Source organism: Prosopis cineraria, unplaced genomic scaffold (genome assembly GCF_029017545.1).
Source record: "Prosopis cineraria cultivar Desert tree isolate PC_DT_omini unplaced genomic scaffold, ASM2901754v1 PC1, whole genome shotgun sequence".
NCBI lineage: Eukaryota > Viridiplantae > Streptophyta > Magnoliopsida > Fabales > Fabaceae > Prosopis > Prosopis cineraria.
In genome coordinates, this window is record NW_026555332.1 from 27,003,565 (window position 1) to 27,075,653 (window position 72,089).

The 72,089-nt window shown below is 31.5% G+C and overlaps 1 protein-coding gene, 1 long non-coding RNA gene and 1 pseudogene across 3 annotated transcripts; all 3 read left to right on the forward strand.

Moving 5' to 3' along the window:
• Positions 1–5,370: 5,370 nt before the first annotated feature.
• On the forward strand, positions 5,371–10,685 carry LOC129312215 (uncharacterized). Of its 2 annotated transcripts, XR_008593471.1 has the most exons (6): positions 5,371–5,581; positions 5,693–5,881; positions 7,114–8,784; positions 8,863–9,057; positions 9,888–10,223; positions 10,360–10,685. It is a non-coding gene; the product is annotated as an uncharacterized LOC129312215 (long non-coding RNA). The 2 variants fall into 2 exon arrangements; XR_008593476.1 differs by lacking the exons at positions 9,888–10,223; positions 10,360–10,685 and adding an exon at positions 9,147–9,496.
• A 10,812-nt stretch (positions 10,686–21,497) lies between these two features.
• LOC129321450 (receptor-like protein kinase FERONIA) lies at positions 21,498–24,887 on the forward strand. The gene has a single exon (XM_054967217.1). It carries the CDS (start codon positions 22,856–22,858, stop codon positions 24,761–24,763), a length of 1,908 nt encoding a protein of 635 aa, XP_054823192.1. The 5' UTR covers positions 21,498–22,855; the 3' UTR covers positions 24,764–24,887.
• Positions 24,888–27,059: 2,172 nt separating this feature from the next.
• LOC129285608 (receptor-like protein kinase FERONIA) lies at positions 27,060–28,225 on the forward strand (annotated as a pseudogene).
• The last annotated feature ends 43,864 nt before the right edge of the window (positions 28,226–72,089 follow it).

Consider the following 72,089-nt stretch of genomic DNA (forward strand, 5'->3'; position numbering starts at 1 on the left):
CAAACAAAACCGAGAGAGTGAGAGTGTGAGAAAGACTTGAGTAGGTCACGGGAGGGAGAAAAGAAGAAGCAAAAGAAAAGTGATCTAGGATAACAAGGAGGAAGAAATATTATCAAGCTAGAGAATCTAAAGTAGCAGAACTTATACTTCCTCTAGTATATAAATTTGGTTCTGCATGTGTTGAATTGCTTAATGTTAATGAATGCTGCATATATGTAAATAATATACTTTAAATGCAGTAACATGATTTTCGAAATGCAAAGCTAGAAAGTATCTCTTTTCCTGCCATAATTCTGTTCTAGTAGATATTTGTGCATAAAGTTGAATGTGTGTTTGTGAATTAAAATATGTGGACCAAATATATATATCTTTAGTAAGTGTACGTTTTGCTACCGAGATTTTCATAATCTCATTCCCCAAAATTTATTAACCATGTCAGGGCCAGCTCAAGTAAAGACAAAGGAAAAGCTAATGAAGTTTGAAATCTATGGATTTATCCTAAAAATAGTTTTGTGTAAATATTAGAGTATGTGTGTTTTAAGTTTGGCCTGTAAACTTCTAAATGGTGCAGTTGTAATATGACATAATGTGCTTCTGGACCATGTTGAGTTATTTTGGACTGGTTTGTAATGGCCAAAACACAAAAAGTCAACCTAGTTGTAAATAAATGACTGTGTAAGTTAAAAATGCGTATGTTTCTTATAACAGAGTTTTTGTGTTGATATTGACTTTTAGAAAAACCATAAAATTCTATTACTAGTTAATAGACATTTTAAGCTTTCAAATGATACTTAGATCACGTTATTTGAGTCAGTAAATCTTGAGATATGATTTTTCAAATATACAAGTCCAGAAATAAGAATAAAGCATTAGGTCCAGAATAGAGATTAGGTATCAACGTAAAAACTGTATTAATAGGGCCATGAAAAATTCAGCTAAATATTTTTCTAATATATTAGACTTATCCAGTTTTCAAACAAATCAAAAATCACATAAAAACGTGTTTTCTAGAATTAATGGTGAATTTTCAAAGTTTACATAGGAATTCTGAAATAAGCTAAGTGTCCAAACTGAATAATTAACTTGCACGAATTAACTGTATAAATTGGGCTGAGACATGTTCAGTTTAATATTTTTCTTTTATTAACAACACTTTGAGATTTCCGAAAAGCCCAAGATCATAATATTTGGATCTCTACAACTTTAGATATTATTTTTCCAAGTGAAGGTATAAAAATCTGGATCCAAACAATAGACAAACATAGGTGTTGTTAAGAAATAAGAAAGTAGTAGCAAACGTACAGGTTCAAGCCCTTTTATACAATTATGTTTTCTAGCTAAATCATAGGCACTTCATTTGAATAAGAGTAAATCAAATTATATAGTCTTTTAAATATATATATATATATAATAAAATCTGAAAAGAAGATAAATTAAATTTTCCTAAGTTCATGGAATAAATTATAAGGGATATTATTTGTAATCTAGTTTTGTTATATGTCACTTATAAAGAAATTGTAAGTTTGTAATACGATAATACAAGAATCCACTCAATTCAATATTTTTAGGCTTAGTTAATAATAGTATTACATGATATAATTATTAATTTTGAATGCAATTGATTCATATATAGTTCAAAGTTATTTCCTATTTAGTCCAAAAATGTAAATAATGCCTTTAGAAATGAGCTGTGACAAAAACAACTAACATTCAATATATATATATATATATATTATTTCATATGTTGTACAATGTGAAAAGAATTATACAAGTATGTGGTTATTTGTTACTTAGTTTTGTTGGCATGGAATGAAAATTTTTTCAAACATTTATATGATTTATTTTTAGAAGTTAATGCTTCCCATACTATGCACGGGTGAGTCAATATAATGCTACTGTATATAGTAAAGTTAATATCACAGTATAGTTAATATGAATCTAAAACTAGAAAATGAATAGAATTCTAAATTTGAATATATTTAATTAAAATATATTGATAGTGAATATTCTTTGAATTTTATTAATATTAATATATAAATGATATATATCATAGTTTTGTTGGTATGGAGTGGGACTTTTTGTGCCATGCGCCCCGGTAGGCATGTCAATGCATCACGGTGCATATGCAAAATCAACACTTATCAGTTTGTGAAAACATATCGAAAACAAAAGAGAGAAAGAAGGAAAAATGAGAGAGCAACAGAGAGGAGCTCTTGGTCTGCTAGAGCATGATCCCTAGACTATTTTGGAAGCATTTAAAGCTTGAATCAACATTGGGTAAGTTGCACATTCTCTCTTCTCCCTCTTTTATGCGAAAATCTGGATATTTAGGGCAATGGGAGCTTTGATTTTGGTTTCCTTAGATTTAGACCGAACTCATTGTTTTATTTATGGTCTTGGGGTGTTAAATCAAGCCTCTAACCCTAAGTTTATGAGTTTTATGGTGATTGAAAATTTTTTATAAGGGTTTTGATAAACCCTAGGTATAATTTGAAGATTTTAAGATAATGTAGGATATTGGTTATTGATTTTAGTGTGTGGGGATATTTGATAGGATGGTTAGAGTGTTTGGGAATTGTTGATGTTGTTAAAAAAGGAATTTGGTATTTTAGACACTCAAAAACTAGTGAATTCAGAGTTATCCGGAGTGATAATTAATGGTTGTCACTTGATTGTGTAAATTGAGCATTGCTCAAGCCATATCGTGCATATAGAATATGTAGAACTAACGTTGAGCCACGATAAGCCTTTTGTATGACAAAGGATTGAGGTAACAATATAGTTTATTGTATTTATTAACTATTATAACTATGTAAAAGTAAAACCAAATTGATAAATTTGTGGTTTAAGAATTTTATGCATGATTTGATATTGAAAAATGATTTTTAGCATAAACATTTGGTTTGTGAAATGGATTTTTAAAAAGTCATTGATTCCAATAGATATGTGTGTCTATATATATATAATATGAAAGTAAATGTTGTGAAAATGTGAATAAGTAGTTATAAGTGTGAAAAAGCATGATCATAGGGGGTGAGAGTTCACCCAAGATATGTGGGGATGTGTGTGTGTGAAGATATGTGAGTAAAAAATTCATATGATCGGACTGGCACCATAGGGCATCCGATGCAGCATTATATGAGACTATTACCATAGGATATCTAGATAGTCTGGCAACTCCCTAGTACCCGTTAGGGTGTAGTTAGGAGTCAACGATGCCTCTATCACAAGTGTGTGAAGAGGGAAAAACCATAGTCTATAGGTGGGTTAGATTACCTTTGGCCGGGTATTTCTACCATTAAAAGTGTGCTTGGGTCAATAAGTGGTTGATCCAGGAGAGCCTATGGTTTTATGTCGGAGAGCATTGGAGGTTCGATGGTTAGATGATCATGCTAGTGTGAAATTGTATGGAATTGTTGTGAAAAGATGCACTTATCTCATAAATATAATACACTTGATATTACTATAGTTTTGATACCTTATCATGGTTATTTGTGGTAATAAACATTTGATAAACTATATTAGTTACTGAGATGCTTATCTCACCTATGGTTATATTTTACAAGTGACGGCTCTGGTAAGGGCAAGGAGAAAGAAGGAGCATTTGAAGAGTGAAGAGCATAGCTGTATAGCTCTTCCCTTTTCTTCTTTTTGGGTATTATAATGAATATTGTCAATATATAATGCCAACTTAGGAACATGACATTAATTTGGATATCACTTGTATGGTTTTGTTATAAGTGTATGTATCCTGATCCAAGGTTAATGTGATGGATTGTGTGTGTGTGTGTGTGTTGGGCAAAGTTAGAATTACAAGGGATGAATTTGAAGTAAATTATAAGCCTAAAATGACCAAATTGATGTGTGTGCTAAATACAATCCACCCCTTTATATTATTGTCAAATGGGGGTTTGATGATCATTTTGAACATAATTGCTTATTTGTGTGATATAAATGAATTATCATATTGTGTGTGGTCTATTTAAGGTAGTTAAAGTGTCTCTGGGACTAATGGCATTTAGTATTGTGAGTTGGACACCATTGTGTGTGTTTTAAGGTGAAAACAAACCATTTTAGGTTTGGGTGTCTATCTTTTAAACGGATAATTGTTTGAGTGTAAAACTAGTGCCATTAGCTAGAGGGCTTAAAGAGCTTCGTGTGAACACTTACCACTCAAATCGGACATCGGATGATGAAATGGTGCGCTCTAAAAGTTCGGAGGGCTGTCATGATAGCAATATGCTATCATGATAGTAGGTACGCACCGCGGCGCAAGAGGCCTTCGAGGGACTCATCCCTCTATGCCATTTGCCATGGTGGATAGGCCAGAATTTTTGAAAAGTGGCTTGTTTTAGCCTAATTCGATGTGATTTGATTTCCATGCTTTCATATTTGTTCTAAATTGATTTTTTTCAACCATGGTTTGAGCTCAAATAATATTTTAAAAAGGATTTTCTTAGGATCCAAATGTTTTAAACTAATTATCTTTAAACCCTTGAGTTGTGATAACTTCTTTATGGGATTTTATTTAATCCTAATTATCACAACAATGTGTATGAGCGTTGTCTTAATAATGTCAAGGAGGACATTACAGTATGTTCTGAGTAGATAGCCCAAGTAGACATAGAGTTGCCACAAGGAAAATGTACAATGTCTCAGGGTAATAGGTTTACTATGAGCCTATACTTGAACGATGGGTGAAAGGGCTTATTATTAAGCCTGATGATACCAATTACAAGTTGCTTAAACAAAATTATGAGTTAAAAATTGTAGCAAATGCGGTTGGGTCTTATATTGTGTGGGCTAAGCATCTTGTTTTGTTGGGAGTAGAAGAAACTCCACTATAAGTATGCCATTAAATTACACTATCTCAATTCACATTCCAATTATAGTCAATTCAAATTCTAATAATTGATGTTAATTAGTACCTAGTCCAAAAGGAATGACCCCCAGACAATCAAGTCAACTATTAAAAATTGATAAACTATCGACCTCTAAGCTAGCACTAGTAGATGTTCCTTCTCCTTTTCCAAAGACAAATCAAAATATGCTAGCAAAGTATGTGTAATTGGCCAAGTATGTAATGACTCTAAATTTTGAATTTAATAAATTTCTCTACTAATTGATATTTTATTTAATTGTTCTAATTTAACAAATAGATGGTGGTTATTTATTAGAATTTAAGCCAGCAATTTACAGGAAGATTCAAAGTTCAAATTCTCTTAAGTAGTAGGCTAATTTTATTTTATTATGGTTAAAAAAATTTAAAAAAAAAAAACAAAACAAAACAAAGACAAAAACAGAAAGAAAAATACCTTGTCTCTTATAATATAAAAAGAAAAAAATTTGGGTTCATCCTTGTAATTTTCTCAATCCTCCCTTTTTAAGTCAAATTTTCTTCTTCCTCTGTCATTTTAACGAGAGAGCCGACGAGAGAGAGGCAGAGAATTCTGGAAACTTTCATCTCTGTCCTTCTTCGTTCCAGCATGTCCACCGACTTGGGTATACAATCACCATGATCGACTAATGCTAAGGGTCCATGCGTCGTCTTCTCCGTCTTGTTTCACAGCGTTCATTATTGGTAATCTTTGCCTAACTCGTTCGTCCGTTCTTCATCCGCGTCGTCGACTGTTCTTTTTCTTCTCTGCTCTTCTCTGTTTATGCGATGGTTTTTCCTTCTTCTTGCTTCAAGTTGCTGCTGCATTTGTGGGTGTGGCTATGGCTGTGGGGGCATCGAAATTCTTCCTTCCATGCTTCACATCACCACTGTCGTCTCCCCTATTTTGCGTCACAAATTGCTCAACTTAGCTAGTCGTCCAACTTGTCTGTTCATCGCCGTCGCTACTGGAGTTTTGTCCATCCATCATTGCAGGTGGTTCCGGTAAGTGTTTGGCCATTTTCTGTCGTTACTTTGGCATCTTCGTTAAAACTGTAATTCCTTCATGCTTCCCCTATTCGGTGCTGTTATCTTCCCTCTCTCTCCTTCCTTTATGTGTCGTTAATGATCTAAGGTTAGGCATTTCAATCCTCCTCTTCCTTGTTGCTTGGTGTGCATTGTTGGCTGAGATTATAGAATTTTCTCCTTCCTTTCTTTGCTGCTGAAAGTAACGTGAATGGAGATTTAATTTTATTTGAGCATTAAAGTGGATTTATGTTGAAGGAGAAGCTTGGTTAATCCTAAGTTGCCATTGAAATATGTGTGTGTGTGTGTGTGTGTGTGTGAAAAATGGTTGTGAATTTTCCCTTATTCAACTACCGTATATGATTGTGCAGGGAGGGGATTGGATTAATCTGAAATCTAAAACTTAGTTAAACATTTTCATTAAATAATTCCAGTATGGTTTTTTTTTTGGGTTATGATTAATGAAGATGAATGTGAGTTTGGGTTTTACTTTTAAAGTTAAAAGCTATTTTTCCTGTTAAAAAGGAGGGGGATTTGAGGAGCTTGTTTCATCTATATATTGATATTTGGAAAAATGTTGGGAAGCATAATAATTGAGGAAGAGGTTTAGTATTTATTTGATTTTGGATGCATATAAAATTTTTGCAAAAATGCTTGAAAGAAAGTTGAAATTAGAAGTAGAGGTTTTAAAGAGAATATTTTCATTAATAATTCAAGTACCAAATTTCTATTTATGTATTGATGTTTGAAATATCTATGTAAGGTTGTGGCAATGTTGGGAGGAAGTTTTTGGATTTGTAGGAAGCCTAATAAAATTTTATTGTATATGATAAGGCAGTTGGAAGAGAAAAGGGACATATTTGGTTTGGAGGTTAATTATTTATGGCATTTACTTGAGTTTGGTGAAGAATTTTGACTGTGAAGCTACTGTGAGACAAACTAGATATTGGGGCATTGTATGGTTGATGATTATCAATGATAAATTATTTACTCGTTACCAAGAAGGATGGTATGAGTGCAACATAAGGGTATCATTATTGGCTAGCTAGAGAAAGAAATAAAATATTTTAAATATGGTTGCTGGGCTAGGGACAAATACTGATTTAGAAAAATTTGATAATTTCTAGATAAGATAATAGGTTGATTACTTTTATTGGTAGTATATGAAGTGGAGTTATCATTAAATAAAGTTATTCATTCTTCTTATTTAGGTAATTAGAGTAGCCAAAAGGCAACTGAGAGATGTTCAAAAGGAGTGAATTTTCATCTTGCTAGCTTTTCAGGTAAGTGGATAGCGTCCCAACTGATTTGTTTAATCAAAATTTCTTTTACCAGAATATTACGTTTTTCTGGAAATCATTTTAATAGTATTAATGCGATTATTGGATATTTGTTTATTAACATTACTTTATTTTGAGAAATTAGCTTTATCAAATTTGAAATATTATTTGATCAATTAAATTAAGTTTGGACTTTGATTATGAGATTTTTATTTTATCAAATATTAGATTGATATAGAGAATGATTCATGCGAGTTCGACTTTGAAATTTTTGATTATTCAATAAATGCAAGCATGAGCATTGGATATGAAATTTGCTTCTGGCAAGTTTTAATGTTTAAAAGTATTCATGCGAGTTTGATTTTGAGAATGAGAACTGTATCTTAAAAGTGATGATTTTCTCGCATGTTTGAAAATGGTTTTAAAAAGGGACTTTATATAGAACACTGGTTGTTAACGACAGTTCCATTAGCCCTTGGCGCGCCATGGTACACCTAGCTAGCAGGGTGTGTATAGGAGGTGCTAGCCCCGTGCAATGGCCAACGCACGTGAAACGGAGGGATGGTTATTCGTGAGCATAGTACTCACGTTTGTTTCGTGGCTTCAAGCTGCGTTTGGTTAGCAATACCCTCGTGGACTGTGTGTTCATGTTTGTTTCGTGGCTTCGGCTGCGTTTGGTTACTTACCCTCGTGGACTGGTGTGTCCACGTTTGTCTTTGTGGCATAAGCCGCGTTTGGTTATTTATTCCCGTGGACTGTGTGTCCACGTTTGTTATTTGTTCTGATAAGTCCCTATAATTATGAGTTTATAATTATTTTATGCAATTATTTGCTTTATTGGAAGTACATGATAATGACATTTAATATGATATTTTAATGAATCAAGAATTTATTTAAAGTTACATAAGTCCTTTTTGACGAAGTTTATTATATATTTGTTTGCACAAAATTTTTATTTCTAACACACATAATTATGTTAAACTTTCTTTTTATACATATTTAGTTATTTATTGTTGGGATGCTATTCACTGGAAACTTATTTGGTCTCAGATTTGTTAACGGGCACTGATCCTACTGTTGACATTTAAAAGGGCGAAAAATTGATCTGGGTGGTGGCATTTCACTTTATCTCCTTTTGACATAAACATTTGAACTGATGTATTTTATTTTGAAAGTAAGGTTAGTTAGCTCCATATAGCTTATAGCTAAATTTCTATTATGGTATATGTCGTTTGCTGGTTGGAAGGAGTTGAGTTCCTGATTAATATTATATTTTGTGTAAAATATTGACAGAAAAAAAAATTTTGGAAGATCCTAATTACTAGGAAGATTCTATTGAAATTTCAGTACAAATTCAACTATGTTTAAAAAAAACAGAGAAGATTTCTCAATTTAGGGCTTAAGGGATGTGTGATATGGTCCACATCCTGTGCCGGTCAACCTCTATTTTTGGGGTGTGACAAAGTACATGGTGGCACAATTTGTACTGCCAAATGATGACATGTATTGAAAAGAGGTTGTTGAGATCATTGACTTTGACATTATCAATACTGTCTTAATGCGCAATGAGGTCATCTACAGACCAATCAACATTTATATGAGGTACTTAATTACTCTTCCCATTCACAGTTCTAGCTATTATTTTTATTCATATCTACTTATGTCAATTTCTTCATTCAGGTACTTGTACGATACCTTCATCATCCCTAGTAACTTGGGATTGAGGTTTATGTTTGTCAATCCCTATAAGTTCCCAAGTTTTGAAGGTAATCAGAAGGATAAGCATTTGCAATAGCAATCTTAAACATCAACTACGTATTTCAAGGAAAGATCAGCTTCAAAAGGGATGTTGTTTTTTATTCCTTATCTGAATGGGTGAGTTACTTAGTTTTCTAATGCCCTAATTGCAATTCATTATCTTTTTCAAATTTCAATTGTAACACACATCATCCAATTGTCCCAAGGGATACTAGATGCTTATTATGATTGAGCCAGTAGATCCCAAAGCTCCAAAAGTGTATTATTTAGATCCAACTCCTTATAGTAGGGATCTAACTAACCGACCGAATATGATGAAGCTATTCAATAGGCAAGTATATTTGGTAATTATTATTTTATTTTTTTTCCAAACTTCTACCTTTCTAACATGTTTATCTTCCTTATATTAGGGCTATTATGCTATATCGCATTAATGTAAATCTTCTGAATAAGAGGTCATTCAAGGAATACAAGGATGCCATTGAGTGCAATGTAATATAAGTATGTTTAAATTATTACCAATTATTCAATTGTTTCATTTTTTTATATCAACAACAATCATGATTGTAGCTACTGTGTGATGAGGTATGCTAATGACATCATCACTCATGGGCAGCTTATAATCCCCCTCACAGTATCTATCATTTTTTATCAATTATTTTTATATTATAATGAATATTAATTGTCATCAACTAACTTCATTATCATGTATGTTGTAATATTATCCAGACTATGCTACTCCTCATTTTAAAGATACCCATGGTAATGAAATCATCTAAGAGTAGAGTGAATATGCATATGAAAAGTGGATCATATCTAACACGAGGTGATAATGCAACATCCTAGTTTTTAATTCCCTAATTTACTAAGCTTAATTAGAAAAATTAAGTAAATTATAGTGGTGTGTGGCCAAGGAGGTCTAATAATCATATTCGATTGTATTTCAGCCCCAATTGTAGGTTCGGTATTAAGTTAGGCTACCCAGGCATCAAAAGGAGAAGAAAATGGAGGGTTAATATTGCTGTGCCACACATTGTGGCATGAAGAGCATCTGCTGTAATGGACAAACACTTCAAATGTGAAATGAAGACCTTTCTGTGCCATGTGCCACGGTGCATTCTGCGTTTGCCGTGGTGCATGGTCATTTTCTACAGTTTATCAGTCTCAAAATTAAGACAGAAATGGAAAGGAGAAAAAGGGGAAAATGGAGAGACGTGCCAAGTTCTACTAGGGTTCACTCTTGGATGACATTAGGAGTATTTTAAAAGCTACAAACACCCAAGGTAAGTACCACACTCACTAATCTTGTAACATTTAGGAAAATTTAATCCTGTTATATTAACCTAATGAGGGTAATTAGTGAGTTAATGATGTGTATGGTCAAAGGGGCTTAACTTGGCGTAATTATTGTGATTTCAGCCTTAGAAGTGGGTCTGGAATAATGGTGGGCTACCCAGGCAAGGAAAGGGAAAGAAAAAGTGAAGAATTATCCTCTATGCTAGATGCCGCAGCACATGGTCAGTCTGTTGCAGTGCACAGAGACAAATTTGACTAACAGGCTCCTTTGTGCCATGCACCGCGGTGGAAGGCAGCGTGCATTGCAGTACATAGGCAAAATTTTTAATAAATCAAATCGCATCTATGTGAGAAAACAAAAGAGAGAAGAGGAAGAAAATGAAGAGAACGTCAGGGTTCTACTAAGGCATGCTTATTAGCTCCCATTATTGACATTTCAAAGCTCTTAAACACCCAAGGTAGGTAATGTAAGCCTCATTCTTCCTTTCTCTCCTTCATTTATGATGAGTTATGGTAGGTTTTGAGTTAAAAGGTGGATTTTCAGTCTATAAGACTATAGGACTGATTTCATTGGTTAGAATGAGAATAATGAGAGTTGTTTAAGGTATTGGAACACCACATTGATGATTTTGGAAGTGGTTGGTCCATGGGAGCATTTATTATTCAAAAATTGATATTTATGAGGTAGTTAGGAGAGGTTTATGTGCATTAATGATGGTTTGAGGTGTTGTTAATGATAATATGCATTAATAAAATTTAAAGAGCCCATTGGGTATGAATGAGTAGTGACTATGAGTTAATAAAATAGAGTGTGTGAAGTTAGATGTTGATAAATCTTTAAGATTTAGACAATGATGGTATTCTTATGGTATGGATGTACTAAGATTCATTTTTTACACCATTTGAGTTTGTTGAAGCTTTGGGAAGTTGGTATAGTGAGGGGTAAACCTTTGACCTCTTAAAGGTTTGAGGTAACCAAGGGAAACTTAACTTTTATGGTTGAATATTAATTGTGTTTGTGAAATATAATTAATGATTTAAATGTATGATGCATGCTAGCAATGTTTGACTTATGAAATGATTTTGGAAAAGAAAATGTTGATTATGCCACTTACTTGTGATTTAAAAGTTTACTTGTAGCATGTTGTTACAAAAGTGAAAATTTGTGATATATAATATGTTGAATGTGTAGAGTAATTTAAAATGAGTATATGAGATTGTTTGCCATAAATTTATATTAAAATGCATAATATGTCATAAATGTGCTTAGCATGATCATTGGTAGGAGTTCACCTAGGGAAAGGAGTAGATTGATTTAAATCCATGTGGTATTGGTAGTGACAGTTGGAATTGGGAGCTAGCCTTAGCACCGACCGTTGAAATTGGAAGGTAGCCCTTATCCCATGGTTGATTCAGGACTGTCCCACTTGTTTTATGAAGGACTCAAACCTAACTAGTCTCCACCGATTCATGAGGAGGCTAGATTAAGGGTACGATACCCTATGGTTGTTAGTATTAAGGGAAACCAGATTATATAAGTGAGTGAGTTAACCCTAGTCTGGTAGCTCCTTACAATTGAAAGGTTAGGTTAGTCTGTGAAGGACGTAACCATGTGATAGCCATCGGTTTCATGTCGGAGGTAACAGGAGGATATAAGGTTGGCATATAATCATGCATATAAGTCTGGCCACATGGTTGTTAGTTTTGTGGTTTGATATGTGTTGAGGGCATATGGTTGTTATTTTTATGACCCTATATTATATTTTATGAAATAACACGATAAAGTGTTTTGTGGCAAGCCCAGTCACATGGTTGTTAGTTTTGTGTATCGTGGCCGAGTATTATGTCTTATTTGTGCTTATTTACCTAATTGCATATATTTACAATTGACATGCAACTTTATAGGTTAAGTGAAATTTGGTTACTGAGTAGTTGTACTTACCCCTCAATTCTCACTATTTTTAGAACCTAACTCATCGGATCTGAGTAGAGGAAAACATACAAAGGCCCAGGATTGTAGAGTAATCCTCTATATGCCTCTATTTTGTTACTTTCATGTGTATTTGTTAATGTAATTTCCAACTAGGATTATTTGACATGATTCATACACTACTTGCATGATTTTGTGTATAACTAGTGTATTTTGCGCCCTAGGTTAGAGAGTTTTTGTTGTAAACCTATGGGTAGGGCCGAAATACTTGTGTAAGTAAAAACATATGTATTTTGAAGGATTTGGAATTAAATTGATGATTTTGTGCAACATTTCCTCCCCCTTTATGTTTTGTGAAATTGGGGTTGAGTAGTGATTTTGTGATATAAGTATTTTTTGATTATGTGTGGTGCATTGCATGAGTTTGCAAGAGCCCATTGAGTGTGGTCGGATGGTAGGTGTAAGCTATTGGCACATATGGTTGAGTTGGGACATCCTATTTGTGAAATTTTGTGAAAAGTGATCAAAATAAGTTTTGATATCCAACTTTTATAGAAAATGAGTTTGAGTGTGAAACCAGTTCCATTAGCTAAAGCTAGGAGAAAGCTCCGTGTAGACATTGAAACCACCTTAATCAGACGTCGGATAGAGATTTGGGACGCATGAAAAGTTCACTCCCTATGCTATCAAATGACAATATTGGTGTTGTCAAATTTTGTGCAATACACCACGGCACATGGTGCCTCACATTGCGGTGCATGGCACAGAGAAGATGAGCCGTGGCGCACATGCTATAAGCTGTAGTGCACATGACATATTCTACATAAAATTTGTTTATGAGTTTAAAAACTCATTATTTTGGGTCCCAATTGATTTTCAAGCTTCTGCTTGACTTTTAAAACTCTGATACAAACTTATTAAATAATGTTTGAGATTTAAATTATTGAAATTGGGATTTCTTTTAAAAGAATTTTGAGAAATTCTTTTTATAAAACTTTACAATTTTGTAATCCTTAAGGGTTAAACCTTAGGTTGCTATAATTTGGAGTCAAAACGTGCTTTAGTAAGGGAAAATTTATGGTTTAGTCTTAGGGAGTTACAAATCTCCCCATCTCTTCCACATTTATGAGTTTATGGTTAAGGTTTAATAGTGGAAGTTAATTTTCAGTCCTTATAAGTTATGGGTTTGAATCTATTGGCTCAACTAGAGTTAAATAGGAGTAGATTAGAGTATCTAAACCTATGTATAATGAATTTTAGTGTCTTGAGTTGTTGGACACCATAAATATCCAAAATTTGTATTAATGTGGGTTGTTGGAAGAGTGTGATGCCATTAATGGAAGTTTAGTGGCTTATTAATGTTATTGGGGACTAAAGATAATTAATAAACCTAATGAATAGGCTCAAACTCATGTAAAGTGGGTATTGAGCAATTTAGAAGTGAGAAATAAGAGTTGAATGATTGAGTTTGGGTAATGTTAATGAAAGTTAACTTGGTAAATTATGGATTGAGCTCTTGGACACCTATTTGGCTTGAGAATTTAAGCTTGGAAGCTATTACATTGAGGGGTAGACCTTTGCCTCTCAAATGTTTAAGGTAACCAAGGGAACCCTACTTTGGGTAGTTATATGTTAATTAATTGTTTATTGTAAAGTTGTGAACACTACATGCATGAATTGATTTCTAATGTTTGAAAACATAATTGTCCATAATGTCATATTTGGCTTGAAATGTGAGGTGTGAAATCAAGATGGTTTTCAAACTATGGATGTGTATATGTTTTGGGAAGATGAATGTGATATTGTGTTGAGGTACATTCGTGTTAATAAAGAAATAGATTAGTGTGATAAGTAAGGATAATCTTGTGAAATGTTATTGGATGCTCATTTGAGTAGTGCATGATCACGAACCCAACATGTGATTGTGATAAATAATAAATGAAAATGTGAAAATGAGTGAACATCATTTATGGCATGATTAGCGGGCAAGAGTTCGCTTAGTGATTAGGAGTAAAGAAAAATCTATATGGTATTTAGGCTACCCTCCAATGCACGAGGGTATAGCCTTGTCCCACAGTTTGTCGAAGGACTATCCTATAATTTGTCGAAGAACTAAAACCTAGCTATGTCTACCAGTTCAATGAGGAGAATAGCCCAGGATATGAGACACTCTAGAGATTCGAGAGTAGGGGAAGCCATAGTTTGAGAGTGAGCTATGTGATCTTTAGTCGAGTCACACCTCACGATTGGTGATCTTGGGTAGTCCAATCACATGAATGGAGCACTATTCAATATTATAACCACGATTTCAGTCTAAGGAAATAAGAAAGATATGAGGTTGGTTGATCATTGCCTATGTAAACTTACAACGTGTCACACGATCTAAATTGTGGCAAGTCGTGTGATAAATCAGGTCATGGTCACATGTTTAAGTGTCTTGTGATTATTTTCCCAACATGTGTGAGATAAAAATGTGATAACTGGATTAATAAGTTATTATATGTGTTAAAGCATGTTCTAAGTACTTGATTTCATAAGCATGTGTTTGATTTACAATTGATATATAACTGCATAAAGTATATTTTACCTTGATTACTGAGTGGCTAAATTTACCCTTCTTCTTTAATACTTTTCAGGCTCTAGCTCTGGTGCTGAGAAGGACAAAGCTACTGAGGCCTAGGAATCTGCGTATTCCTTTAGTATGCCTCTTGTATCTATTTATTTTGTGTAATAGCATACAATTGCTAATTTTAGGTTGCATATAGTTGCACTTACACTATTTTGTTATTGAAAATGTTTGAATTGTATTTTGGGTCCTGAGTATTTGTGTATAAAGAGATATATATGTCAATAGGGCCAAAACACTAGTGCAAGTGTAGAAATAATATTTTGAACATGTTTTAATTGGTTTTGATGCAATGCAAAGCAAATTTGCCTCCCCCTCTATTTTTGGTAAAAAAAAAAGGTTGAGGAGTGACTTTACGATATACTGGTGTTTAAGTGTGTGTGATGTGTTATACTAATAGTCCTAAGTCTAATGGATATGGTTCAGGTGTAGGAAAAGCTTTTGACACTTGTTGTAGGTTTTGGACATCCTTGTTGTGGGAAAGTTGTGAAAAATGGTCAAAATGTATTTGAGTGTCTAACTTTCTGGTGTGACTTATTTTAGAAGTGAAACCCATCCCATTAACTAGTTTATGTAAAGAGCTTTCCATAAATACCTAAATCATGTCATTCGAATGTTAGACAAAGAATCGAACAAATGACAACAGAATCTGCTGATATTTTGTGCAACATGCCATGGTGCATCGTGCACGAGCTGCAGCATATTGCCTTATTTCACAGTAAAGGAGTTATTTTTTAATTGTTTTCATTCTTTTCACTCCTCTAAGATATCCCCTACTTTTGTAACTTATTTTTACTCTGATATATAAGATTATAATTGATTTAAATTCATTTTGATTAAGAAAACTTGGGATCACTTAATTTTGAACTAAAACTTGGTAATCGTCTTCATGGGTTAATCTTTTGATTACCATGAGTTTTATTGATTAATTCTAATTAGTAGAGTGAGATCTTACAAATAATATATAGTTAGTTTAGGAATAGATTAGTTTAGTTGTCACTATATAGTTTAGATATTTTAGGGATTGGTATTTTAGTTCAAATTAATTGATTTATGTCATTGAATTTTAAATAGAATAATTTTGATGTAATTAAATTTTAAACATTATAGTTTTGAATTGAGTAGTGTGTATATGATTTTTGGGCTATTCTAAAATATTATTGAGTATATCTATTTTTGTATTGTAGGTCTGTTAGAAAAGGAACCTCCCTATTTAAGGAAAAAGAAAACTAGCCTTATAGGACCATTATGGACATAACTGTCCTATATGGCCTTATATAGAGGACGGTCATAATCATCCTATAACGTCTATTTGGTTTTAAATTTAGTCTAAATCTAGAATTTGATATAGGATGGTTATTTAACAAACGTCCTATAATTGTCTTGTATAGCTTAAGCAATAGAGGATGGTTAACAACCGTCCTTTATTGGAAAAAACAAACGTTCTCTATGGTCAGATCTATTGTAGCGAGAGGAAGGTTGGGTCTGGTTGAAAATCAATTTTGGAGATCAATGAGAGTTGTTTCATGGGGAATGGGAAAGGTTTGTGGGAGGAAAAGATAGTTTGATTATTTTAAAATGCTACTGTCTGTGAAGATTTTGGAAACTGAAAGAATTTTAAATGAGACTATTTAGTAGTTATTTAGAAACAACAACTAAATAGTTTCAAAATGGAGCTGACCACTAAATAATCTCTACATTAAAAAAAGTTCAAAAAAGACTATATAACAGTTACTAGAATTAACCGCTATATAGTTTTAGAAACTATTTAGTGGTTATTTCAAAATAACCATTAAATAGTTTTTTGGGAAAAAAATTAAAAAACATGGAGACTATATGATAATGGGTTTTTAATTATTTTAACCACACCATATAGATCTAGAGACTATTTAGAAGTTATTTTATATAACTATAATATAGTGCTTGGAATTAAATCCCGCATCATCTATAAAATGGTTATTGAAATAACCACTACATATAGCTCTTTTTTTTAATAGTGTATTATACAGTCTCAAAGTATATAGTAGTTATTTTAAACAACCGCCACATAGTTTCATTTAAAAATTATTCAAATGCATCATTTTCATGAGTTGCTAGGTCTTTAGAACCTTCAAAACTCTCTCTTCTCCCATGAAACTTCTCCCCTTCTCCACGAAACCTCTCCCTTTCACAATGAAATGCCACTTTTGGCCTTTCCCTATTGTTCACCACCTTAAAAATGCCGTTGGTCATCACTGTCATCATTTATATGGGTTTGGCCATGGGTTTCTCTTCTATTGTTGCTCTTCCTATCTTCGGTTGGTTTTTCTCACATAAAATTAGAGAAGGTCCTAATTAGTATTGAGTCATAAATCATATTTCCTTTCTAAATGATTAACATTGAATTGATATTATGGATAAAAGATTGATGTCTGCTAGGTGCATATCTTAATAATATTAGGATGTAGTTTAAGAATTCATTAAGTTTACACTAAAGCATGCCAAAGATCTAAAAAGAATTATCTGTCATTGTTTAAAGTGTAATTCAGTGAGGTATGCTTCTTTTACAAAAACTTGAGGATCACTTGGTGAAATATGAAATTAATTAGAGTTATAAGAGTTGATTACTATATGAGGAGAGATTGGATGAGATTAATTAGTTGCTAGGGACACAATGAAAGTTGTCATTCTTCTGATCTCGACACATTTATATATGAGGCCAACCATTTTAAAGAGTTGAAAGATGTTATAAGACAGGAATCAAAAAGGGACTTGAGAATTTTTCAAAGAAGTCATTCCCCATGCTAAATAAGCCATGCTGTTAATATATATATATAGAGAGAGAGAGAGAGAGAGAGAAAAGAAATCCCAAAACCTAGCAATATATTAAAAGACATCAATGGCGCAAGAGAGACAGACTAAAATCTAAATATAATTTTAGTTTAGGATGAACATTTTAAAGTTTTATTAAAGGAGTAAATATTTTTAAGTACTCTTTTTAAATTTAAGCAAAAGATCAAAGATTTTTAAGTAATAAAATATAAAGTGGATGAACATAATAAATTTTCTATTTTAGATTTTGAAAACTAAAATAAGTAGTAACATAGGGAGCCATAATGAAATTTTTAATCTTTTAACTTTGTCTCAATTATCAATTTGAGCCTTCAAGTTTAATTTTGTTTTTATTTATTCCCTTAAATTTATCTTGATTATATATTTGGTCTTTATTATTTAAAAAGAAAGTAATTGTTAAAATCTACTAATATGGACAATAGAATATTGATAGTAGTAACAATGTGGATTAATGAAAATAAGTATAACTATTTAGATAGGAAAAGAATTTATACAAAAATTTGAAAAAGAAAAATAAAAAGAAAAGAACAAAATGCAACATACATATATAAAAGGATTAAATTAATAAAAGTTAAATTGATTTAAGTTTCATAAAAAAAATTTGAGTCATCAATATAGTGCACATAGATTAATAAGAGTTAATTTATGTTAATTTATATTTTAAAACTTAAAAGACTAATATTCTTTAAGAAATCATAATAAATCAAATCGATAAAATTTAAATTTTAGAAGTAAAATTTTTAATTGAAGTAAACTCAATGGATTAAAATTATCATTAATTATCCTTAAAAATTAGTTGATATATAATAAGCTATGATTTAGAAAAGCATCACATTAGGGGTGTTTATGGGACAGGACGAGCGAGACACCCCTGTCCCGTGTCCTATCCTGAAAAAAAAAATTGAGATTGAATTTTTGTCTCATGTCTCATCCCATCCCATTAGGAATCAGGATGGGATCGGGACGAGATCGAGGCGTCCCACTGTCCCAATAAATCGGACAACATCGAAAAAAAATCTGAATAATAATATTCGTTAAAATTTTGAATCATATAATTTATTAAGTCTAAAATCAAAACAATGCAAGTACATAAATCACAATAATTTAAAGTCAATTATTGAATTACATTAATCACAACTATACAATATGATAGCAATTACAAGTGATCTCTAGGCTATAATAGCAACAACAACAGGCAAGCCAAACACAACATCAAATCATTATTCTTCTACTTTAGTTGAAATGTACTAAATTAATTACTCTTCTGCAAATAAAACAAGAAATATGATATAAATAAAAGTTATTAAATAGACATATATAAGAATAAATTATATTAATATGATTAATATATTATAAAGAAAGATATTATCATGTTTACTCTATGTCATTAAAATTATTAATATAAAAATCTTTAGTTTTATATAAGAATTGCAAGTATTGAAATTATAATTAATATAATTAATATAAGTATAAATTATATTAATATAATTAATATATCTAATATATATTTTTAAAATAAAAAATAATATATACCCCCTACATCACATGAACACACCACCGCATCAAACTTTCTTAATTTGCCCGCCACTCACAGCCCTGTCTTCCGTCTTCTCGAATCAGCCTTCTTCAAACAGCTTCATTTGTTAAAACCAGCAATTTTAGTTTCTTTGGTGTTTTCTTAATCTCATGTATCGAACACTTACCTGCCACATCATTTTCTGTCTAGCCACATATATAAGCTAAAATGAACGCCATTTAGGGGCTTATATTGTTTTTGAAAACTTGCGGACCGACGAAGCTAACCGTATAAAGTACGTACATGGAGTTGTTTAAAGTTTAAGTACAAGGAATAAGATATTTTTAAAAATGATTTGGTATTTTAAAATATAAGATATTTTAATAAAAATAATGTTTCATTAATTATATTTTGTTTTAATATTATTTTTTATCATTTTTAATTTAATACTCTCTTAGTCATAGTATTGAAAACCGGATCGGACCGGCCGGGTCAACCCAAAAACCGGTGACCCGATCCCTTGTCCGGTCTGGGTTTACCCTTAATTCGGTGAGGGAGTGAACTGGTATAATCCGATCAACCCAAGTTCAACCCGGTATAACCCGGTCAACTCGGTGAGGGAGTGAACCGGTATAACCCGGTCAACCCGGTAGGTTGACTGGGTTAACCGGGTTATTATTTTTTCAAACTTTTACCCCAAAATGATGTCATTTTTTATTTTTTTTATTTTTAATTTTTCAGAGCTCTGAGTTCGGAAATAAGATAACAAAAAAAAGTAAAATTAAAGTCAAAAAATGAAAAATTAGAGACAGAGCATGCTAAGCCCAAAAATATAGTATTTTATTATTATTAGACTTTTGAGTGGTTGGATTTGGTTGAATGTTTTTATAATTAATGTCTTTTTATTTAAATTGTATTATTTTAATCATGACCAATTTGCCATCGGTTCAACCCCCGGTTCAACCCCGATTGAACTACTAACCCGTGACCCAGTGTCATGACCGATTTAATGACCGATCCGATTTTACGTACCTTGCTCTTAGTTCAAAAATATAAGGCATTTTTTTAGAAGTTGGATGTTAAAAAATATAAGACATTTTTAGTCTTTTAAGGTGTAATCATTTTCTTTTAAAAAAAAAGTACCTTTATTAATAATAAATTTATATTTATTATAGGATATTTAATAAGGGTAAATATGAAAAGTTAGGATTAATTTGAAAGTAGGTAACTACTTTATTGAGAGGTGAGATTCGGTTAAAATTACCTTACATTTTTAAACGGATAGAGTATTTCATAAATAAGATGATATTAAATGAAAAGTATTTTTAAAAGTTTATAATTTATATTTTAAAAAAATAAAAAAATAAAATATATTGAATAAATTTTATTAATATATATAATTTTAACAAAAAATATTTTATAAACTGCTAAGTTGGGAGTATTTCAAAATGAGTTAAAAATGTGGGGACAAAGATATTTAATTTCCCATTTATCCATTGGCCACAAATTGTCACCCTCGTGTTACGTTGGACGTAGTTTCCTGGCAGGCGCCGCCGGGTGGGGGCGGTCAAAATGACTAAATGAGGGCTTCAATCTTTATTTTATGATAAATATGTTAAATTATTTAAAATTAAGTTATAGATTTAGTTTTTTAATTACTTTACACAAAATTTAATTTTATTCCCTTAATTTTATAAATTTTTTTATTCATTTAATTCTATCACTGTTAGTTTTATTCACAAAAAAGTCTTACATTTAACTTTTAAATGTTAATAAAATATTTTTAAATATTGACATGTTAAATTGAATTTTTTTTAAATAATAATTATTGATAAAAAAATAACCATTTAAAATTAATAGTGTTAGCCTGTTAGGGTTAAATGACTGAATAAATATTTTATAAAATTAATGCATTAAATTTAAATCTTTTGTAAAATTAGAAATCAAAAATATATTTTAACTATTATATAAATAAGCAAATGCTAATTTGATATTGATTAACAAATTAATGATCAGCTATGTAATAGTAACTGTACTGGCCAGGTGATATAATAATAACAATAACAAAAGTATTTTCCTTATTTATTTATAAGGTCTTTCAATCTAGCTCCATCGCTTCTCCCCCCGCCTCTTTTCTGGTTTTTTCAATAACAACTATAAAATATAGCCTTGTAAAAAAAAAAAAAACTATAAAATATAAAATAAAAGCATGGATGTAAGACAAGCTAACTTCTCGGCATTTGGATCCAATGCGTGTCCTAGCAACAGGCATTGGATGAGTGTGTATGCTTTTAACACAGTCAATGGCTGCAAAGATTTTACATAGTCAAATTCGGCATTCACTTAATCCTTCTCTCTCTCTCTCTCTCTCTCTCTCCCCCCCCCCCCCCCAACTTTCTTAAACAATCATCTTGTACGCCATCTATTTTGCTATGCTCTGTGTTCCTTTGCAATCCAGCCAAGTGGAGTTTTCTTTCCAGCAACGTTGTTGTGTCCTATTCTTCCGTCTCGTCGACGGCCATGAACATGGACCTTTTTCCTAGTAAATAATAAAAGTCCCCTCTAGTTAACATTGTGGATGTTGTGTGCTCTGTTCTGCATCTTCCATTTATGCAAATGAATCATACCAACAAATTGAATTTAGCTTCATGACGCTTTTTGTCTGTGCATGTGAATCTCAATCAGTCTTAGTTCCTACCAAGGCTGAACTGAGAAATAAGCGTTGATGATCTTTTATTAGTTTGTTCAGATGAAGACAGCGCTAGCTTGATGCTGAGTTGGTGGGTTTTTTCAGATCTGGAAACCCTCCAAAGTCAAGGGCGTTAATGCTGAGGCCGAAGGAAGATGATGGGTGTTGTCGGATTTGGGACACTGAAAGTCGTCCGCGTCTATGTTCTTTCATCTCGACACTGAATAATGAAGGCATTCAGGCACGACCAAAAAAAGGGATTCAAATTCAGTGTTTAAGTTTCTTAAAATCGTTGATCGTATTAAGAGCATATGATTTGGACATGTGGAGACACTCATCCAATACGTGTAATTAGGACACGCGTGGGATTCAAATCCAACTTCTCGCTTCTTCGCTGTAATCGTTGATTGTGGTGAGCTTCACCGGGATAGGTGTCTCCAGTATGACTAACCCACCAATGCAAGCTTTGTCCTTTCTTTTATTCATCCAAATATACATCCTTTTCATTACCTGCATCGCCTCCTACACTCCTCATGATTATTTTGCCGTCAATTGTGGCAGCTCTGGTGATTTTTCTTCTGTAGATGGCCGGAAGTGGACCGGAGACATAGGTTCTGGACGATTCTCTCCGATCGAATCCTCTAACAGCAACAACTCAATAATCGCCAGTGTTCCCTATGACCAAAGAATCCCTTACAACACCACACGGCTCTCTCGCTCTGAATTTTTGTACATGTTTCCTGTGAACACCGGTGGCCAAAAATTTATTCGCCTTTATTTTAACCCATATTCCTACACCCCCAACTTCCTTCGCACTGACTCTCTCTTCTCCGTCAGAGCAGGCACTCACACTCTTCTCAAGGACTTCAATGCTTCAATCACCGCTGATTACTATGACGAAGAAACCATTGTACTAGAGTACTGCATCAACGTTGTTGACCCCGATGAGGAGCTTATGATAACCTTCACGCCCAGCCTATCTCGTCCAAACGCCTATGCTTCGTCAATGGGATCGAGGTCGTCTCTATGCCCTCCTATCTTTACTACACTAGACTTGATGACCCACAGGCTATGCTGCAAGATGGCGGAACCATCCAGTTTCCTGTCAAAAACAAAAGTGCTCTTGAGACAGTGTACAGAATCAATGTTGGTGGAAGGCAGATGGCTCCCAATCAAGATACTGGCATGTTTAGAACTTGGGACCCAGATAATCCATACTTAGAGAAGGAGCGCCCACACAGTGTATCAGCAGCTTTTGGCAATCAGAGTCTAACACACGAAGATGGTCAAAATTATTTTGCACCAGATGAAGTATACAAGACTGCTCGAAACTACGGGATGAAAGAAACATCCAAATTTAATGTGACCTGGGAGTTTCAAGTGGACTCAGAGTTTACTTACATGGTGAGATTGCATTTTTGTGAGTTTGACAAACACATTCAAAATGTTGGAGACAGAGTTTTCCAAATTTTCATAGATGATGCTTTGGTGGAAAATATCGCGGATGTAATGATATGGAGTAGCAAGCAGATTTTGGTTCCTGTCCATAGGGACTATGCAGTGTCCATGCAGGGCAAAGGAAGCTTGAAGAAACTGAATCTAACAATTAAGTTGCAACCACACCCATATGCAAGAAGCACTTACAGAGACGTTTTATTGAATGGTATTGAAATTCTGAAGATAAGTGACTTCAAATACAATCTCGGAGGTGCCAATCCTGATCAACTTCCTTCTCCCCCACTACTTCCGAAGGCATCTAAAAACCCACCAAAAAAGAGGGTAATTTCTATAGTTGTCGGGGCGGCTTCCAGTTTCATTCTTCTCTCTCTCATCGTTTTGTTCATTTTCTATCGATTATTGGCTAGAGGTGTAATCAACGAAGGGAATTCACGATGGGGATATGAACCAACATTGACATCAAAAACAAATAAATCCTCATTTTTGTTATCTGACTTGAGTCGCTGCTTTTCATTAGATGAGATTATAGCAGCCACTAATAATTTTGATGATAATTTGATTATTGGTGTTGGAGGGTTTGGTAATGTTTATAGGGGCCACATTGACAATGGTTCAGTTTCAGTGGCAATCAAACGGCTCAAAGAAGGTTCACAACAAGGGCTCAAAGAAGGTTCACAACAAGGGCTCAAAGAATTCCAGACTGAGATTGAATTGCTCTCACAACTTCGTCACCATCATTTGGTATCTCTCATTGGTTACTGCAAAGATGACAATGAGATGATCCTCGTTTACGAGTTCATGGCTCGTGGGACCTTTCGTGAGCATCTTTATGATTCTAATAACCAGCCACTTTCTTGGACACAAAGGGTCGAGATTTGCCTAGGTGCTGCTCGAGGATTGCATTATCTACATACAGGGGCAAAACATGCAATCATTCATCGTGACGTCAAGTCGACAAACATCTTAATGGATGAAAATTGGATGGCCAAGATTTCTGATTTTGGACTATCAAAGGTAGGACCCTCAGGTATTTCAAGATCTAACATTAACATAAGCATTGGTTATTTGGATCCAGAATACTATACGTTGCAAGTATTGACTGATAAGTCAGACGTGTACTTATTTGGTGTGCTCTTGCTGGAGGCATTGTGTGGGAGGCCTCCTATTCTCCGTGCTGTGGGGAGGGAACGACAAAACCTTGTAGAGTGGTTTCGAAGATGTGTTGATGAGAATCAGATTTATGACACGGTGGATCCATTCTTGAGGGAAAGCGTGACTCCAGAGTGCTTAAAGGTATACACAAAGATTGCATTGAAATGCTTAGATAATAATGGGAATGAACGGCCATCCATGGGAGATGTGATGTTGGGCCTCGAGTATTTGATAGAGATGCTAAACAAAGCAGAGAAGACAAAGCTTGGTGGGACTCTGAATGAAGAGATTATTGTTGAAGAAGGATCAGGATCTAGTAGGTGATAGTCTGATGGTGGGTGTACAAGATGAAACTTATAAATCAACGCAGACTGGCCTATTGTTTGTGGTGCTTTCCTTCTTGAATTGTAAATGTCAGAAGTTTCACTTTCTAAAAAGTTTTTCCATATTTCCAAGTCTTTCCATCACAATTATTAGTACATATCAATTCTCCTCAACAAACAAGGCGTTTGGTTTAGGTGTCCATTACTTGATGAGCAGTTTGAACCATATTTTATTTTTATATTTTTATTTTATATTTATTATAAAAAACTATAAAATTTTAATAAATTCATATTATCATCAATTTAAACAGTACATATTTAATTTGGATGGTCTAATTTAACATTAAATTTTTTATAATTTTTATAAATTGACTATCCAGATATATTTTGAAGCATCTAGATTTAATAATAAACATTTTTTAAAATTTTTTTATATTTTTATTTTAGTAAATATAATATTAAAATGAAAAATAATCTTTAAAGTGACACTTTAAAAAAATAAGAAAAAGTTACAATTTAAAAATTTTAAATGTAAACTATCTAAAATACATTTGGATAGTTAATTTATAAAAGAAAAAAAAATAATTTTAAGTCCCTGTACTTTGCTCACATTTTGTTATTTGTCCCTATGCTTTTTTTTAATGTTTTTGATTTCTATACTTTTATTTTTTTTATTATTTTAAGTCTTTCTACAAACAAAGTATGAAAATCTTGAAGAGACATAAAATAATAAAGAGTAAAATTATAGGGACCAAAAAGATTAAGAAAAAGTATAGGGACTAATGACAAAATGTGAACAAAATACAAAGACTTAAAATTATGTTTTTCCTTTATAAAAAGTATAAAAAATGATATTAAATTAAATTATTTAGATTAAATTTATATTGTTTAAATTAATAATAAAATAAATTCATTAAAAATTTATAATTTTTATAATAAATATAAAATAAAAATATAAAAATAAATCTTAAAATCTGAATTATTCAAGTTAAAATTTTGAACGGTGAGCACCCACCAAAAGCGAACTCACAAGCAAGCAGCCCTGTAATGTCATGTCAGCGTCAACAGTTAATAAGTCTGACGCTTACAGAGGACAACAACGTCAATTTTTATAGAGGACAACAACGTCAATTTTTATTCAATGTCCAATTTTTTTCTGTGTTTTTTTTTTTTTAATTTTTGTTGAGACATTCCAAAGTCATTGCATCTCCCAAGCAACTTTCAAAGCACAAAAGTTGAGCACATGGCACTCTACGTTCCATTATGCTTAGCCAAGATCAACATTCCTTAGGCGAACAGTGGCTTGTCTCCAGGAAGAAGCATCAAAGTGTGAGGCCTGCTCCAGGCCTTGTTTAGCAAGGAAGTCTGCTGCCCCATTAGCATCGCGGTTAATCATGAATTTCAACATGCCAGTCCCATTGAGGCTAGCAAGCTCTGAATCTCCTTTATAACGCCCAATCCTCATGCATCACAGAAACATCTGCACGGATCACGTCAATTGCTTCCATAGAATCACAGAGAAGCTGAAGGATCAAAGTTTTTATACTTCAATTATAAATATTCGATAATTTGACTGTTAATTGAATAAAAAAATTATAAAAAAAATCTAGAAAATTTAAAATATTTAATCAATATTAATTATTATAAAGTCATTTTCTGTAATTATTTGTAAATATCATCATCATCATCATCATCTACAAATCTTCACTTGTAATTTACAAATAATCTATAAATTTTTACAAAATTAGTTTAAGTTGTTAATATTTTAAAAATAATTTATAAATTTTGGATGAATATTTATAAATAATAATATTTAAATTATTAAATATTAAATAATACTCCTTCTATTCAAAAATGTAAGGCATTTTTTGAAGAGTTAGATGTTCAAAAATGTAAGACATTTTTACTCTTTCGAGGTGTAATCATTGTTTTTTTTTTCAAAAGTGTCCCTATTGATAATGACTTTATATTTATTATAGGATGTTTAAAAGGAGTAAATATGAAAAAGTAGAGTTAGTTGAAAAATATGTAACTATTTTATTGAGGTAAAATTTAGTTAAAAATACCTTATATTTTTGAAGAGGGAGTAATATTTATTAAATTTTATTTTAATAAAATTTTGAGGCCCAACGTTAGAACGAAGATCAATTGGCAAGTGCGACCGCTTCCCATGCTCGCCCAATATAGTGTAGTAGATTAGAAGAGGCTCAAACGCTTCCAATTGTCCGTCCTCCTGGTTGATGAAATAGGGGTACCCGATGAAGAAGAGGAGAAAGAAGACCTCTATTTATTGAAAACACAACACTCTGCTCTCTCAACTTCGTTACGATCATTTAGTGTCTCTCATTGGTTACTCCAACGATGGCAACGAGTTGATCCTCGTCTACGAGTTCATGGCTCATGGGACCCTCCGTGACCATCTTTATGATTCAGATAACCCTCTTCTCTCCTGGAAGCAAAGGTTGGGGATGTGCGTTGGTGCCGCACGTACTTGGACTGCATTATCTTCATACTGGTGCGAACCGCAATATCATTCACCGTGATGTGAAATCCACAAATATCTTAATAGATCACAAATGGGTGGCTAAGGTTTCTGATTTTAGATTGTCCAAAATAGGACCCACAGGGATGTCCAAGTTTCACATTAGCACAGTGGTCAAAGGAAGTGTTGGTTACTTGGATTCAGAATATTATAAATTAATATCAGTACTCTTATACTTCACTTGTTAATTTACTTACTTCACTTATTTATTTAATCACTAAATGTAACCTATTTCACATGTTTTTATTTTAGGTATTTAAATTATCTTAAAATAACTTGTTGATTCTTACACTATATGTTGTTCATTTATTTACAAACTATTATTAATTGCTCTACTTCAATTGTTAATTACCCTAATTCACTTGTTCATTGCTAGACCTTCACTTGATTTTATTTCAAAGAAATAAACAAGTTAAGTATGACAATTACTAATATTTCGTAAGTAAATAAATAAATAAAGTAGGGCAATTAACAAGTGATGAAGTAGGGAAGTCCTTATATTAATTTAAAGAAGAGGCAATTTTATCATTTCTCTCATAAATTTAATATCAAATCAATACCTCTAAATTATAGTGAAATTTTAAAAATTTAAAGGCTTTGAATGTAATTAAATATCATTAAGGGTCCATTATTGAAATTCTCCCATTTTTATTCAATGCCCGTTTTTTTTAATTTGTTTTTCTTTTTGTTTTTTTTTCTATTTTTGTTGAGACATTCCAAAGTTATTCATCTTCCAACTTCCAAGCAAGTTGCAAAGCACAAAAGTTAAGTACCTGCCCCAGAGCTTGTTCAGCAACAACGTCTGCTGCCTTAGTTATTGGCATCGCGGTCAACATGCCAATCCCATTGCAGCTAGCAAGCTCTGAATCTCCTCATGCATATCGGAAACCTCTGCACGGATCACGTCAATTGCTTCCATAGAATCACAAAAAAGCTTGAAGGATCGAAGCTCTTTACACTTGTTATAAACATCCGTTAGTTAAATTTACAGTTAGTTACCAACAAGGGTTGGTTTGAGTAGTAAGCGGTTCGGTTCTGCTTAAGTAAAGTCTCAAACTCAAGTCTTGTATTTACAGAAAACCTCCGCTAGAAGACTCACCCACTATAGCCAGATGCACGATGCCGGTCAAATCCATATTAGTCAGGACAAAGCTCTGGATATCGGGTAGGCAATAAAAAAATGAATTTATAATTAGTTAAACAAAAAAATTATAAAGGAGTATCTAGAAAATTTAAATGATTTAATCAATATTAATTTTTATAAGTCATTTTCTGTAATTTATTTATGTGTGTTTTTAAACATAAACTAATTGTGGTATTTTTCTTTGAGCCAAGATATAATATTACCAAAATAAAATATTCATAAGGGAAGATATTTAGAAGCAATTTCTTGTGAAATGGCGTGGCTTGAAGTATACTCACAAGTCAAGATCATCATGTACCAACAAATGGGTGATAGAAATTAAAGATATAATACATCCAAATAAATTAAGACTAAAGACTTCTGCATATATGTTTGTGAAGGCAAAATATATTCAAACATTGCTTACTCTCACTGGCGTTCTTTTTGGGGTATCCTCTATGGCCTATAATACAAGACTGACCATAAACGAAATAATGCAATAAAAATAAAAATGTGGTCCAATTATAAAGTGACAGATTCTTCTCAGATGCAACGTAATCTTAGGAGTTACTTTATGGCCTATACAATATAGTGCTAAGGAAAATAAGATCCTTGATGTGATAATGGGCCCCTCTTAGAGATAATTTCTTTTCATTACTAATATAATTTTCTTTATTTTTTATTGCATTAACTTCTTTTAGAAGTTAACTTTAATCTTTGATAACATGTCTATACTTTTGAGGTTAATGGATGAGTTCTTTTTAGAAAAAAAAGAATTTCATAATTAAAACTAGTCATATAGACTCATTATTTGCAATTAATTTTGTAAGCTTTGTAATTAGCTTAAGTGTTTTAAACTTTACTTTTCTTTTCTAAAATGATTGTTTTCATTTATGACTTCATAATTTTGTTAGTTTTAAGTCATTATTTTAAATAAAGGTGATAAATATGGTGATAATTAAACTCTTCTAGTGAGTGAATGGTTTCACTAATCAGATGAGAGTGTACCAGTTAACCTCAAATTGAAATTAACAACTGTTCTACATAAGAACTGAGGAGTAACAAGTATATAAATTGATTATTATTTTTTTAAAATATATTTTTACACACCAAATATTGAAAAAAGTATTTTGCACATAAAAAGAATTACTTTAGCTAGATGATGTTTGGATTAATTGATTTGAATTTAGATTTAAATTTACAATCATACCTTTAAAATTCATGTATTTAAAGTAAATTTTTTGGATTGTGTAAAAATTTTTAAAGGAAGAAGAGGGATGACTTGAAGTTCAAAGCAAAAATGAAAGATTGACAATGATGAACTTACATATATTCTTCAATGATATATGAGAATGAGATATGAGAGAATAGGCATGAGTAATAGAGGTGCTGATAGTAAAAACATGAAAAGAACAAGTTGTAGAGACTAGAATTTTAAATAACTAGGTATAGAGAGAATTTGAAATTATAAAAAAAAATTATAATATAAACAAGGATTTGGATTTAGATCAAATCCAAATCCAAAAACTTTTATGTATCCAAAATCCAAATTGAGGATTTATGGTTCAAACTAAAATCTAAATTCACTTTGATCCAAACATTATTTTTTTATGATTTCTCTACTTTGAAAAAGCATGGTAACCTCAGGACAATTGAACGTTGCAAAAAATATTTTGCAAATTTTTGTTGCAAAATATAATTTTATCTCTAAATAAAAATTATTATTGGTAATGATAATATAAGTATAATTTAAGGATATTTCATTTAAAATTTTATACTAGAGAAATGTAATTCTTTTCTCATAAAACCAACCAAATGAATTAAGAAGGCATCTATTGGTTTAGGAGAACCGAATAAGTCAAAAACAACTAGTAAATGATTTGCCTCTACGTTGCTTAATTAAAAAAGTAAGTATGAAAATTATGAAACTTGGGAAGTAACCTCGCCTAAGTAAAATCACGAATTGTAATATCCAAATGTTTTATGCCAATATTCTAAAAATAACCTTGCCTAAGTTAAATTTTGTGCCCACTGCAAATCCCAAAGTAACCCGTTGGCAACAAATCAAGTTTGTAGCTTTTCATCTCATGCTTGTTTCATACAATTTAAATACATTAACATATGTAATAAAATTGTTAACAGATTATTGACAAATTTTGAATTTATAGTAGTGTAATGAACCGTGTGCCATTAACTTATTTATTTTAATATAGTAAAATTTCTGATACCTCAAGTTTGTGTTAATTATTGATTTAGTCCTTGATGTTTAACTTTTATCAAGCAAGTACTTAAAGTTTGGCACCCAATTTTATATTTTTATTTGATCTCATTGAACAAGCAATATTTTCCGCAACCAATGAAGAGGTTGTAGTCCTTGATAAATTAACAAATTTATTTATAAATTAACATGGTTTTTACATTAGAAACGAAGTTCCAATTCTTGCGTTTTCATATAAAATGATATATTTTTCTGCTGCATATAAGAATACGTACTTTGAAAATCCTTCCATTATTATTTTCAAAGTTCCCCAACAAGACTGTAAAAGTGTGTAGTCTTAACTTCTTTTCCTTATAGTAATAAATGTTTAAATAGTATATTGATTGTGCAGTGAATGTCTTATATAGCATTAATATTGTGCAACTCTTCTACTTTTATCAACAATAATTACGCACAACATAGCTTTTAATTCTTTTCATATTAATTACGAAATGCTTTACTTCACTTTTATCTTTGTTGAATATACCTTTCTTGTTTCAAGACTTTACCAATATACATCACCGATATATATAATTATAAAGGTTACATTATTTAAGTATATTTTTAACATGTAATGAGCACAAACTTAAAGAGAGAATATATCTTAAAAGACTATCTTATTGAACCCCTTAAATTTATAAATTTCACTTAACTTGTGAGGTTTTCCGATATGAGACCCACAACATAACATCAATTAAGTGGTATTTTTCTTTGAGCCAAATAAAATAAAAACAGTTTTACATGAGAAGATATTTAGAAACAGTTCATTATGAAATGAAGCGTGACTTGAAGTATACTCACAAGTCAAGCACCCCATGTACCAACAAATGGGTTACATATGTTTGTGAAGGTGCACAATGTATCCATACAAGCTTCTTGTAAATGGTGTTCTTTTTGGGGGTATTCTTTATGGCCCACAAAACTGACCATAAATGAAATAATAAAATGAAAATGAAAATGTGGACCATGATGTGAATTTATATATATATATATATATATATGAATATATTTCATATGTAATATACTATTGGGTTACTCTATGGCCTATAAAATATAATGATAAGGAAAATATGGTCCTTGATGTGATAATGAACCATTTTTAGGGACAAAGTTTCTTCTCACCGCTAACGTAATTTTCTTTCTCTTTCATTGCTTCAATTTTTTTTAAGAGATAAATACTTAGAACTTATTTGATTACTAGAAAGGATTGGAATTAAATGGATTAAAAAAATCAAAAATAAAAATAAACCAAGTCACAATTCTTGTCATTGTAAGCATAATAAAACTCAATATTAGATACCACAAGTGTGGAAATCATCACATCCTTTAAAAATATCATGAATCATGATTCTCAATCCCTTCAACTAAATTATCCTTCTCCCTTACAAATAGAGTTCTCCTATCCCCTTCCACACATGTTGATCATCTTATTTTTACTTTTATTGTTTTAATCTATTATATTCCATTTCATTCTTGCAACCAATCGGCACCTTAATCTTTGAAAAGTCAAAAAAACTATGCCTATACTTTCAAGGGGAATGAATGAGTCCTTTTATTAAAATAGCCAAAATTGCAATTAATTCTGTAAGCTTTGTAATTATTTTCAATTGTTTTAAGCTTTTTTTTTTCATTTCTAAACTATTTATTTTGTTTCCATCTATTATGTTAGTTTTAAGTCATTATATTAAATAAAGGTGATAAATATAGTGATAATTAAATTTGTATACTGAGCGACTGGTTCACTAATGAGATTACCAATCAACCTCACGTTGGAACTGTTGGAAAAAAAAAAACGCATTGAAATTAATGAAAGTTCTTCATAAGAATAGAGGAGTAACGAATGTATAAACAATTTATTTTGTAATAGTATAACCATTAAAATATCCCTACCTGTCCATTTTACAAACCGTTAAAACATGTGATCTTCTTCAGACCGTCTTCGACATTCTTTGCATGTCTTTGTAGATTCTAAATGATAGGAAAAGCTTCGGTAGGAAACGTGAGGTAGAAATTAGTCATTTTTAATAAATTTGTAATCTTTATGCTATTTTGATGGCCAATGTCATTCGAAATTTCCATCCTAGGATTTTTTAAACCAAACTTTTCTTTGTTTCAATGATAGTTTAGGCGTTGCTTTTTTATGAGTTTTGCTAGGAATTACTATAGACTTTATAACAAAAGCCCAAATTAATTAAAATAATAAATATTTTTGAATAACTATACACTCGTATGTGTCATCAGAACCCAATCTACCCGCCTTTAAAAAAAAAAAAATCCATATCGTTGACGTATTATCTTGAATGATAATTAATATAATTAATGATTACTACAAAAAAAAACAGAAAATTAGTGATGGAATAAATTTTTGTCGTTAAACCATAGCTGATTCTGTTGCTAAATTAGTGATAGAATGTTCTGTCACTAAAATTTTGTCATTATTTCGTTACTAATCCATCAAAAATAATTTACCAACGACAAATTTCGTCACTAATTTTTAAGATATTTTATTTCAATTTAATGACAAAATTTGTGACAGAAAATTTCATCACAAAGCTTTCTATCATAATTCTATCACCAATTATTTTTAATTTAATTTTATTATATATATATTTATATATTATTTATTTAATAATGTATTATTATGCTATAAATAAATAATTTAAAAATTACTATCTAAAATAAATTTTTATTTTAAATTATTTTTATATTATTAATAGTAATTTAAATTGTATACTTAATTATTCTTATTTAAAAACACAAATAAATAAAATTTTAAAATATTATATATTGTGTGGATAAAAATTATAATATAATATATAATGATAAAAAATATTTTTAAATTTAATATTAAATTTATTATCAAAAATAATTTTCTAAATATAAAATATAATAGAAATAATTATTATATAGAAATAAAATTTTCCATATTAATAAATAAATATGTTAGATAGGGAGGCGCAACAGAAGATTAAAATTTTAAAGTCCTTATCCTGCTATGAACCGAACGAACTCGTTTAAGTTAAGGTGAATAGAAGAGTTACCTTTTAGTTCTTCGAACTTGGTGTGTGTTCTCTTTAAGAGTTTGGATCTCAGAAGTTGAGAATGTAGATCTGCTCCCTTTACCAGTATCCACACGAACAGTTCTCTAACTCAAACAGTATGCTAGCACTCCCAGCGTCCGTTCTTCTTTGAACGTTAGTTTTCCTCTCTATAGGATATTTCGTGGCTCTCAAAGTGGTTTGCCGTCAAAACTTTTCTAACTCCCGTCATAAAATATATCCTTATCTATATATAGTATATGGATTAAAGTTTTCGTCTTCCACTTAAAGAGCCCACAAAAATTTAATTATATTTATCTCATAAATTTAATCCATAATATCATATCTAATTTAAATTTATCTTATAAATTTAAATTATAAAACTGACATGATATTCTCTCATATCATGTTAGTTATTAAATTTAATCTATCATATAAAATTAAATTTAAAACTAACATAATATAATATAATATAATATAATATAATATAATATAATATATATATATCACATATACATATTATATTATATATATAATTTTATATATCATATACATATACATACATATATATATATCAGATACACACACACACATATGAATATAACTATATATATTTTGAAAATATATATATAATTATATTTTAAATTTTTATATTTCATATAAATATATATATATATATATAAATATTTATCAAATAAACATTCAAATATATATATATATATATATAATTCATTCACCCTATATTACATTTATTGAATCTAGACGTATTCTAGATTCAATGAACTTAGATATTATAACTTGATTTGGACTATTCTTGTGTGTAATCTTGTAGGTCCATATGAAGTTGGCAATAGGCTAATTACGCTATTAGCCCACAAGTCATAAATGACCTCTAGCATGATATTACAACTACCTAATTCACATGAGAATCGATTATCCGATATAACCTATCATGCAACCGTATCGCATCAATTTTGTCACGCGATATTTCGGTCAAGTGTGAGACATGCATGGTATTGTCATTCTCCTTTACCTGACCATTACTTTTTTGATCTCTGAGTGGACTGACAATAGCAATGGAAAAATCCTTTCCATTGTAATATGGCCAACATTTTCTCAATCTTACTCATCGAGAGGCTTAGGAATATCTCTCACTTAATGTGAGGGACAAATTCCATCTTGACCACTCGTGTTCCTCTGCATGAATATCATTAAACTCAATCATGGCCTTTATGATCGATCACCCGGTCAAAGGTGACTTTTAACTAGGTCAAAGTTCAATGGTCATCATGTAGGAATCCTTGATAATCTCATATCAAAGGACTTAGTGATATAGTTACATATGAGATAAGCTTATGACTTGTACCATGCAACTTTCTTATAGTGGGTCGATCCAGCACCTTATACTCTTTCAAGTGCCTATGACTTTAATTTGTATCTCTATAATTAATCAAAGTCATACTAGTCTTGTTTCATCTATGATCTCTCATAAATGACCGACCAGGGACATTTAAGACAATCACTATTATTTGTCTAAGGATACAGTTATCATAATGAACATGCAATTGATATGATAACAAAAGAGAAATTCATTAAATAACAATGTGCATTGTACAATGATTGACCCTAGGACACATCCTCCCACTTACACTAGGTGTAATCATTAATTTGTCTAATTCCCATTGTCCTGACATGACGCTTATGCTTCGCCTGTGCAAGAGGTTTTGTAAGAGGATTAGCAACATTGTCTTCTCTTGCTACTTTGCATATTTTTATATCACCTCTATCATTGATCTCTCTGATAAGGTGGAAACGCCTGAGTATATGTTTGGTCTTTTGGTGTAACCTTGGCTCCTTACTATGTGCAATTGCATCGCTATTGTCACAGAACAAGTTTATTGGATCTGAGATCCTAGACACCACTCCTAGTTCAGCAATTAACCTCATGGCTTCCTTAGCTGCATCTGACACTGCTATATACTCAGCTTCTATTGCAGAATCAGCTGTTGTGCTTTGCTTTGGGCTCTTCTAGCTCACTGCCCTAACATTTAAGGTGAACACATATCCTGATTGTAATTTAAGGTCATCCTGGTCAGTCTGGAAGCTTGCATCTATGTAACCTGTTATAACTAGCTCGTCATCCAATCCACTATATACCAAGAATAAATCCTTAGTTCTTCTTAAGTACTTCAGGATATTCTTGACAGCAATCTAATGATCCTCTCCTGGATCTGCTTGGTATCTACTGGTCATACTCAAGGCAAATGAAATATCTAGTCGAGTGCACAGCTTCCATTTTAGATAAATTTATCTAATATTTAAAATTTAAAATATTTTTGCCATGTGCATTACATTAATTTAACATGAAAAGTAAATAAAAATTTATCTTTTAAAACAATAAAATCATGCACCATTGATAACAAAAAAAAAACATGGATAAAACTAATATAAACATAAATATTTAAAATTTTATATAGTGATAATAATTTTTTTAATTATCAATGTTTCAACTATCCAAAAAATATAAGAAAATTATTATAAATAGTTATACAATATAATATTTTTGTTTAATAATATTTTTAAAATTGAATGATATTTTAATCCTCATGAAAAAATAACATAATTAACAATGGGGATTTTGGAAAATAAAATTAAAGGTTGTGGGTTAATTTTAACTTTTAAAGGTGAGGAGGGTTATATACAGCTGTCTCAAAATTTAGGCGCGTTTTATGCATTTTAGCCTTTTGGAAAATTATAGTGTTCCTTTCAATTTTTTCCCAAATAATGAACATTATTTTTGGCAATATTTGACACTTTTTCTGCCACCGACCATTAAGAGAAATATTTCAGCGGAAATGTTGTGTGTGATGACATATCTCTCAGTTGTATGATTATGCATAACATACATAAATATATTCTCTTTTAGATATGGTTTATATAAAATAACGTAGTTTATCTTATATAATATAATAATTCTTCATTTAAATTTTTAATTTCATATCATAAAATGGTTTTCAAAAATTAATTTTTATTCTTATACATTACATTAATTTTGAATTTGACTGATTTACTTTTCATAAATTCATCCCCGTTACACTTCTATTTTAGGGCTCAACTTCCTTCTTTTATATAGTTTATAAATATGATCTTTCTCTTGTCCTGCTGTCCAAATGTTAAACAATGAAAAGATAAACCGTGTGATTGTTCAGGTTAATACTAGAGAGTGACGGTTGGTTGGTGATTTGGATTGGGGGTCTAAATTCACCCACTCAATATATGTCACAATTATAATTATTAAATTTTATCATCACTTAAAAATTATCAAGATATATTTCTTTCAAAAAATTCAAAATAACCCTAAGGAGAAGACTCCTTATGTACGTTCACTACAAAAAGAAAAAGACTTTTAGCAGCAACTTTAGTCCAAAAGTCACCACTAAAAGGTTGTTGCTATAACAATTGTTGATAATAGTTTTTGGCAGTGACAAATATTGTTGCAACTAAGAGTATACTTTCTGCCAAAGGTTTTTTTCCATTAAAAGTATTTTTGGTAACGACATTTGTCATCACCAAAACTTTTTTTTAAGAAATAATAATTTAGTTTATGCCACATCACTCTATCACGTGTGCATCACTTGATGTTACATCACCTAATATATATGCGACAGATGATGCCACGTCACTTGCCATCTTGTGTCATGTCATAGGCCACGTGTTCGACAGATGGTGCCACATAACCTAGCCACCTCATGCCATGTCACACACCACGTGTGCACCTCCTCAAGCCACCTCATATGCTATGCCACAATCTCGTGGTACGTTACCTACCATATGTGTGCATCCTCAAGCCACCTCATGGGCCACATCATCACCACGCGCGCATGTCACTTGCCACATGTGTGCCTCCTTAAGCCACCTCATGCACCACATCACCACCACACACCACGTCACATATTTGTTGCAAAATATGACAAAGCTAAGGTTTGAACTGTTAACCTCTCCCACTTCCAAGCCTTAAGCCTCCCTTTTTTGCCAATTGAATTGAAATGCACTTGCAGTTATCATATGTGAAATTAAATATATGTTATGTAACTGCATACACATATATCAAATAATATATTATTAAAAAGATATACATATATTATATTTTATTTTCAATTATTAATATGACAAAATGATTTATATGAATATTTAAATTATAATTTTAATAAAATATTTGTTTTTACCAATAAATATTATTTTTGTTAGGAAAATAAACTTAAAATTAAAAATTTTTAAATATGAAATAATATTCTTATATACATTGTAACCAATTTTTAAATTTTATTTTTATTTTTAAATGAAAATTATTAAGCATATAATTTATTTATAAATATGTATTATATTATTTTATGTTAAATATCTTTTACTTTTTTCTTCTCCATATTTTTCTCAAAAATTGATAAACTAAATGATTAAATTTTTATCTTCTCTCAAAATAGCTAAATGTTTCCCCCTCTTTTATTAAAAAATATATTTTATCTATAATTTTTCAATATCTTAAAAAATTATTTTAATAACAAATTAATTTTAACCACATAAATTAGTCATTTTGAAAATGAATACTAATAACTTTTACAATATATGATAATTACAAGAATCTCATATGTAATTAATCTAGTTAACATTGATCTAATCATCCTGAACCTCATAGTAAGGTAGATTTGAATAGTCATTCATATTATTCTTAGTAATAATTAGTTCTAAAAATATTATTAGTAACTTCTTTTCTATAACAATGGAAACCTAAATATACTAAGAGGAATTACATGGAATCCTTGTCTAAAAGTCATGAGAACTCAATAGAAAAAGTAGACACCATATGTATATCAAACTAAGTACCAAGTGCATAATATACCAAGTAATCTATAATATCATTTGCATGTCGTGACATTTGTATAACTTTAACGTCCCAATGCCATTTATGTATTTATATGTAAGTAATAATTAATGTATAACTTAACCTAATTATAATTGAAAGTAATAACCCATCAATATTTTAATTTATCATATTAAAATATTAGCTTAATAACATAATTCTCAAAAAAATATGAGCTACATATGACTAAAAAAAATTATGAATAATATAAAATTAAAAATAATTTAATAATTAAACTTAACACATCTTGAATATTATTTTTTTATCCAACGATCCTATATATCATTTATTTCAAATTCTATACATAAAATAAGAAATTTAATTTCATGAATATATTGAATGATTTTATTTAATTTCAAATTTTTAAAACAATTCATAAACTTTTTTAAAAAAATTCAAATTATAATTTTACAAATGTCACCACCAAAAGTGAATTATATAAATTATTTTTAATTTTTAAATTATTTTTTATGAAAATATTTTTGGTGGTGCAAATATCGCCGCCAAAAGTGAATTATCTAAATTATTTTTAATTTTTAAATTATTTTTTATAAAAATATTTTTGGTGGCGAAAAATGTTGCTGCCATAAGTAAATTATATATATTATTTTAAATTTTTAAATTATTTTTTATAAAAATATTTTTAGTGGCAATATCAAAAGTTTATTTTTAACGACGAGATTTAATTGTCACTGCTAAAAGTATAGTTTTGGTAACAATTTTTGATAAAAACAAAGTGGACTTTTGGCGACGACTTTGATTTGTCACCACTAAAAATCAACTTTTAGCAACGATTGTTTTAATCATCATCAAAAGTCATTTTTTTACAGTAGTTGTTTTCTCTGAAAATTTGAAATTTGACATTTCCTAAATATCATATAATAAAATCTCTAATAGTTGTTGATTAAATTAAATGATTATTATTGTCTTATATGAGACATTTGTTGAGTGAATGGATTTAAGTTACTCGCTATATCTAAATCTAGTTGATGGGTATGTATCCAAAACGAAAAATTATGCAGAAAAATTAAAATTAATGCTTTTAATTTTGTATATTTTCAGAGCTAATCATATTTTATAATGTACGTTATGCTTAAAAAAGGTGGCTTTTATTTCATAATTAAATTAAATAGGCTCATCAAGTAAGATTATGTTGCAAAATGAAAACTCCAAAAGTGAGTCCTTAACTCGCTGGTGGACACCTTTATTTGGTTACTTTGAATGTGTGGAGCGCCAAAAAAAAAAAAAAATTACTAGTCTTGTCGAAGACTCGAAGCTGCTACGAAAACATAGAATCATTTGCTACGTTCATCATATATATAAGTATTAAAAGCTCATCACTTTTAAATTATTCAGATTTAATTTAGATAATTTAAATTTATAGATTTTTAATTTTGTTTTTAAAAAATTATTTTAATTGATATCAAATCTACAATAATGATAATATCTTAACTGTTGAATTTTTAAAAAATAATTTTTATTTAAAAAATATTCATTAAAAAACTGTAAATCAGGATTATAAAAATTAAATTTAAACAATTCAAAGAAAAAGAGCTTCCAATACGTGCATGATCAGCACTCTCTGAAAACACGTGCTTAATAGTCTTTGTCCCTTCCTCTTTCTTGCTCCTTCCATAGAGCTGTAAAACAAGTCCATCATAACACAACATTCTGTGTCGTTCTTCATATTATTCTTATTCATCCAAATCCTTTTCACTACCTGTAGCATCACCTCCTACGTACACTCTAGTCGATCATGTCGCAATTAACTATGGTGAATCTGCCTATACCCTGTGGACTCATCGGAACTGGACCAGAGACATTGGCTCTACACTGTTCTCTCTCACAGAATTCGACAACACCACCCATTCAGCCAAAGTCCATGCACCAGTTAGGAAAGCTTCGAAGCTCAAACATTAACCACAAAATTAGTTACAAATTACTAATTCAACTTCCAATAACCCTTCTCCAGCTATTGGACTAGAAAACAACCTCTCAAAACTTTGAAATTCAATTTCTCTATTTCTTAAACTAAGAAAAAATATGGTAGAATAGGCGAGTAGAAAGGTACAAAGCTTACCTTGAAAGCAATAGGTAGGAACAAACTCCCTGTTGTACAAAACCACTTACCCTAGCACAGCAAGCTTTCTTTCCCGCTCTACTCGCGTCTCTCTCCCTTTTGCTCTCTAGTCCATGATCTGATCCACATTTTTTTTAATTCAAAATTTTGGCACAGTGAGATGTTTCTCACTCCAGCTCACCCACGCAACCTCAGCTAGCTTTACTTTCCTCCAAACCTGATCACACAATAGTCTAACAATCCAAAATATCAATTCACCCATGATTACCTAACTAATCTACAAACTTACTAATTTACCTTTAATTGACAATTAGTATCCCATATTAGGAATTCAAGATGTTACAAACATCCTCCTCCTCCTTTGATCGTGAAAAAGTGGAGAAATTTTCATAGTGACTACTAGATATGGGAGATGGCAAGGTTTGAAAATTAGATGATGGCATTGTTGATATTAAAATTCTTTTAGAACTATTAATTACTTCATACAAGGATCCTTTGCCTGTGATTGTCTCATCTACATACTTAGATTCACTAGATAATTTATCCAATAAGACATACTTCAACGATAGGGCTATCCTAAAATTAGGGAATCATTATTCCAACACCACATCACTGATGCTAAGGAGCGTCAATCTCCAATGCCGTATCCTGCATGAATATTAAGGAGATAATCTCCAACACTGTGCCTTATTAGATACTAAAGAGATGCATGCCATATAGACTTTTGCTACTCCCTCTAATGGGTGAACTTTCACCCCTTATCATGATCACACTCCTACATCTCATACATAATACATACTTTGTATTCATTTCACATTTAACTCATATAATAGGTTTTCACAACTTCCATTGTTCAAGAATCATTCCAAATACATGAAAACATTATTTTGCAATATGCAAGGGTTTCAAAACACATGAAGACAATTCACACACACACACACACACACACACATCTACTTACAAATAGTTAAACATTATAATTAAATAGTGTAAATTATTCTAATACCTCAACCCTTTTATCACAAAAAGGATTACCATGGTCTAACGTTAACTCCACCCATTTCTACTCACACAATAACACTTGAACAATACTTAATCTACACAATTCAGCGATAATTATCAATTATCACTTCGATTAAACCTTGAAATCACAAGATTCTACATACCTATGACACCTAAAATCCACATTTAACAACATCCATCATTCCAAAATACTCTAACAATCCTATTTAACATTCAAACACTCTAACATAACCAACCATCTATCCACATTGTCCCAAAACCATTAATTCTAACACAGGGTTTGTTCAAACCCTAGCCAAAAAATTCAAATCATTATAAAACCTATAAACCTAGGGTTAGAGGTTTAATTTAACTCTCCAAGACCTTAACTAAGTCAATGGGTTCGGTCTAAACCTAAAGAACCAAAATCAAAGCCCCCATTGTCCCAAAAGTTAGAAATTTCACACCAAGGAAAAGGAGAGGGAATAGGGAACTCACAAATGATGATTCAAGCTTGCAATGCCTTTAAAGTGACCTTAAGATCATGCCTTAACATTCCTAAGAGCCTCCTCCTTTACTCTCTCTTGTTTTCTTTCTTTCTTTCTCTGGTTTTCCGTTTAGTCGCATATCTGATATATGTAAATTTTTGCACATGCGAGGCAGCACATTAGCTCATCCTTCACGGCACATGGCACAGAGAGTCTCACCCTTGGATTAAACTTCTCTCTATGTCACGGCCCACTCGATCTTTGATCTAGTTTCCTTCTAAGACTGTCTAAGGATTCAAAAACTATTTTAGTCTTCCATAAATATCATTAATCAAAAATTCAATTGAAATTTCCATTCTACCCTTTATAATTACCTAAAATCCCTAGATTGGTGACTTAGGATGTTACAAAATAAAATTGGGAATAATACCCAAGCTATAGTGGTTTGCGCCATAATTTCTAAGCATAGGTACAATCCCTAAGTATGTGTAGTTCATCTTCAACACTGGATTTACACCAACCACACAAAGGAGAACATGAACTCCAATGACTTTGCCATTGGTTAGTTGGAAGCCTATTCTGATAAGCCAACCACATGAAAATACGAATTCTTCCCACATCCCTCCACGGTCATATCCATTTGTATAAGGGGTTATAAGCAAGTTCTGGACACTCTTTAATCAAAAAGTATGTGCTCTTAACAGTGAAACTACCATGAAGATTAGTTTCCATGTCACAATATCATAGTCAGCATTATCCTGAGGTAGTAGTACCATGATTAATTATTGGATAATCTCTGTTGGCAATAGTTGAGATAGTTTGATAAGGTCCTATATGCCCTAAATTGCCTAATCTGCAACTTTACTTTCCTCCTCTTCTTTTATGAGTGGTGTCAAACATTTATCTTTCATTGTACCTTCTGATAGTAACCAATTATCATTGAAGAAACTGACATGCATGCCATTTTGAATTTGCCACCTCGTTTCTTCTTCCACTATATCCTTCTATTAACAGATAAATGCCATAGTGTAGAATCACCGTTCATAGTTTTAAGAAGTTCATTTGCATATAGATATTTTTGAGTTAGAGTTTCCGCCCATAAACCTTTAGCACCACTTATGAGATGCCATGTTAATTATGCTCCACAAACTTTATTAAAGGATTCTAATTTCTTGAATCCTAGACCACCATATTGTTTGGTTAAAGTGATTCCTTCCCAGCTAATAGGGTGGTGAGCACGATATCCCCATATGAAGTCTCTTTGAAGTTTTTCAACTTCCTTACATGTACTTATTGGCAATTTTACTACTTGCATTGGATATACTGAAATTGAACTTAACAGCAATTTTGCCAATGTTATTCTACCTGTAAGGGATAAGCAATTAGCTTTCCATGTAGATTGTAATGCCCTCATTGATATTATCATTCAATCTTCTACTCAATCTACCAAACCAATTTAAATCATTTTCTTTAAAGAGTTGGGATCCCAATATAAAACATTTATAAGTCATTTCCAAAAAATTCTAATTACAAAATTCAACACACAGCGAAAGCACTTTATCCGTGAATGTGAAAGTTATCCAAGAAAAACATTTCAAACAACCAATTTAGGAAAAATAAAGTCCTTGTACCGCAGCTCATGCCACATGCGCTGCAGCATGTGGCACAGAGGCACAGGCATCACGCTCTGTACCATGCATCGCAGCATGTTGACACATGTGTCACGGCTCACACTAGATTCTACTGTCAAATAGCAGTTTTTGATGTAAACTTTAGATGTGCATCATTTTCGCATCCGATGATCGATTGGAGTGATTCAAGCACCCATATGAAACTTATTTCAGAACCTATCCAATGACACGGTTTCATTCAAATTAGGTACTCCATTTAGAAATTGGACACCTAAATACATTTTGACCATTTTAAGTCAAAATTTCACCACTTGAACATTACCATTTAAAACCACAAGTCATTGGCCACTTCTAGAGCCTTGACCACATCCAAATGAACAATATACACCCAATTGAGCAGTTATATATGTAACAGAATACACATACACACATTTGGCCTATAAACCACCTATTTCACACATTTGGGCATAAATTTCACTTTTCTTATTTGCTTTTCACAAAGCTAGCCAACTTCACATATAACATACACAATGCATTTCTACATATACATATACTTATCCACTAGCCCACACAGTCATTTTCACTATATACACACATATACACACATTGAGTTAGGATACCAAAACTATGTTCACATTTACAATCAAAATGATTATGCACAATTAACCATTCCTATAGAAATTACATACACATTCAAATCTACTAATACACAAATTCATTACACCATCTTACAATGGGTGTTTTAAAGAAATCTCTACTCTTGACCTAAATCCTTTCCCTTTGCACCACCACTATCAAAACCTAAAAAATGTAAATAATCACGGGTGAAATCAAAATCTCAATAACCAAAATAACTCATTTAATGTCTATTAATATGAATAACCGCATACAAGTAAACAAAATCAAGCAATAATATATATTAATTATAACATAGTTTATCACATAACCTTTCTCTTTTCTAAACATTTGACACAATTACATTCACTAGCATGATCATCTATCCACCAATCTTCTAAAGCTCCCTGACACGAAACCATGAGCTTTTCTGGATCAATCATATATTGACCTAAACATACCTTTGGTGGTAGAAACACTTGGCTAAAGGTATTTTATCCCACATCTAGACTATGATTTCCATCAGCTCATACACTTATGATAGAAGTGTCGTTGACTCCTAATCGCACCTTAACAGGAACTAGGGAATTGCCAAACTTCCCAAATGTCCTATGATAATAGTCTTAATATAATGCTGTATTGGATAACCCATGGTACCAGACTGAATATAATGCTACACCGAATGTCACACAGTACCAACCCTATTAGGATAGGCTAGCACCCAAGAAGGGGGTAAATTAGGTAACCCTTAAAAACTTTTGAAAACTTAAAAGAGTGAAAAACTTTAATATGAAGGAAGAAGATGAGACACACAAGATTTATACTAGTTTAGTCCCAAACTTGACCTACATCCAATTCTCAAGATCACACTTGAGATTTTTAACTAAGTTCACAAGCTTTAATGGGTTCTTGCCACTATAGTGCAACTCTCAAGACTTAACTTGTTTCAAATCAATCAACAAACCTTACTACAATCTAGCAAGTTGTTACAAACAATTGAAAATTTCTTTTCAAGATTTTCAATGTAGAAATTAAACTTTCACAGAAAACTCTCTTAAAGAGTAGATAAAATTATAATTGAAAACTTATAAACTTATGAGATTTTTTTCACAATTCCTTTCAAGAATAATGAATGAATTTAAGATGTTAAAACACAATTTGAAAGCTTTTCAAATGCTCAAATAAAGATTAGTGCGCTCAAAGATCATTAGTTTTCTTTCAGGCTCAAAATAAATCATATATATAGTTTTGGTAGTTGATAGACCATTGGAACAGTAGTTCTATCCGTTGGTGCAATTTCTTATAAGTGACTAGTTGAATCACGCGTGAAATTGCACTTTGCTTGTTCCAAATATGCATATGTGACAAGTCATACGTAAACTACATGAGCTCTCACGTGTGGTTTTGCATCTATGAATATGCATTCAGTTTTGTATGCTAAAACTTGTGTGGAACCTCTTTACTCTCACACATGGTTTTACATATATGAATATGCATTCAGTTCTGTGTGCTAAAACTTGTGTGAAACCTTTTTGCTCTCATGCATCAAATGGCTGGTAAAATGCCAAAGCCAATTCTTGTGAACAAAACATGCGTGGAACTAGAAGGCTATCATACATGAAATAACCATCTCCAAACTCAATCCATTCGAGAGTACAAATCACACGTGAATCACATATTCACTCATGTGTGAAATAGCAGGCAATAATACACAAACTAATTTGCATGCATTTTCATGCGTGGAACTGCACATGACTCAAGTAAGATTTTGCATGATCAAGAAATATGGATTTGTGAATCACAAATCATACAATTGAACAAATTTAACTTGGCTTAAGATGAATAAAGATTCAACATAGTAAAATGTGATTGTGTAACAAGTAACAAATCCCTCACAAATTATACCACTACAAAATGACGAAAATTAGCGACAGAATTACTTTTCGTCATAAATCCGTCATAAAACCCTCAATGATTTCCATCACTAATTTTTTTGCAATGAAAATTTTCGTTGCAAACCACAAGGATAGCATATTTTGCACCAAATTTACCAACAAAATTGTTTTGTTGCTAATTTTTGTGTCTAAATTCTGTCGCTAAAGAACTTCCATTCCATTGGAAGTTGTTCCATCGCTAATTTATTATTTTAATGATTTTAATATCTATATTATTTTGAAATTTAAAAAAAATCAAAAAATAGTTAATTATAATCTAACATATCTATACTTTCATTTTGCAATCTTTGTTTCATAAAATACCATTTTTTGAACATGTATAATATATGTAATTTATACTTTATTATATCACAATCACTATAAATTAATTCAAGCTAAAGATAATTCTCTATTACTTTCTTAATATAAAGCTTCTTGACATGTATTGGATATTTCAAGATTATTCCATTGTTGATTTAATTGTTATTTTTTTAATATATGTCTTAATCATGAAATATTTCAACATATATCAAATTGATTTTAGTAGTAATAGAAAAAATTGGAATTACAAAGCTGTGCTTATCTTGCTTGTAGCCAATTAATGATGAAATGAGTTACATACGTGTTGGTGATGTATTGTATTTATAATTTTATATTGTAATTAATATTAACAATATTTTATTATTTGATTATAGTGAAATTTTTTATGTAAATCAAATTATGTGATGTCGGTCAAGCCAGTTTTACAAGAGCAAATGCCCACTTTCTTGTCGTTGATTTTCTTCTGCTTGTTACCCAATAGGAAACCTATTGTTTCTTTTCCGTCTAAGCAGCTACTGTCCTTGAAGGCGAGGCATGCCTTTTTTCAATGGCAACTAAGGAGAGAGGAAGTTGGAAGGTACATTTTAGTGTTCAACTGCAGTAACACATCTACTCCAAATGGACAAGTACCCTAAACACGACGGTATACGTGGTTGGACTAGAGTTCCTTTTGCCTTTGCTTTAAAGCTCTCTATTTAGCTCTTGGCTAAAAGAGTAGAAAAGGTAGCTGGCCTAACCCCTTTCACGCATCATACGGGACAAGACTGTAGTGACTAGCCATCGGAACATATCTACTTGTAGAAAGAGGTTCTCATACGGTAGTCAAGAGAGCAATTCTTTATTGGATATATAAGTTCATGAGTAGTCCTGATCACCCTCATGGCCTAGGTCACATTACCATTTTTTCTTATAGAGGAAACTTCAAGCCTCTAGAGAAAAAAAATTAATTGATTACTTTGAAAAAATATTCTTCGGCTACTCGGTTATTCTAATGATGTTTTGATTGAGAAGCAACAGTTGCAATAGTGTGTTGATCTTTTTCTCTGTAATTGTCCATTTTTATTTTCTTTTGAATTGTAAGACTACTTTAATGCCTTTTAGTTAATATATTCATTTGATTTTCTTTAAAAAAAAGTTTTAATATGATATACATGTAAAGTTTAAATTTATAACATTACAAATCACTTTTCATATGTGTAGTTTTTAATTGTAGATATTTTTAAAAGTAATTATTTTTTAATTATAATATAGAGAAATTAAAAGATAAATAAAAATTTATAAAAAAATTACATTTGCCCATTTGGAATGTAGAACACGTGACCTACACTTTGCAAGCCCACATTTGAAATCATAAGGCCGAAATGATTTTATTTGTTAACTCGGATAACTTTTTAATATAACTATAAACAAATAATTGGCCCAAACGAAGGGAAGAGGAACTTGTTGAAAGAAGAGAAAAAATGATAAAACTCAAAGCACGATATACTTTGAATTTAGATCAAAAGTGAGAAATTCATCATTGGGTTAAGAAGTTAAAACTCCCTTATGGATATGCATCTAATCTAGCTTAATGTGTTGACATGAAGGAAGCAAAGTTATATGGGATAAAGAGTCATGATTGTCATGTGTCTATAGAACACTTGCTTCCTATTGCCTTTGCTACTTTGCCTGAAGTTGTATGGAATCCTATTGTTAAGCTTAGTCAATTCTTTAAACAAATTTGTTCTACTACCTTAATGAGATATCAACTATAGTTGTTAGAGAAAAATATTATTGTGAAATTGTGCAAGTTGGAGAAGGTCTTTCCCCCAAGGTCCTTTAACACAATGGAACATTTGCCCATCCATCTTCCCTATGAAGCTAAGGTCGAGGGACTCATTCAATACCAATGGATGCATCCATTTGAAAGGTAATGAAACCTACTTGTTTGAGTTGAGACTGAATATATGATAAGTATAGTAATCAATCTCAACCTTCATTTCTCTTTATGTAGGTTCCTTTATACTTTAAAACAAAAGGTTAAGAACACAGCTCGAGTTGAAGCATCTATATGTGAAGCTTATATAATTGAGGAAACCATACTATTCTGCTCATACTACTTTGAGCCAAGTGTTCCACCAAGAATAACAAGACCTCCAAGAAATGATGATGGTGGTGTATCATATTTGCCAACAATTTCTATATTTAACTATTCAGGAAGACCTTCTGGGGAATGTAAGGAATGTTTCTTGGATGATGAAGAAGCAAATGCTGCCATAAGATATGTTTTAATGAATTGTGATGAGGTGCAACCTTATATGAAGTAAGTAATGTTAAGCTAGAATAAAATTAAACTATATATCAAATATATGCTTGGTTGTTAACATAGTATTTGTCATGCAGTTTATTTGTCCAAACGTTAAAGGAAGAGAACCCTCAAATTATGAAAAGTGAAATTGAATCTCAATACAATGGACATTTTTCCTCATGGTTTAAAGATCATGTAAGTAGTAATTGGTTTAAATTTTACTTCATAAAACAACCCTTAACTAACATAATATTCATAAAAACTATCATGTAGGTTCAAAACCGAAACAAGAAGTGGATTCATTTTTGCATGACATTGCTTGGGGCCCAAAGAGAAGAGTTAGAACAGGACCTATGTACTTTATTAATGGGTATAAATTTCATATACATTCATGGGCCCTTCGAAAATCAATAATAAATAGTGGCGTTTGCATTAAGGTAACTGACTATGCACAATTAGTACATGACTTCTATGGCATTCTACAAGAGATTGTGGAAATTGAATATATGGGGCTTCCTATGAAGAGGTTAGTGTTATTCAATTGTTAGTAGTTTGATCCAACACCAAATCGTGGTATAAGGGTTCACGAACAATATGGGATTATTGAAGTTCATGAATCACGGAGGTATAACAAGTATGACCCATTTATTTTCACTCAACAAGCAGCACAAGTGTATTATGTGCCTTATCCTTGTTGCCGTCTAAAGGCTAATTTGTTAGCTATTACTAAGGTTAAGGCTCATAGTATAATTGACATTCCTCCATCTAAAAGAAACATAGGAGCATTTCAAGTGGATAGACCAAAAGTCATACTACCAACAATTGTTCATAATGACGAATTAAATAACCAAAGAGATTCTGAGATTTGTTATGAAGTAGATATGCCAATTGATAACATGGTTTGTGAAGAAGATGATGAAGTTGATGATGACAATGATGAAGATACATAAATTATGGTTTTAATTTATTATTTATTTAGATTTAATTTTGTGATTTTGTAATGATGTAATTATTATTTATTCATAATTTAAATTTGAAATTTGAATATGTAGATGTCAAGTTGTCGCCAAAAACATTCTCGAGAGCAATTCAGTTCTCCAACACCTACACTACCATCTCTACAACTTGAAAAATCTTATATTCCTCATGTAGCAGCTACATTTGCTCCTACTATGACAGACACATCAAGTGGACCTCTAACCATGCCTGAACCATCTAGACCAATATCATCTCCAATTATGCATGAATCAATCAGGAGACCTTCATTATCACCTACATCATCTCCCATCCCATCTCATGGAATAGAAAACTCACAACCCCCCACTCCATAAAGCCCTCCAACTAGTTTTGCACCATGGGGTTGTGATCCCACAGACGGACAAACTTGGACATATGTTGAGAAGAAAACGTTAGTTAATTTGGTTTACATTATTTTATTTAATATGTCTATTTAGTAGCTTAAAGTCATTCTTACATTTATAATTATTTCTTTAAAATTATTATTAGGTTTAATCCTACTGTTGGTATTGTGTGGGCTATTCTTCCTATAATTTAAGCTAAATTTGAGCATCCATGTTCTAGTTGAAAATTGACACCCTCTCAAATTAAGCAAATGTGGTTTCCTGAATGGGTGGTATATCTTATATCTATTATGTATTTGTAATATGTTTTGCTCTTATTTTGTTACACTTTTGATTTTTTTTTCTTATCATTTATGAAGAAAAAATATAAGTAGCTACCACAAGCTGAAGCTGCAATTAAGAAAAATTGGAACTCAAAGTGTGCAGACATCTTAAGAAACACAATGCATAATGTGAGGCAAGACTTGTTTCAAAAAAAAAATGTTAGGCCTAATTAGATTCCAAATGATGTGATGGATGTTTTAGAGAAAATATGGATATCAACAAATTATAAGGCTAAGTGTGACATAGCTAAAATTAATCAAGCATCTTCCACAGGAAGCGCTCAACACAAAGGGGGTAGCATTTGCAACAATAAGCATAAGAGGAGACCAGTAAAAGTTTAACTTCAATTGCAATAATTGCTTGCTTAATATGTGATATAATTCATCTTTATAAATAATTGCAGGCTTCAAAGCTGGGGAGAAAAACTACAATGTTTGAATTGTTTAAAAAGACACATTTTAATGAGAAAATAGGCCAATTTGTGGATCATAAGTCAACTAAACTTTATGTAAGTATATGTTAGTCATTATTATAGAAATTGTGCTGAAGGCTAGAGGCCTGACTAGTTGTATCGTGGAAGATTAAATTACCTCAGTAGGAAATGGGGTTGTGCTTTAATACTTACCTATATCTTTCTGTTTTTGGTTGCACCATTATGTTTTACAAGTTTATTAAATTTATAACTCTTATCATAGTGATCTGTACTAATGTTGATTATTTGGCTTGCCAATATGAGGATTGTATGTTTTGTTAATATGAATGAGTGATTTATACATGGTTTGTTATAGTAGGAGTAAAATAATTTGTATTTTTATTGAAATTTGTTAATTGTGTACAACAATAGAAATGCTTTGTAGAATATATTTGTTATTGTGAAGTGTCAAAGTTGGAAGTGTGACTTGTTTGATAAAATATAATTGTTATTTTTATTACGTTTTTTATAAAATATTTCATTCGCTTCATGTAAATGTGACTTGTTTATCTTTTGTTCCCTTTTCTGTTAGGTTGTAGTTAGTCTTGTACCAATCATCTAATGCATGTAATTGTGAAGCCATATTAAGGTTTGAAGCCATATTAAGCCATACTTCAAGTGATCATAAACTGAAATAAGTCACCTTTTGCTTCTTACTGCTTGATGAATAACAGGAGAAGAATTCCAATTTATTTGTCAGCGTGTTATATAAGCTAATTCAAAGAAACCAAAGCCAAAAAGAAGCCAGAAACATTAAAAGTCACAACCTCACAAGTTGATAGTATAGTTGACATTTCCCCTTACGAAACTACCATATAGTTTCCCTAGAAAAGGATTTGTTTCAATATTTACTGTCATTGGAAAATATTGAAATCAATTACAACATTATAGTTAAGGGCATGGATGAAATGCATGCTGATACAAGCAAGCATAGCAAATAGAATGAAAATATCTAGAAAAAGAGAATAGAAAACAAAGAATTTGCTCCAGCAGTCCAAAAATTAATCACATGAATGGAGGAAGAGACACACCAATAAAATAAAATAAAATAAAAGGCTTGAGAATAAGAGTTTGAACATACCAGAGGCTATTGGGGAGCTACCACTGAGACTACCATCGATTAAGATGACATCAGCAAGCAAGGAAGCAAGAGGAGTGAGATACTTGATAGAGTTGGACTTGAGGAGGAATTGAACTTCTTGGATTATCCTTTTCAGCATCTCTGTTCTGACCCTCTTCCAGTGTGTTTAATGGAGTCCTACATGAAAATGAAGAATAATATAGTGAATGACACAAGGAAGCAAAGAAAAGAATGAAAATACACTACTACAAAAATGGGCTTTAGTGACATTTAAAATTTTAATTTTGTGGCATTTATAAAATGCGATAAAATTCAATGTTATTTTAGATTTTAGGTGACGTTTCATTAATTAATGAAACGCTACAAGAAACTAGCAATAGTGGTGACATTTTTTTAAGAAAACACCACCTTTTCTACTTACATTTTAAAAAATAAAAGGGAAGAGAGGGGGCGTTTCTTGCAAGAAATGCTACCTCTTTACTTAATTTTTAAAAAATACAAGAAGACAAGTGGCGTTTCTTGCATAAAAACGCCACTTATCTACTTTTATTTTTTTAAAAAAATTAGAAAGTATCACTTTTTGATATATATATATATATATATACACATATATATATAATATAATTTCTTATATATCTATCAATTTATACATATAATTTTCTTAGTAAATACACAATTAATTTATACAATAAACTTTATTCATATAATTAACAAAAATAAGTAATCAATTTCAAACTATAGCAAACTATGATAAATTTAGCAAGGTCATAAAAAATTAAAAATAAAAAAAAACATAAATTAAATATAAGTTAAGAGATATAAAAAAATTTATCAGCAATTTTTGCAATATAATTGTCGAAAAAAATACTTACAACAAAAATAAATAAACAATGAAATAAAAAAAAGATTGATATTTGACAAGTTGCTTCCTCAATGATTAACAAAGATTATCATTATTACCATCTTGAAAGTTCAAAACTTGACAAAACCAACCCATTTATCACTGAAAGCACAAATATTAAAAATCACTGTCGTTCCCTAAATATGAATAAAGCTTTATACCCAGAGAATTATTTCACCAATAGATATGCCTATTAACAAATTAAAAGAACAAACCCTTCAATAATAGAAAGAAAAATTGTCAAATGAAGATAAACAACAACAAAATCATAAAGATCCATACATTTATGGATGTGTGTGTGTGGATAGGTAGATAAGAGGTAATAAAAATGAAAAAGGAACCTGTTATTAGTATACTCATACAAGCGACCTTAGCAAGAAAAAACGACAAGAGCATCTTCAGCAATTAAAGAATAGATAACATGTAAATTGCTAGAAAGAAGAGCAAACAACTGGATAGAGAGAACGACTAAGATAAAAAAAATTAAGGTTTAAAAATTTCAACAAGAGTTAAAAACATCCCCAATTTTTAAAAAATAATTAAAAATCACAGCGGTGGCATTTCTTCCATGAAGAAAAGCTACCGCTGTGACTTTTTTTGAAAAATTAACTAATTTATAAAAAAAGAATTTTAAAGAGAGAGATGAAAACGCCACCTCTCTCATTTAAATAAATTTTTAGTATTTAATATTAAATAAATAATATTTAATAATTATATATTTTAAAAATAATATTAATTAAAAATATTTCAATCTATAAGAGAGACATCTATCATTTAAATAATTTTTTATTATTTTATATTTAATCAATAAAATTTAATAACTATATATTTAAAAAATAATATTAATTAATACAAAATTTAATATACAAGAGAGATGTGGCATTTCTATTACCTGAAAATACCACCTCTCTCATTTAAATAATTTTTTAATATTTAATATTTGGTAAAAATTATGTTTTATACATATATTTTTGAAAAATTATATTAATTTAAAAAGAGTTTAATCTATAAGAGAGAGGTGGGGTTCTCTCATTTAAATAAGATTTTACTATTTTATATTTAATAAATAAAATGTAATAATTATATATTTTAAAATTAATATTAATTAAAAAATATTTAATACCTAAGAGAGGTAGCATTTCTATTACTTGAAAATGCCACCTCTTTCATTTAATTTTTTTTAATATTTAACATTTGGTAAACATTATTTTTATATATTTTTTTAAAAATAATATTAATTTAAAAAGAATTTAATTTATTCACCCCTCTCTTTTAAATAATTTTTTATTATTTTATATTTAATAAATAAAATGTAATAATTACATATTTTAAAAATAATATTAATTAACAAAATATTTAATATATAGGGGAGAGGTGGCATTTTTATTACCTAGAAACGCCAATTCTCTCATACAAATAATTTTAAAATATTAAAATAATTTCATAAAAAATTATTTTTTATTTTATATTTCATAAAACGCATCTTCTCTCATACAAAAAATTAATGAAAATATATATCATTAAATAAAATAGTTAGGTAGCGTTTCTTCATGTAAAAAACATCACCTAAGATTAATTAAATAAAATATTTATTAATAATACTTGATTTTTATAAAAAAAATGAAAGACCTAGGTGGCGTTTCCAGAGTAGAAACGCCACCTAAGTTTTTTAAGAAATATTATTAATTAAGTAAAGTATTTCTTAAATATCATATTTATGATAAAATGATTATTGATAATAATATATATTTCTATAAAATAAATAAAAGCTATTCCCTCCATTTAAAAATGTAAGATATTTTTTGAGGAGTTAAATATTTAAAAATGTAAAATATTTTTAATCTTTTGATAGGTAATCATTGCCTTTTTTCAAAAGTGTCTTTATTAATAGTGACTTTATATTTGTTATACGTTATTTTATTAGGATAAATATGTTTATAGGGATAAATATGAAAAGATAGAATTATTTTGAAAATAGGTAACTACTTTATTAGAGGTGATATTCAATTAAAATGCCTTATATTTTTAAATGGAGGGAGTATTAGGTGGCATTTCATTAAGCTTAAAATGCCACCTTACGATTTGCTTTGGATGTGATTGTTATGAACATAACAAAAATATTTGTCCTCACAATCCAAAGAATAAGACCGAGAAAAAATCCCAAGACTTAAACAGCAATCCTCAGAAACCAACGAACCCGGAAGATGATCAACGAAAAAACTCAAATCAAGACTTACCGAAAAATACTCTCAAATCGCCGGAGGAAAAATACGATGAATGGATGAAGTACAAACATCCCAAGAGCGTGCGTTTTACAAGAAATCCAATAGAAAACCAGACTGCACGTCAGTATCGCAGACATGGCTTCACTTCCAGATCAAGATTTGACGTCCTCGCCGACCTAGAACAAGACTTAGACGGTGCAAATCAGAAAGTAAACTCAACCAACGTTACACCTAAGCCCTCACCTATAAAGTCTGTCAGACAAGTTTAGAGAAGGAAGGATACGACAGGAACGAAAAGAGCTCGGTCAATGGAGAAAGAAGAGGAAACCGATAGATCTAGGACTCTAAACCGTGCATCTGATGATAATGCCTCTAAAGCCTTCAAAACTGGGCCGGTTTATGCATGGGAAGGTCCAACAACAGTGAGCATAGAGAAAAAAGCCTTAAACTAAAGTCACCCTAAAAACGTAAAATCTCTTCAAGCCTCTAAGTGCATACATAACGTTGTGAAAGGCAGCAACAAAGATCTAGGCCCTAGTGGCAAGTCCATATTCAAAAAAATAAAAAAGATCAACTCTGGGAATAATACTGATCAAGGCATGACTGAAGCATCTTTCTCTCTTAATCCATTAATCTAGCAGCAACCCGATTGTGACAAATTAATTCATAGCCAGCCAAATTCTTCTTTTATTCCTCATCACCAACATGAACAAGGGAAGCCTCCTGACCCAAATTTAAATCTCAACAATATGCCTGAGACTCAATTTCAAGAGATCTCTCCCAAAATATTATGTGATAACTCCTTGGCTCTTACTAGAAATCAAAATGAGAAGATGCAAATCAACGATGAAGAGGAGACTCTTGAGGATGATCTCTTGGATGAAGACTTTCATAATTCTATTCACAATAATGATCTTGAAGATGATGATTTTAGCGATGATCAAATTGAGGATTCTCGAGATATCCAAGAGGACTAACTCTGCCCAGGTGTATCATTTTCCTCTCTTTTTTATTTTATGAATTTGATTTGTTGGAATTGTAGAGGTGCTTGTGTCAAAAATTTTCCTAAACGTTTTAAAGAAATCACTAACAAATATAAAACCCAAATTTTTATTCTTCTTAAAACCAGAGCTAGTGGTACTAAAGCAGATAATATTGTTAAAAAATTGGGCTTTACTGACTGGATTTAGGTTGAAGCAACAGGTTATGCTAGGGGTATTTGGCTATTATGGAATAATGATTTTGTACACATTAACAATGTCTATTCTAATGTTCAACTGTTGCACTGTAGGATTAATATCTTGGCCAATAATGTTACCTATTTGCTCTCGTATGTCTATAGTGATCCTAACCCCCTCCATTGGGATGTGCTTTGGAACTCTATTAATACTATTACTCACAATAACTCTGATCCTTGGCTCATTGTTCGTGATTTCAACTCTTATCTTTCTTGTGAAGACAAAAGTGGAGGAGAGAGTTTCCACTGGAGTTCTATGAGAAAATTTAGACAATGTATAAATTCTTCCAACCTACTTGAACTCAACTTCCACGGTGATAGATTCACTTGGGAAAAAGCAATGTGAAAGAAAGGATTGACTGGGCCTTCTACAATACGGAATGGAGACTAAAGTTCCATCGAGCCAATTCTTTCCATCTCCTTAGATATGGTTCGAATCATCGTCCAATAAGAATCCAAATGCTTAAGGAGGAGACCTATCATGAACAGCAGTTTTATCCTTTTCATTACCATGCTGCTTGGATGCTTAAGGAATCCTTCCCCCCTATGGTAAAAGATTCATGGTTTAATAATGACTAGAAGGAAGGAGCTGCAAATTTTGCCTATGCTGCAATGACTTGGAACAAGGAAAAAATGGGCAGTATATCCTCAAAAAAGAAAAGAATTTTAAGAAGATTGGAAGGAATTGATAGAAATAGAAATTATATAGATAATCATTTCTTAAGAAATTTGGAAAAATCTCTCTAAGATGATTATAACAAAGTTCCTTTACAAGAAGAGCTAATTTGGTTCTAGAAGTCTAGATGTAAGTGGCTTAAATGGGGAGATCAAAATACAAAATTCTTCCACAGTTCATCTATCATTAGAAAGAAAAGAAATCAAATTTTATCTCTTAGAGACGAGAACGACAACTGGGTCGAGGATCCAAAAACCCTTAAGAATATGGCAGTTTCTTTCTTTGAAGTTCTCTTTAAGAAAGACACTAATGTCAGACCTAAGCTCTCTACCGCTAGAAGCTTTCCCCCTTTATCTCCTACTCAACTTCAATCTTTGCATAGGGAAGTGACCGAAGAAGAAATCAAAAATGCTACTTTTGAAATTGGAGCTTTCAAGGCACCTAATCCTAATGGTATAAATGCTAGTTTCATCCACACTTATTGGAATAATTTGAAGGATAGCATCTTCAAATTGGTCAAGAGAGTCTTTAGTGAACCAGAGTATATAAATGATATCAATGAAACTTTCATTACACTGATTCCTAAGACTGATCACCCTACCAGCATGAAAGACTTCTGTCCAATCTCTCTCTCCAATGTTAGCTATAAAATTATCACCAAAATCTTATCCACTCGTCTTCATGCCTGCATGAACCACTTAATCAATGACAATCAATGTAGCTTCATTCAAGGACAGCAAAGTAGTGACAACATCATTATTGCCTAAGAAATTATCCACTCTATGAGGAAAAAAAACTGGCAAAAAAGGATTCATAGCCCTCAAGGTGGACCTTGAAAAGACTTTTGACATATTATCTTGGAATTTCATTAATGATACTCTGCACGAAATTGGTATAAATAGTCACTTCAAGAAATTAATTCAGGCTGCTATCTCCACTACTCGCTTTAAGATATTATGGAATGGCAAACCATCTAATGAATTCTATCCTTCACGTGGCTTCCGTCAGGGAGATCCTCTTTCTCCTTATCTTTTTGTTCTTTGTATTGAAAGATTAAGTCATTGTATCTTTAGCAGCATTGATACAAATGAATGGAAGCCAACTAGGCTAACACCTAATGAGCCTCCTATTTCTCACCTATTTTTTGCTGATAATCTGTTGCTCTTTGCAAAGAATTCACTTTCCCAAGCACAAATCATTCAACAATGTCTTTCGAAATTCTATAATGCTTCTGGTCAGAAAATCAACACTAGCAAATCTAAACTTTATTGCTCTAAAAATGTCAACATCAACAAAGCATTACAAATTAGTGAAGAACTTGATATTCCTCTCACTGGTAACCTTGGCAAATATCTTGAAATCCCTCCTATTCACGAGAAGATTTCAAAGTTCACCTTTATGCCCTTAATTGATAAGACTAATGCTCGTTTGGCCAATTAGAGGAGTCGCTACCTCAACATTGCGGGTAAATCTATTCTTATTAAATATGTTCTCTCGACTCTACCTAGCTACATCATGCAAATTATGCTTCTACCTGATAACGTGCTGGTGGAATTGGAGAAAAATTTTAGAAATTTTCTGTGGGATTCTTCCGATGGTGATAAAAAACCCCACCTTCTCTCTTGGGAATGCGTCACTTTTGATAAGAAGGTTGGGGGCCTTGGCCTCAAAAAACTCAAAAACTAAAATATTGCTTTTATCATGAAGCTCTGCTGGGGTCTTATTACTAAACCGAATTGCCTTTGGGTACGAGTCCTACGTGATAAATACAAGTGCAACGAACCCACTACTCTTATGGTTGTCAAACCAAACTCTTGCTCTTATACTTGGAGTAACATGTGCAAAGTTTGGGATAAATTTATGTCGCTTACTGGATGGAAAGTGGGTAAAGGAGACAGAATATCCTTTTGATACGATAAATGGTCTCCCTTACCTGACCCTCTTGTTAAACAAGCCTTTCATAATGCAAACTCTATTCTTCATGTTAGAGTCTCTGATTTTACTAAGCCTGTTGGTGGATGGAATTTTGATATCCTGTGAAGATACCTTTATCAGAGTATTATTAAACAAATTGCCTTTGTGCAACCACCTAGTCCTTATGGTGATGATGATACTATTATTTGGAGGCCCTCTAGTGACGATAACTTTTCTATCAAATCTGCCTCCAAAGCCATTGACAATCGACAAGAAAAGGATTGTTCTGACATATGATCTAAAATCTGGAAATGGCCTACCTATGAAAAAATTAAATATTTCTTTTGGAAGGCGGCTTGGGATCCACTTCAAATAAATGTCTCGATCTTAAATGGGAACAACGTTTAACAACGCAAATGCCCACTTGATTGTAACTCTCCTGACTCTTCTATTCACATTCTACGTGATTGTAAAGATGCTAAGGAGGTTTGAAAAAAATTAATTAATCCATCCAATAGTGATATTTTTTTCTCTTTTTGCACAGGATTTGATAATTTGGAATGCAAAAAACGAAGCAAGAAGCTTGTCCGCACGAAGATTGCCTTGGCAGAAACTGTTTGCTCATGTTTGCTGAAACATCTGGAAAGCAAAATGTAAAAAAGTTTACTCAGAAGATATAATTGCGAAAAAGGACATCGCTTTCTCTAGTACCAACCAAATTATCAATGACATGAAGCTCCAAGTTAAAGTTGATTCCTTAAACAGAGCCGACTCCACATATGAAATTAAATGATATCCATCAAAAATTGGATGGTTTAAACTTGATGTTGATGGTTCAATCAAACACAATGAAGCAGCTTCTTGTGGAGGACTTATCAGAGACAACCAGGGGAATTGGATCAAGGGATTTACTAAGAATCTTGGTTATCAATCCACCACTATGGTCAAACTTATAAGAATTTTGGAAAATCTTAACATATGCTGGAATGCTAAGATTACCAAAGTGAATGTTTGCTCCGATTCTATGAAAGCTCTTTCCCTCATTGAAACTAATTTCAAGCAAAGCCACTTTCTTGCACAAATTTTGAAGAACATTCGAAGCATTTCTATGAAAAATTGAAAAATCTCATTTGAACACGTCTACAAAAAAGCCAACTGTTGTGCCGACTGCCTAGCCCATATGGCTTCAGGAGATCATTTTGATACTACTTTTTATGATAGACCACCCATTGAATGTAGAAGTTTTATGGCTTCCGACATAACTTGATTTTGATCTCTTGTATGGTTGATTTTGATCTCTTGTATGGTTTTTATCGTGGTCTTGTATTCAAAAAAAAATGCCACCTTACTTTTATTAAATAAATTGTAGAATAAAATAATTAACTATTAAATAAAAATTAATTGAAACCAAAGAGAAAATATCATATAAGATTAAAAAATAAAATATTTATTAAATAGTGTTCTTATTATAAAATAATTATTGAAAAAATTTATATTTAAAAAATAATTAACATAAATTAAAATAAATTAAAATTCTTAGGTGGCGTTTCCTCTTATAAGAAACGCCACCAACAAATATTTAAATAAATTATTTATTAATTGTTATAAAATATATGGTACTAAATTTTATTTTTGTAACAGTAAAACGCAGGAGAAAAACAAAAGATCATAGAAAAATGCCACCTTTGAATTTGAAACTGCTTCATCCCCATCATCGCCATCCTTCTTGTTGCTTCCCCGCCATCTCCATCACTAATCTATACTGATTTGGGTTTCCTTCACAAGAAGAAAATAGATTAGAAGCCATGAACAATAGAGGGAAAGCATTGAGAGGAATTAGGAATGGTGTAAGTTTACCTGAATAATAGAGAGAAAACTCGCTTGTCTAGCTTGAGCGTTCGTTCACAAGCACCAAAGACGGCGCACGAAATGATCTACCTTAGGAGTGCCTGAGGTCTGCGTGAATAATATCTATGCTCGCAGGACTTCCGCAATTTCACTGAGACGAAATCTCTCCTTTCAGCATTTCCCACGATTTTATTGAGAGATCAAATCTCTCCTTTCGGGCTGAGAGACAGAATAGATAGGAGGTGTGAGATGAGCAGACAACACGGACCTCGAGAATCAGTTTTTTCTCAACAAAAAAAAAATTGAAAAATGGGGTTAGTTTCTAAATTCAAAAGATCAAAGAGGGAGGAATATTCTGCAGTAATTACTGCACGCAGCCCAATGTTGAGCCCAATATTTTCCTTCTAGCCATGGCTTTTTGAGCAGTAAAACGGCTTAATGAATATTAAAATGAGTGAGAAGCCAAGATGAGCCATTTTTCGGATTTGGCTTGGATCACTTTGTTTTATGTGATACAGTGATGAGAAACCATCACCATACGTTGCCATGTTGTTTGTTTTTGCTTATAATTGATCAAGACTATTAGATTATAAATGATTCTTACATAATGAAGAATTATTAAATAAATAATAAATTGAATAAAAAGAGTTGGGTTAAAGTTTTATCAGACTTGAGTATAGCAAAATCCACCTAATTATTTATACGAGTTTAGACTGCTAGATACTAAGCTGATGTATTGAAGAGAGAAAGAGGAAGAACAAATTAGAGAAATATTTATTTTGATATGTGTTCCACCTCTCGCAACCTTTTTCTATTTATAATGAAAGAAAACCACCTTCTAAAAAAGTAAATCAAATCAATAATAATTTATCTCATTATAAAAAAAATAAATTAATTTGAATAATTATTATTATTGTAAAAGATTACCTTTTTTTTTAAGAAATCAATAAAAAATTAATTTTAGATTTCGACCAAAATATTATTATCAAATTTATGTCATATCCCACTCATGCCTTATCAAAAAAGCGAATTTTATGCAAATTCCAAGGCCTAGTGTACTGCCTAATTTCAAACTTCTCCGCCTAATAGTTCTAATTAGCTGAGATGGGTCTCAGAACAACTGAGACAATAATGACGTGCAACAGAAACAGGCTCATGCATAGGTTGCAGCTACTTTTAACTTTTCCCAATGCCACCTCTTAAGGCTAAAGAAACGAAAAAGAAACCGCCATTTTCAATAAATACAAAAAAAACCATAGCTTCGCACCTAATAATTGCGAGGTAGAAATCACCGGTCAGTACCCCTAAAAAGACTTATTTTTTCAGCTCTATTTCCTTTTTCATGTGCAGAAATTTATTTGGCATAGTAATGAATTGGAATTTTCTTAGCTTTGCTATCTTCGCATATGAACCTGCACAAAGCTTTTTTCAAATTTGGTTGAGCGTAGTATAATTCATGCGTGGCTTTCTTTCTATCTTGAACTTTTACAGCCCAATAGCTCAAGTTTGATTGTAGGCCTTCCATGCCAGTATTCTATTTTAACGAAAATTTTGCCTTATTTTCTAAGAGGTTAAAAAAGCATTCTTATAAGAAGAGGCAAATAAAAAAAAAGCATAAAAGAAGGAGGTTTATCATTTCCAATCACTTTATCTGAGCTATTATTATTTAGGCCCCTTGGGATAAGTTATCATGGTTATTAGCCCTCTCGTGCTCATATTAGCCCTCAGAACTTTTGCTACTGCCTAGCTTTCATCTGACAGTTTTACTCTTGTAAGAAAATAAAAAAAAGTTGTCCATCTCACAAGCAAGTTTGAACCTTAAGCAAGGTTGGCTAAAGTTGAAAAGGCAAGTGCAAAACCAAGCTTCTACTAAATTTTTAATTTTCTTATATATGTGCATATTGGAATACCTAGCAGAGGGGGTAAGTTGCCGGTGTTCTATATTAATACAATTCTTCTTTGTCTCTACTTTTGTGTGATGGTTTATGCAGTTGCTGGGAAGCTATTTCCCTTGTACGAAGTTCCTATGAATACCACCATTATCTTCGGGATGGTTTTAGTGATTTGGTAATTTCAATCCTGCTGCCTTCTAAGGATTTTAGCATGATGAGATTATACTCATGAAGTACTATACCATCTATATCTACCCACCCCTTAGAAAATTTCACTTCATGCTGTGTTGCAAGTGGACTCTTGTGAAAGACCAAGAGGTGGCGAAGAAAATGACTAAATCTTGAAGACCTTCCTGTTAAGTTCTCATTCAAATGTATAATTTCTTGGAAAATTATGGACGCAAGTCCCTCTTGACTTGGACAGCGCATTAAATGTCTCTGATTTTTCAGTTTCTTAGCTTTTTTTTTTTTTTTAGTTTCTTAGTTTTATTAACCAACAGAGATTGAAATCTCTGTTCTTGATATGGGAAATGTAAAGTGTAATGATCTGGAAAAAATTTTAATGTTCGGAACCAGTTACTGGTATATTTTGTCGGATTCTCATTCCTATCTCCTTTATCATGATAATACACACACAGTCAAAAATGGATCCGGTGGTGTGGACTTAATTTATTGTTCTTAAATGTAATGATTTAGGTTAATGTGATTATGTTGTGCAATTTGGTTTCCAGTTCCAGCCACAGCCTCTTTATTCTTTAACTTGTACCTAGGCAAAAAGCTTCTCAGATCAGCTTGCAAATAATCCTTTTTCAAAACCTTTTAACACCGAGATGTTGCAGGCAAAGTTCTGTCACTTTTTGTAATTGCTCGAGTGTTTTGTTTTATGCTGGCCATCACGTGAATGCCTTAAAATAAAGTCCGAAGAGCCAAAAGTCATTCTTGATCCCAATGTATTCGACACTACTATTCATATTTACTCAATTTGAATAATTTCCAGCCAGCCATGATAAAGTTGCCATCACTTTTTTATTTCCAACTTCTCCATTTGTATTAATTAAAGTACACACCGAAGTTTTCAATTGCTTCGATCCTTGTGTGAAAAGGCAGCGGATCAAATGAAACTTCTGAGATATTAAAATTCCTAACATGCAACAGCATAGGGAAGCAACTACACACAAATCATTAAGCTTTTTATCTTTTTATTTTTTTGCAAAACATCACATTAATGTCTTTTGAGCCGTCTTGCCATCTCATCCAAATACCATATCAGTGCTATAACTTTAGATAGTGTTTGTTTGGAGGGGGAGAGAAAATTTTAAAAAATCTCTCCTCCACTCCACCTCATCAAACACCTCCCCTCCTTGTCCCATCCAAACAAAGAAAGGGGAGAGGCTTTCCTCCCCTTATTTGGTAAGGTGGAGGGGAGGAAAGATTTTTTAAAATTTTCTTTCTCCTTTCCTCCAAAACTTTCCCCCGCAGTTTAGAAGGATGCCCTCCTCTCCTCCCATTTCCCTCTGCTCTCCTCCCCTTGCCTCCCTTTCATTACTAAACAGAACCTTAATTAGCACTAATGTTAAATATAGGATTTCATGATTTGGGGTAGCCTTGAGGACTTGGGCAAGTTGTTGCAAGAAGACGATCTTGGCACAAGGCAGATGAACCTTTATCGTGCTTTGTCCTAGAGATTAAAGTTAGTGAAATAAAAATTGGTTAAATTTACGCGTGAAGCTTATTAGTTTTGGAATAATTTTACTGAGTACGATATTTTTAAAAAATTTCTTCATTTTGATATAATAAGTGGACAAAATATCCAATCACTAATTAGAAAGAATTTATTCATTGATTTTGTTGTTTTACTTTTTTGTTGTTTTATCTATTCAATTATTTTAAGATGAACGTGTCTTTTCTTTTTCTTTTTTCTTTTGGAGGGGTGGGATTCAAAATTCACTTTGTTTAAAAGTTACAGTTAAGGACTTGATTTTAAAAATTTGATTAAATATTCAAGCAAGGGATGAGCAAACATTGTTAATTGTATTCCTATTTTCACATGTACAAATATTGAGTCACATTTACATCATCATAATAAAAAACTGTTTTTGCAATTGCTTACTTATTTTATCACAGCAGTATTATTATTTTTTCCATATATTTTGTGCAAGCACATAGGTAAATCTAATGAAATAATTTTATACTTTAATCAATCCAAGTAATTAATTATGAAATGATTGCTCCATTCTAACTGCCATAAAGTACAGGCTTCTTGTGCTGTGCACGGGTAGTATATACTGATTATAATTAACAAGGAAAAGTTTAGAACAAAGCTAATGACAGATATAGACAAACACGTTAGGAAGTGCAATCAATCTATCTCAACAAAATATTACCTATCCAAGCCTTTAGTTACACATGGATAATTAGAATAGTTAAATCTAATGTAATGGCTATGAATAATCATTTTATTAATTTCAAATTGATATAGAAAAGAATTTGAATTATTTCCATTCCATCTACTCTATATTATTTATTTATATTTATATATTCTTTTTTTCATTATTTATATTATTTATATTCAAATTTATTTATTTATATCATTCTATTTTATGATCTATGTATTTATTTATATTTTTTTCATTATTTATATATATAATTATATATATTATTTATACATTAATGTTAATAAAATTCGAAGAATATTCACTATCAATATATTTTAATTAAATATATTTGTTATAAATATTATGTTATGGATGTCTATAACTCATAGCCCTTAGGATTCCTTTATCCTTAATGTCATCATGAATAGCATGGAAGGAGTTTCTTAGTCTTAATAGCTTATAACCTTCAAAGGTTACATAATGCATCATTATATGCCTCATTATATCTTTGTAACATTAGGATAGGACTTGAATGGTTGGAGGCCTATAAATAGAGGTCATGTCCAAAGTATAATTACACTAATAAATAAGAATTCTCCTCTATTATTTTCTCTCCATTTTTTGCATTGTCTTGTCCTTCTCTACTCTTTATATTAACTATATTTTACAACATGTTATCAGCACGATAAGGCCTATAAAGGTTTAGGAAATGCAATTTTACCTGAAAATCAAGCAAGTAGTCAAGATAAGGCCAAGGCAATAATATTCCTTGGTCATTATCTTCATGAAGGGTTAAAAGCTGAGTACCTTATAGTAAAAAATCTACTAGAATTGTGGATTAACCTAAAAGAAAGATATGACCACCAGAAAACGATAATTTTACCTAAAGCCCGATATGAATGGATGCATTTGAAGTTTGTTGCTCACCGCAAATGTACGGGTCGTAGCAAGTAATATAAAATGAGTAAAGTATCATTCCCTCGAGGATTTGTTTAAAAATAATGGTCAAGCAAAAGACTAAGCAAATTCGATCAAGTTGAGCTACACAAAGTTAGGTGAAAATGATTTTGCAAATGAAATTAACTCTAGAAAATAAAGAAAAGTGAGTGATTCACAAACTTCCAACACAATTTAGGACCTAGGATTATTTATCCCCCTTGCATTTCATAACACCAAAATTACCTCCTCTCATAAATGCTTTCAATGAAAATAAGTGCTAACCTAGGGTTCTAAAAATACTTGGACAAGCTCTCTCAAATCATAAATAAGTGTTTAGTTAAATTAATTGCCCAATCTCTTGTTACAATTAATAAAACTCCATATTGAATACCAACTCTAATGTGGCTATGTAAGGCTAACAAGTATATCTCTATCTTACTAGCAAAACCATCCATTCAACATGCAAATATCAAGTTCTTACACAATTTTACCCAAGTTCTACACTCAACCTAGCCCTCTCAAGCATCAATTAAGTGAATCCAACATCTAAATGGTGGCCAATCAAGTATAAGCATTAAGGAAAGAGTAAAATAAACACATATATATCATTAATCACAAAAAGAGGGGAGAAATATAGTGTTAATCCATACAAGGGTTCCAAATAATCCTAGAACAAAGGGCTTAGCTACTCATAATCATTCACGAGCTACAAATATACAAAATAAGTGGACCCATTTCATATTACAAGAGAGGAGAAGGGAAGAGGAATAGAAAAACCAAAGAAAATGAGCTCCAAATGTCTTCAAAGCTTCAATCTCTTGATCCCAACTCTTCTAATGCCCAAACCCTAGCACAACCAAGCTCCAAAAGTGTCTAAAAGTCTGAAGAATGTGTTCTGGGTTGAGCTCTCAGCTTATATGTATCCTAGCCAACTAATTTCTGATAAATGAAACGCAGCATTTTTCTGACAGCGGCGAAAGTCGTAAACGAAAGTCACAACTTTGGCAGTTTTGCACTGTTTTTACAGCTAACGAAAATCATTCATTTTGCTCTTGATTTCTTCATCCAAAAGCCTTCCAAAAACATCCACAAAGCTTCAAAAATGCTTCTAATCAAAACTTCAATCAAAATAACATGAAATTAGGCTAAAAATATCAAATTAAAGCTAAGAACACAAGCCCAAAACAAAATGCACATTTTCCTAATTTAGGCAATAAAAACATATACAATTGAACCAAAATGAATTAGAATCTAAGGAAAATATGATGAAATAACATGAACTTCTAGAGGTTAACAAGGTTGCAAGATTTTAAAACTGTAAATGAATATAATTCAGTAGTTTTTAAAATAAGTTATCAATTGAAATTATGTGGTGAAAAAATCAATGATGAGAACATATTAGAGAAGACATTGTCAACTTTTCACGCTTCAAATGTGCTCCTGCAGCAGCAATATCGTGAAAAGGGTTTTAAAAAGTGTTCTAAATTAATTTATTATCTTCTTGTGGCTGAACAAAATAATGAGCTGCTGATGAAAAATCATGAAATCTGTCCTACTAAATCAGCTCCATTCCTTGAAGCAAATGTGACTATATGTAGTAATTACCGTGGCCATGGACGTGGTCATGGCAGGGGACATGCTAATTACCATTATAATGATAGTGGTACTAGTTATAATCCTAATACCCACCAAAAGAAGAAAAATAATGAAGGGCAAAAAAGAGATAAGAGCGGCACTTCAAAAGCTGTTGAAAATTAGTGTTATCAATGTGGTATGAAGGAGCATTGGTCACGTACCTGTCATACGCCTGAGCATCTAGCAAAGCTTTATCAAGCTTTAATCAAAAGAAATTCAAATAATGTGGAATCAAATTTCACTTTTCAAAATGATGATGTTGAGGCACATTTTATATACAAAAATGATGATATCAATGAGTTGAATGATATTAATGGTCTTGATGCTATGGCACACTTAGAGGTGGCTGAATTCTTTGAAAATCAAGATTAGACAAGTTTGGTTGAAAAATAATTAGAATAATTTGGATTATGTTTCATTTATGTTTCTTGTTTTCTTGTAATTTAGGTTATGTTTCATTTAGCTTTCTTATAATAAAAGCATTATTGCTATGAATAAATTTCATTTTATTAAGTATTTATTTTAATACATTCTCTTTCTTTTGTTGAAGAATATGGATATTCCCTTTTCTTTCACTGGACACAAGAATGAAGGTATATGTTTCATGGATAGTGCTACAACGCACACCATACTTAAAGATAAAAAAATATTTTACTTGTTTAACAATAAGAGATGGAAGCGTTAATATCATAGTGGGTAATACTAAATTAATCGATGGCTCCGGAAGAGTAATTATAATATTACCTGAAGGAACAAAAATTATTATAGATGACACATTATACTTATCGAAGTCTCAAAGAAATTTATTAAGCTTTAAAGATATCCGCCAAAATGGATATCATATTGAGACTACAAATGAGAAAGATATTTATTACAGATTTTATATCTAGAAATAAATGTGTCTTAGAGAAATTATCCATGTTATCTTCTGGTTTGTACTATACAAATATTAGTACAATTGAAATAAATGCAATAGTCAATAAGAAGTTTACCAATCAAGATACATTTATCGTTTGGCATGACTGGTTATGCCATCCCAGTTCAACTATGATGTGAAGAATTATTGAAAATTAACATTGACATCCATTAAAGAACCAGAAGATTCTTCAATTTAAGAATTTTTCATGTGCTGCTTGTTCTCAAGGAAAATTAATTAAAAGACCTTCAATTGCAAAAGTGGGAATTGAATCTCCTACTTTTTTTGAACGTATCCAAGGGGATATATGTGGACCTATCTATCCACCATGTGGACCATTCAGATATTTTATGATTTTAATAGATGCATTACAAGATGGTCATAAGTGTGTTTGTTATCAACATGTAATTTAGTATTTGCTAGATTACTTGCCTAGATAATTCGATTAAAAGCACAATTTTCAGATTATGCAATTAAGATAATTCATCTTAATAATGTGAGTGAATTTTCATTGTAATTTTTTTATGAATATTGCATATCAACAGGAATAACAGTTGAAAAATCTGTTACTCATGTCCACACTCAAAATGGTTTAGCAGAATCATTCATTAAACGCCTCTAATTGATAGCTAGACCAATGCTCTTAAGGACAAAACTTCCTATTTCCACATGGGGCATGCGATTTTACATGTAGTAATACTTGTGTGCATCAGGCCAACAAATTATCATAAATTTTTCCTGTTACAATTGGCTTTTGGTCAGGGGCCAAATATTTCCCATCTTAGAATTTTTGGATCTACAGTGTTTGTTCCTATTAGTCCACCACAACGCACAAAGATGGGATCTCAAAGAAGGTTGGGAATAAATGTGGTTTTGAATCTCCTTCTATAATCAAGTATCTAGAACCATTAACTGGAGATTTATTCACGGAACGTTTTGATGATTGCCATTTTAATGAAACAATTTTCCCAACATTAGGGGGAGAAAATAAGCAGCTGGAGAAAGAAATTATATGGAATGAATTATCATTATCTCATCTAGATCCTCGTATAAAGCAATGTGAACTTGAAGTTAAAAGAATAATTCATTTGAAAAATATTGCAAATCAATTGCCAGATGCATTTACTGACCTTAAAAGAATTACCAAATCTCATATTCCAGCTAAAAATGTTCCTATTAAAATTGATGTTCCAGTAGGACAATTAGAAAGTGCAAATGAATCTAAGCCACGTCTGAAACGTGGTAAACCAATTGATTCCAAAGATAAAATTCCTAGAAAGAAGAAAGGAACACAAAATAAAGATGGCATCATAGAGGATGTTGGTACTCTAGAAGAGTACGGAGACACAGCTAATCAAAATATCCTAGAAGAGATCCAGGTACCTGAAGATAATGAAGAAATCTCGATAAGTTATCTCACTATAGGAAAAAGATAGAACCGAAAAAATATAGTTGTCGACAACATATTTTCATATAATGTTGTTGTGGAAATAATGAATCAAAATGAGGATCTAAAACTAAAATCAGTTGAAGAATGTAGACATAGAAATGATTGGCAAAAATGGAAAGATACAATTCAAGCAAAATTAAATTCACTTTCAAAATGTAAAGTTTTTGGACCTGTAGTTTGAATACCTGATGGTATAAAGCCAGTTGGATATATATGGGTATTTGTGCCAAAATGAAATGAGAAAAATGAATCGTTAGATATAAAGCACGACTAGTAGCACAAGGATTTTCACAAAAACCCGGTATTGATTATGAAGAGACATATTTTCTTGTAGTGGATGCAATTACGTTAAGATATCTAATTAGTCTGGCAATACATAGAAAACTTGATATGTGCTTAATGGATATTGTTATAGCCTATCTATATGACTCTTTAGATACATAAATTTACATGAAAATCCCTGAATGATTCAAATTGCCAGAAGCATGTAAAGATTCTCGAGAAAAATATGCAATTCATTTGCATAAATCTTTATATGGATTGAAACAATCTGGAAGGATGTGGTATAATCGTCTCAGTGAATATTTGTTGAATGAAGGTTATAAAAATGATCTAATCTCTCCATGTGTTTTTATAAAGAGAAATGGGTCAGAGTTTGTTATAATTGTTATCTATGTGGATGATTTAAATATAATTGGAACTCTTGAAGAGCTCCAGAAGGCAGTTGATTGTTTAAAGAAAGAATTTGAAATGAAAGATCTAGGAAGAACAAAATTTTGCCTTGGTTTACAAATCAAGCACTTAGGAAATGGAATTTTTCTTCATCAATCAACTTACATTAAAAAAATATTAAAGTATTTTACATAGACAAAGTACATCCATTAACTATTTTGATGGTTGTAAGATCTCTTAATGAGAAAAAAGATCCTTTTCACCTTCAAGAGAAAGATGAAGAACTTCTTGGTCCTGACGTACCATATCTTAATGCTATAAGTGAACTGATGTATCTTACTAATTCAAAAAGACCTAATATTGCATTTGTTGTAAATTTATTAGCAAGATTTAGTTCTTCCCCAACAAAAAGGCGTTGGAATAAAGTTAAACACCTATTTTGATATCTCTGAGGGATAATTGATATGGGATTATTTTATTCTAACGAATTTGAATCACAACTTATTGGTTATGCAGATGCAGGATTTCAATTAGATCCATATAAAGGTAGATCACAAATTGGATATTTGTTTACTTGTGAGGGTACAACAATATCTTGGCGTTTAACAAAACAAACTTTAGCTGCTAGCTCATCAAATCATGTAGAAAAAATTGCAATTCATGAAACAAGTAGAGAATGTGTTTGGCCTAGGTCAGTGATCCATCATATCCAAAAGATGTGTGGTTTATTGTTGTAAAAAAGGATTCCAACAATATTTTTTGAGGATAACACAGCATGCGTAGCTCAATTGAAAGGAGGATATATCAAAGGAGATAGAACAAAAAATATTTCTCCAAAAAAAATTTTCACTCATGACCTTTGGAAGAGCGGTGATATAGATGTTCAACAAATTTGCTCGTGTGATAATCTTGCAGATTTGTTTACTAAGACACTACTAACTTCGACATTTGAGAAGTTAGTGTATGAAATTGGAATGCACAGACTCAGGGACATAAAGTGATGATGTCATCAGGGGGAATGAAGTGATATTGTTACTAAGGGAGACTGTGGGGAGTAAATATTATGTTGTACTCTTTTTTCCTTTCTAAGGTTTTGTCCCACTGGGTTTTTCTAGTAAGGTTTTTAATGAGGTAACATTAGTGAGTATTTAAAATATTGTGTACTCTTTTTCT

Excerpts from the sequence above, each read along its gene's own strand:
- LOC129321450 (XM_054967217.1), top strand. The coding sequence starts at position 22,856 with ATGCCCTCCTATCTTTACTACACTAGACTTGATGACCCACAGGCTATG.